We start from the raw sequence: 72,089 nt of genomic DNA, 5'->3' as shown, positions 1-72,089 counted from the left end.
TAAACTGAAACCCAATAAAACCTGCACTTTGTAACTTGTGTTTCCCTAAGGCATTAGAACTGTCATTGTGTCTGATGACTGCCTGATGCTCATTAATGAGGTCAGATAGCTTCCAGGATGTTTTGCCAATGTAAAAAGAGTCACATTTTTTACATATACCTGCGTACACAATATTACTGCTTTTACAGTTGGAATGTCTTTGAAAAAAGACATTGAAGTTGTGGTGCTTAAACATGAACGAAGACCCTGTAAAGATAAAATTACAAATAACACACTGACCACAATTAAACATGCCCTGAGGCTTGTCTGTACTGTTAAGGCTCTGTTGCAGAAAGAAAGATTCACTTCTCTCAAAACTGGTTCTTAAAGTATTTGTTCTCTTGCTAGAGAAATGTAGAGTATCACCAAGAAATGCAGAAAATTCTCTTTTGTCTGTAATAATTCCCCAATTTCTAGAGATGATGTTACGGATACTGTGCGTGTCAGTGCCAATAGCTAAAGGGAAACTAATGTGGTGGTGTACCTTTCTGCATGGCATTTAACCCAAATTGTGTAAAAGGTTTAAATTTAAGATATCTTGCAGAAAGTACCTAAGAAAATTTGTTGTCAATTAAGTTTGCAGGGTAATTTCAATGCAAAAACATATGTTTTAGTAAGCAAGCCTCTTGTAGGAATTGTTCATCATTACTGACTTGAAATTTACAATAGACGGGATGATGTGTTAATAAACTGGTATTAAAGGAGGTTAAACACACTAGGTATTACACAGAAATGCTAGAGAGCCTTAAAAGTTTTGTGGCTCAGCCAGCTGTAGGGGCCTCCATTATCAAAGGTCAATTTTTCAATTTGCACTGGAGGACATTATTATTTTCCTTAGAAAATGACAGTCTGTTAAACTTTATATCTGTTTTTTTTTATCATTATTATGTTTTTATGATGTGACACACACATACACACACACACACAGACACACGCACACACACACACACACACACACACACACAACACACACACACACACACACACACACACACACACACACACACACACACACACACACACACACACACACACACACACACACTGAGCTGTTAAATGCAGTCCATAACCATTCCTTGATACTCCCTCCTGAAGTTCCGTGTTAATTCTGTTACACACACACCATAATAATTTACCTGTCTTTCCCTAAAATCCTCTTGCCAAAGAGCCTGCCCTCCTCCCCATGAGAGCACCAGGCTCGTATCCCTTCCCCTTGAGAGACCACCTGCCTTTCGGTCCAGTCAGTACCGATTCTTGTCCAGTGCAGTTCTAACTAACTGCACAGACTGGGAAAAAATGCTACTTGCATGTTGTGTTTGTAATCAGACTGTGGGTGGGAGGCCCATTCGTGCATGGTTCAGACTGGTGGACCTGCAGTCCGAAGCATCCGGTGTGAGCCGGTGTGTGTATGCGCGATGTTGATCAGGATGTCATGCTTATTATTTTATTTGTTTTTTTATTTTTCTCTTTATATTTTGTTGTTATTTTTTCTTGTTTGTTTTGCTGGGAGGGCGCAGTCCCCAGTCCCCAATATAGCCGCACGCCCCTGTTACTGACAATACATGAGATCCAAATAAATGGTCCCTTAACAATATTAGCTTTAATAATCTATGAATGGTGACTGTGGAAGTCAAGAAAGTTGTTTTTATAAGTGTCCTTCCTATGTACAGTAGAGCTGAATAAGTTAGTGAGAGGGTCCAATATAATTTCAGTATCCAGAAAATGAATTTTATGTCCAAAGCTGGATAGAACAAACCTCCAAAAGCCTATACTATTGGACAAAGAGTTAACAAACAAAAACAGTTCTTGTTTTGTCCCTTTCCAAACAAAAGGCACATCATCAGTGTAATGTCGATACAAAATAAGATGTTCAAAGACATTTAAGTGACACAGAGAGTCATAGGCAGGGGCCATTTTCATCCCCATGGCAACACATTTAACCTGTTGGAAAATCTTACCATTAAAATGAAAGAAATTATTATGCAATAAGCTAAGAAATCATGTCGACTTTAGCAACAGAAAAGGTGGTATGTTTTGAAAGGAACTGCCTAACCAAAGTAAGCCCTTCAACATGGGGAATGTTAGTATACAAAGCTTCTATATCTAACGTAACCAAAATGCAGTTAATATCAGACAAATTAAGTTGAAAAAGTTAATTTAAAAAAGTCCAGGAGTCCTTTAAGTAGTAAGGGGTATTTTGCATCAGTGGGTGAAGTATGAAATCCAAAAATTCTGAAATTCTTTCTGTCTTAGTTCGTTTATTAGAAATAATATGTCTGAAAGGGGGATCCTGCAAATTTTTGTGTATTTTGGGAAACCCAAAGAGCTTACCTAAGCTCAGGTGTGGTACATGCATGAACATTCAGTACTCAAGAGAAATGCAGTTGTTTTTTTCAAGGTGTAGCAAAATTTTGTCAATGTGTTTAAACTGTTTTTGAACAAAGGACATGAGGACAGGTTTGTAAACATCTGGGTCTTGAAAGTCTAATTCGATTTTATTCACATAATCCTGCTGTTTCATAAGTACTACACCAGTGTCCCTATCAGCTTTCATAATACGTAAAGTATTATCATTCTGTAGAGCTTTCAATGCTTGTGTTTCTGCACTAGCAAGATTAAACCATTTATGTTGACTCTTATTGTTAATCAGCTTTCTGATGTCTCGTTCACATACTTTAAAGAACATATGAATGGTATTGTTTAAGACTGGGTTGAATAAACTTTTTTTTTGAGAGGTACAATATTATTGGAAGTATCAGGTGAATCAGATAATACCTCTTATGGTTGATCCAATAAAATTTTGAGGTTTAACTTCCTGGAAAATAATCGCAAATCAAGTAACAAGTCAGGTAATTTAACTCTCTGCGCCAGAATAAATGTTAAGCCTCGACTAAATAAGTTGGTGTATAAGTCAGGGAAGGCTCTATTAGTCAAATTAATGATTGCACTGTTCATTTGGGATAGTTTGTCGGGCTGCAAAGGAGACATTAAGCCAGTCTGTAGTTCCTGGTTGCTATTGTGCATGCTGGCACCTGCCATTTCCCTCTGCCTCACAATCTCCCTCTCCCACGGTCTCTCTCTCTGGGTGTTCTTTCTCTCCTCGTCATGTCCCAGTGGTCCTGTTGTAAAAAAAAGCTTCTGGTTCTTCATCTAGTGGTTCATTAGCAAGAATAGAGGATTCAACTACATCAGTATTAACCATAGGATGATAAGAGGCAGGGTGGTTATTATGAATGTTCATTGTAGGAGAGGAAGGCACATGCTGGTTATTCCTGTAGTGGTGGTTCCTAGGGTTGAAACTGGATTGAAACCCCAAGGAGAATGCAGGAGTAGAATGGGTGCCCTCTCTGACTAGATATGCCCTGTTATTTAAATAGTCTCTGTGGTCTCTCTGTATTTTATGGTATTTCTTTTGTACAATAGTAGCAGCATGTCTAGCAATTTGAGGTGCAATGCCATTGTAGAAATTCCTATGCAACATGTACTCATAATGCCTGTTCATATCTCTGTTCAAAGCATCGATATCTTGTCTAAGGGAAGAGAACTTATCTGGTTAGACTTGATGAGCACGTTAATAATTTTTATTCCAGTGTCTTTGTAAATGGGAGAGTCTGTGGTGATTAGGATAGGGAACTTAAAGCACTGCAGCCCTTTAGGAACTACTTTGAACTGTGAACATGAGGCAATGTAAAAGTTATCATATTCAAAGTTTTTGAAAGAACAGAGTAGTCTCTCCAGTTTAAAGAACATGGATTTGTGCGTTTATATCACATTATTGAAAGATGAAAATAGCGAATGCTATTTCATCGGCCCCAAAACATCTAAACATGAAAATATTGAACATTCAGAGCAGTGAAATTTTTCCCATGGAAAAAATTTGCTGCTCCAAAACACATATACACACAACACAAGCACATCAAACAAACAGCAACCACACACATACACTTAAATTCCTACATCTAACGTTACACTAAACTAAACATACACTACTATCTACCCACTTACCTTAACCCAAACCCTAACCCTAAGGTCCGTCACTATCACATACTCACCTAACTTGCGCCCTAACTCTAACTCACTTAAACTGCCCCTAACCCTAAAGTCTGTCACTATCGCACTCACGCCTAACTCACTCCCTAACCCTAACTCACTTATCCCACCCCTAACCCTAATGTACAAACAATCGCGCACTTACCTAAACCCAACCCGTAACTTTCCAACACAGCACTAAGAATAGCAAAGCCACAGAAACGGCCAACCAAATTCTTTCCCGAGTAAAGAATTCACTGTTCTGCAGCTTTGCTATTCTTAGCATTCACTGAATAGTGTTCGATATCAGAACATTCAAAGCTTTAATACCTCGATGTTCTGATTTAGACCCAGATTTGCAATCGTAGTTAGTCGATGTTTGTTTATTAGAGTAAGGAGAATCACTGGAGTTGTGCTGACTATCCAAATTTGTCAGGAACAGACCCTGACCGTTAACACCATCTAGGATGTCCAAAATGAAGTTACTGCTAACCTGGTCAGTAGTCTGTGGCTTTACATGCCTTCCCATGTCACTCCTGACATTTCTTATTTGTGAACTTAACTAGTGGCTGCATCTGTCTAAAACCTCATGTGCTCTGTTAGTCGTATTTTCCAGGGTTTGCACAAGTGATAGCACTTCCCAAGGCATGTTGTGGGTAGTCAGATTAAATAAATCTTGGCTATTAGAGCAGCTGTCATCTGACATTCCTTCAGCCATTAGTTAAAAACAGATAACTGATAAGTTAAAACAAAAAAACGAACAGAAGGAGAGAAAAATAAGCTAAAGAACAAACTTCTGTAACTAAGGTTGAGGAATGAGATGGACACACATTATATGTTGAGGACGTTCATCCTTTATTCATAATAGGACTTCGTCAGAACATGAAAAATTGTAAGAAACAGTCCAATATATATTCTACCAGAGAGGAACTAACAGCAATAAAAGTGTTATCCATGCCATTCATAAAAATGCAGAGACCAATAAAGCATCACCATGGAGAAACAGGGTGTGGTTAGTTATACCAACTTAGTGCACATCTTATGTTTAAATTATCATTTAGACCACGAGCTGCATCAGCATTCAAACATAATTGCCACCAGTGGTGGCTGGTGACTTAAAATCAAAGGGGGGTTGCAGGAGACAGCTGAATGGTGGGGCCAATGAGAAGGGGTGTGGCCAACTAGAAAGGGGTGGCACTATGTTAAAAACCTGCATAAACTGGGATTTTAATTAAATACACTTCCCTGTGTGTCTAACCTTCATTATAAGAGTCCATTCAAGCAAAATGAAGTGCAGAAGAAAAAACATTTCACTGCATTGGCTACATGACAACTTACTTTATATCTAGATGGCAGCAAAAAGATTGTGAGGCATGAAAACATAAATTACCTTTTAAATACATTACTGGAATGCCAGTCAAAATCAAGTGTAAAAAACAAGCAGCACTCAACACAAACCAATTCTCCTGGCACTGCAGTTCTAATTATAATTTATATTCAGCTTTATAAAAGTACCAAGTAACATGCTGTATGTAGCAATCTCTATGATATCCCGACTTGTAAAAATGTTTCTTATCCAAAAAAGACCTGCTGCCTAACAACAACTATCTACTTGTTTCATGGGGAAAATATGATCAAAGTAAAAAATCAACAGCAAACTAGAAACAAGCTCAAGATAAATTGCTTAAAGGATTACTGCACAGGTTATGGACCACACGCGATAGATTGGCATTTTGTTTAGTTTATGTGTAAAGCCTGCAAAGATGACTGCAAGTCTTCAGCAAATGTAATGAGGTTCTGAAAACATCATAATCCTGTCCTTTCATACAAATACTGTCATATGCATTTCAATACCCAAGACTTATACATTGTCTAGTTATGTAAATGTTCTCTGCATGGCAACAACAAAAAGGCTTTCAATTCTGGTAATTCTTTAACAGTGCACTTATGAAAGCTTACTTGCATCTTACAATCTCAGACAAGCTTACCTGATGGTCACTAAACCATTGCTAGTTAAACACAGACCAACAGGTACTGCAACAACATGCATTTTCTGAATAAGAAGAAGCATAAATGAACAGTATAAAAATATGGCAGAAAACCAAAACTTTCTACAAAATCAAGGACAGATGAAAAGCCACTGTAGTACTTGTGCCTACCTTGAATGAGGGGATACCCTGCACATTTACACTGCATAACTACTCCTTGCCTTGCTTGGACACATCCTGAGTCACTACATGGGGGAGTGAGGTACAATAAGTATGTCACAGTTTGAAATAGCTCTGGCTGATGGTGATGGCCCTGACACATTTGTCATAACTTTCAACCTCAGAGCAAGAAATCTGGAAAAAAACATAAACAGAAGTGGGACAAAGGCCCAAAAATAAAAACAATTTTAAATATTGCTTTTATAAACTTAGAGAGATAATAGAATAGTAAGTCTTGCATTAGTATGAATTTTCTGAAGGGTATGAAATCTGAAACTCAAATGTCTGCCATAGGTTCATAGGTTCATAGGTTCATAGGTAGGTAATAGGTTATCAGAGCAAGGGCCTAAGTAGGCCTAGCCAACAAGGTTCCCTGGCTTATGCCACCCAAGAAAGTTAATTTCCTGTGCCTCTGTCGAGCAGAGCCACGGAAGTGATCCCTGGGGTGCATTTCCTATTTCCCATCCACTCATCAAGATTTTTCTTGAAGAGTGCTAATGAGGAACTTTGCTTGACATAGATAGGTAGCTTGTTCCAGAGTATAGGAAGTCTCTGGGACAGGAATCTATCCCTCCAGCATGTTCTGTTTATTGTGGTGACAAGGTTTAGTTCCCTACAGCCTGTAGCTTGGAGGGATTGGGATTTCTTTAGGTGTGGCATGTCCAACAGCTCTGGGTTTAACATAGCTTTATATGTTAGGCAGAGATCTATTCGGAGTAGGTGATATGCTACAGAGAAAAGCTGGAGTCTTTTGAGGCAGTCAGTGTAGGGCATCTGTTTGAGGCCAGTAATCCTCTTTGTAAGGTACTTCTGTGGCCTTTCCAGCTGCTGCAGATGTCTTGTGAGGTACATTCCAAAAGGGGCATTGTACTCTATAATGGGTCTATTGAGTGCCTAGTAGAGGGGAACAATGACCTCTTTTTCCTGGATGAGAACCGTTTTTTGATGAGGTGTGCCACATAGAAGAATTTTGTGACTACTGTGGAGATATTATTATCAAAGGAGAGACTACTGCCCAACTGGGTCCCAAGGTCTCTTATCACACATTTGGCATTAAGAATACTGAAGTTTATGTGGTAATTTATGGGTACAGAGTTTTTACCAAAGGGGATGAGAATGGACTTTTTGGCACTGAGCTTGAGGCCATGCCTCTGACGCCAGGCATCTGTCTCAGTGAGGCCCTTCTGTAGGTTGTCCACATAATTTGGGGACTTGACTATGGCTCCTAGTTTGCAGTCATCTGTGAACTTTGTTAGCCTGAGGTCTTCTGTGTTAGTCTGTACTTCAGAGAAGTAGATACCAAATAGGAGAGGTCCCATGACTGAACCCTTTGGTACTCCACTTGTCACTGGTTTGAAGTCAGATTTGGGGTCTGCAGCTTTTACAGTGTGGATTCTGTCAGTGAGCCAGTTCACCACCCATCTTGTAATGTAGGGATTTATACCTAATTTAGTGAGTTTAACTATAATTCCAGAATGGGTGATGGTGTTGAAAGCCTTGGCGAAGTCATGATAGGCTGTGTGAACCACCTTACCCTCATTTATGGCTTTGATTACTGTCTCAAATAAGCCAATCAGGTTCAGAAGACATGATCTGTTTTTCACAAACCTGAACTGGGTGGGGTCCAAAGTTTGGAGGTTACCAATGTCTTTGTTTATGAGTTCCATGATGATACATTCCATGGCCTTGCAGATTAGGCTCGTCAGTGTAATAGGGCGATAGTTCCCAGGATCAGTGGTGGCTCCCTTTTTGTGGACTGGGAAAACTGTTGCTGTGCACCATTCAGTGGGCACAAAGCCTGATGTGAGACTATGACTGAACATGGTGCTTAGGTGGGGAGCCACTTCATTCTGAAGGTCAGGCAAAACGCAGCCTGGGATGTTGTCATTATTTTCTAACTTCAATATTTAATGATTTGCTACTAATTTGCCAGAAAACCACACTTTTATGAAAAACAGACCAAAAATGTGATGCAAAAATATAAAATAGCCACACAATACAGCTGGGAACCTGTCAAAGAAGGGACACTTTTTAATATTAGTACTGTTAACTTGAGCAGCTGACAAAATAAGAGAATCTACATGCATTTCTGAAATTAAAAGTAATCTATAACTCTGATCATTACAATTGCTTATTAATTGCAAGCCCGCCATGATTTTTTTTAAATTTGCCATTCTGTGGAGGAATTATTAGGGGGAGAGCAACACTTTGAGCCAAAATCAGGGACAGTTGAGAGGTTTGGATATACCTAATGCTATAAAACAATTTATTTGCACATACCTCTCAACCTGTTAACACAGGAAATCTGGACAAGGCCAAATATATTGGGTTATCATACAAACAGTACTAAATTTGCTCTTGTATAAACTTAGACAGTTGACAAAATAACAGGTCTTGCTTTAGCATGCATTTTTCTGAAGGGTATGAAGTCTGAAACTCAATGCCAGTCATTATTTACTGACTTAAATCCTAAATGATTTGCCGGAAAACCTCAAATTTTATGAAGAACAAACCAAAAATAAGAAGCAAAAATCTATTCATTCTGTAAAAATCTGGACACTTGAGAGGTACAGTTCAGCCAGGGCTGCTTTTGAGTTTGGTTGAATGGAGCCTCCCACTGCAGCCAATCCAATGCCCCATTAATTGGCTATTTCTCCCCATTTACCATAAACACTATAATGTACATACTGCTTTAATTCCATGATGATTTGGATTTCATTTAAAAATTTTATTTTACATTTTACAGCACATACACTAATAGACATCTGCTAAACAAAGCAATGCAGTCTCACAATGAAAACAGACTTAGCATTAAAACTTCTTTGCCCTTGAAACTCACATTAATTGAAAGAGCATTGAAACCCACATTCAAAGAAAATGCATCTGGCCAGTGGCAGATAAAGATTAACTATGAGCTGTTTTCAAATCACAAGCCCCTTGCACAGGAAACATACTTGTGTTCTTTGATATACCTTCCTGATTGTATTAAAATATATTCCTTGTATAATACAGTATAGCTGTTAGAGGGCATTTTAAATTTATTGTTTTGAATATTTTTCCAGTAAACAATGAAACAAAATGCATGCACCAATAATGACAAAACTGCCTAATTCAGAGCATTTGCAGCACAAAAGTCTGCTCAAACTTCTACAGCCTATCAGTATCAGTAAATATGCACAATCACTGTAGAAGTAAAAGTCATTGAAACAATTCCACATTAAAGAGATTTGTAGCTAATGAAGTTGTTGCTGCTAGCAAACAACATTATATTTCATTGTTTCATCTACAAATAAAGTGCCTGTTGCCCTTGAGGAATAAATTGCCTATGTTACACTACAGAATGATAAGCTAGTAATATTGCAATAGGGAATGAATGGCAAACTGATAACAGGTTCATAGTTATTAGGTATCTCTGCCAAAGAGGACAGTCTCAGGACTGCAGCATCCACGCCTTTTAAAAGTACAACACAATACAGTATCAGCAATGATCTACATACTGTGGGAGGAGAACCCACAGCCTTTTGCATAAAAAGCAAGTATACTACCTGTTGTGCTATTAACAATTTAAGCAGATTCAGCATAAGCAGCACTCAACTTCTCTTCCCTGAAGCTCTCATCCCCTTGTAACATCCAGTTGACACAACTGTATCTCTCAACTTTGCAGCACAAGAAATCTGGAAAAAGCCAAAGGCCAAAAACCAGGGACACATTTTGAACATTGCTTGTATAATCTTGGAAAGTTGCTAGAATAAAATTATGTGTTACCACTATCCATTTCACTGCTAAGTCTTAAACCCATGACCCTGTGCACTACAGTCTGAGCAACATACCACTATGTCAAATTGGGTCGATATTATAACAACAAATGATCAGATGATTGAAAGCTGTTATACTGACCCCTTAATCTTGAAAGCGCATAACAAAGAACAACCAGAACAGCAATTTTCTTTTCCAGGGAAAAAAATTGCTGTTTCCAAAAAAAAAAAAAAAAAACACTGAACACTAAATGTGCCCCCCCACAACCCTCCTTACTTTAATATACCAACTCTGAGATCACACTACAGTGGAGGAAATGGCCCATACCTGATGGCTGGCCCAGTGATTTATTTCCCTGGGAAAAAAATTGCTGTTCCAGCCGTTCGCTATTTTGCCGGTTCAACATTTCGTGCTCGAACTAACAGCATTCGATCATCTGATCATTCACTGAACTAAAGTAGACCCATCAAATCAACGGCTTCTTGAAACATGGGAAGACAGAAACATAAATGTCTATCATTTAGTGAAGTCAATTCTCACCATAGCTCTCAACCTTTTAGCATAAAACACCTGGCCATACCCAATAATGGGGGAATACAGCCCCCAAACATATTAAGTGAGCTCAGTTGTCAACATAGCTCTCAACCTCTTAGCACAAAACAGCTGGACAAAGCTAATAATGGGGGGAATACAGCATTAATGCCAAGTCTTGGACCCAGGACCCTGTGCACTACAGTCAGTGCAACATACCACTATGCCAAATCAACTTTTTTTGAAAGATGGGAAGACTGAAACTTAAATGGTGATCATTTTCAGTTCTCACCATAGCTCTCAACCTCATAGCACAAAACACCTGGACAGAGCCAGTAATGGGGGAATACAGCCCCCAAACATATTCAGTGAATTCAGTTCTCACCATAGCTCTCAACCTCTCAGTACAAAAAAAAATAGACAAAGCCAATAATGGGTGAATACAGCCATAACAATAGGGACACATTTCAAATATCGATCTTATAAACTTAGAAAATTGCTAGTATAAAAGGTTTTGAGTTACTATGTACTTTCTGAAGAATATGAAGTCTGAAATTCAAATGTCTGTCATTATTTAATGAATTAAATCCAGAAAAACACAGATTTTATGAGGAACAGAACAGAACAAAATATAAGGCAAACATTTGAGCAGTTTTTACAAGTGATGGTGGGTAGGGAATTCAGACTCTTGCTACCTAGACCCAAGGTACAGGAGTTTGAGTTATTCTTTAACCACTACTTTTACCTGAGTCTCTCTAGCCACCAGGTATATTTATCTGGGGCATTACACACACACACACACCTTACCTGTTGAATAAGTCCCAGCCAGCTCCATTGAGGATTCCTTGCTTGCTTTGTAAGTACTACGAGCCAGACCTTAATGTGGTCAAATAGCTTCCTGGATGTTTTGCCAATGTAAAAAGAATCACATTTTTTACATATACCTGTGTACACAATATTACTGCTTTTACAGTTGTAATGTCTTTGATAAAATGCTTTGACGTTGCGGTGCTTAAACATAACGAAGACCCTGTAAAGATAAAATTACAAGTTACACATCGAGCGCAATTAAACATGCCCTGAGACTTGTCTCTAGTGTTAAGGCTCTGTAGCAGAAAGAAAGGTTAATTTCTCTCAAAATTGTTTCCCTGCAAACCTGAATGACAACAAATTCTCCAAGGTACTTTCTGCAAGATACCTTAAATTTAAACCTATTATAAAATTTAGGTTAACTGCCATGAAGAAAAGTACACGACTGCAGGATAAATGCCTTAGTTTCCCTTTACCTATTAGCACTGACATGCACAGTATCCGTAACATCATCACTAGAAATTGGGGAATTATTACAGACAAAGCAGAATTTTCTGCACTTCTTGGTGATACTCCACATTTCTCTTGCAAGAGAACAAAAAATTTAAGAACCAGTTTTGAGTGGAATGAATCTTTCTTTCTGTTACAGAGCCTTAGTACACATATGCCTCAGGGCATGTTTAATTGCGGTCAGTGTGTAACTTGAAATTTTATCTTTACAGGGTCTTCATTCATGTTTGTAAATATGTTAAGTTAATAAAAAAATTCTTAAAAAAAACATTCTATGAAAATTTTCAATACAGGAAATGGAATGCTTGATCATTCATAGTACAATAAACTGCATTATTATAAAAGCTCATGGATTCAATGAAAATGAATGCTTTCCAAATGAGTGAAACAATTTCACCGGATGTTCACAAAACCGTAAAGGAATATAGAGAAGACATACAAGATACATTCTGGAACTCTGTACTTAAAAATGAAACAGAGGGGGCGTGGCCAAGGATGAACACAGGACAGCAGCAGATTTCTTCAGCTCCACCAATTTCATTACATTGACAGGAATTAATTACTTAAAAAATTAATTTTTGAAGTAATTTTCTTTCTAAATATGTTTGTTTTATATAGTTCTTGAACTATATCTAAAAAAGAAAGGAAATCTTAATAATATTCCTGTCAGAAATTACTTTGGAAATTTTCCTGTCAGTTTATCAGTCTGAAATGAGTTCCAGTAAGACAAATTCTCAAGACTCCAGCATCAAGAAAGAACTTCAGTCTCTGATAATTATAGTCCAGCAACTTACTGCTAAGATGGATAAAATGGATACTAAAATAGACACTTTCATAGAAAAAACTACAAAACAAATAGACTTGTTACATATGGACCTGCAACAACAGAAGATCCAGATGACAGGCATAGAAGAAGCTGTGAATGACATGGAAAATAGAATACAAGAAGAGGAAATCAACATTGAGTTTCTGCTGAAACAAAATACACATTTACAAACAAAGCTGGATGACCTGGAAAATAGATCTAGGTGCAATAACATTAGGATTTTTGGACTCCCAGAAAATATTGAAGGTAACAATATTACTTCTTTTTTAACAACATGGCTTCCTAAAACTTTAGATTTACCAGAAGCATTCTCTTTTGGTATCGAAAGAGCACATAGATCTATAGCTAATACTAACTCTAACAAAAACTATCCTAGATCAGTTATAGTTAGATTTCTATCATCTTTTGATAAAGAGATGGTTCTTAAATCTACTTGGGCTAAAGCTCCTGTTAAGATTAATGAAACAACTGTGCATTTTGACAATGACTATTCTTCCATGGTATTAGCTAAAAGAAAAGTTTTTCTGCCACTAATAAGGGAGCTTAAAAAAGCACAGTTTAAAACATACCTTCTGTTTCCTGCCAAGCTTAAAATCTTCCTTCCTGATGGTCCTAAAATTTTCGATGACTTAGACTCTGCTTTACTGTTTATCAAAAAATAAGATTTTGGAAAAAATAGAAGAAATGGAATGGGCTAGTCCTTCGTTAAAGAGACTGGCAACTGAAACTTCTTGGAAGACTTCAGAGAAGAGGAAGAGACTAAAAAACAAATGATTTGTACTATGTTTTTTTTTCTCTCTCATCATTTTATTTTATTATTAATCTTTTTAAATATAGTTCCTGCATTTCCAAGAAGCAACAAATATTTTGAAAAAGATTTAATCAAAGTTATTCTCGGTGTGCAAAGAAATGTTTTGTTTCATAACTAGTCAAAATATCTGGAGATTTAATGGCAAGCTGTGATTTAACTTGTTTCTCTTTCTGAAGAGGAAAAATGTCAGTAATTTGATACATTTTTTTTTCCTTTAAAAGTTTATATGTTCTTCAAATGCTATTCCTAATTATACTTTCTTGATTACACTGCTTATGCTTGTTTGTAAATAATCTGTCATGCTTTAACCAATAATAATTAGAACTAAATAATAGTAAATAATATGTTTTATTTTTAACTCTATTAATATAAACAGTAAGTAACATTCTATTGTATATACGCCTTTTAGCTTTCTCTTACATTTTTTTTTTTATTTCTGCCTTACACCCTTTTACTTTCTACTCTCTTTTCTTTTCTTTATTAATATATAGAAATGCTTTTGATCATATAGACACAGTAAATAATAAGATTTGCATAGGAGTTGAGTTGGGACAAAATGTTGAGTTTTGTTACTTATTAATAATTTTGGGCTTGATTTCACTTACATAGAGTCTGTAATAACCTGTAGAATGCATTGTGAAGGTTTTGTCATGTTTAGATGCATTTACACTGCTAAATGAATGTCTGTCACTAGTTTTTAATAAGTTTCCCACCAAAATGTTAAGAGAGACAATCTGGGATGTGGGCTGTCTCATGCACAGTGTCCATGAGCTACTTCAAAAGCTTCAACTCTCAGAATTCTCACAGAGAAGCTGAAAGCAGCTAGTCTCATCTTTGACCTAGATATCACACTGACACATCACAGATACAGGAATGACACTACCTAATTATACTTTCTTGATTACACTGCTTATGCTTGTTTGTAAATAATCTGTCATGCTTTAACTAATAATAATTAGAACTAAATAATAGTAAATAATATGTTTTATTTTTAACTCTATTAATATAAACAGTAAGTAATATTCTATTGTATATACTTCTAATAGCTTTCTCTTACATTTTTTTTATTACTGCCTTACACCCTTTTACTTTCTACTCTTTTTTCTTTTCTTTATTAATATATAGAAGTACTTTTGATCATATAGACACAGTAAATAATAAGATTCATAGGAGTTGAGTTGGGACAAAAATGTTGAGTTTTGTTAATTATTAATAATTTTGGGCTTGATTTCACTTACATAGAGTCTGTAATAACCTGTAGAATGCATTGTGAAGGTTTTGTCATGTTTAGATGCATTTACACTGCTAAATGAATGTTTGTCACTAGTTTTAATAAGTTTCCGCCAAAATGTTAAGAGAGACAATCTGGGATGTGGGCTGTCTCATGCACAGTGTCCATGAGCTACTTCAAAAGCTTCAACTCTCAGAATTCTCACAGAGAAGCTGAAAGCAGCTAGTCTCACCTTTGACCTAGATATCACACTGACACATCACAGATACAGGAATAGCAGATTAATAATATGTGTTAAAAACCTATGTCCCAAACATATACATTACTATAACTCATTTAATTCATCTGATTGACAATCATAAATAATTTTATAACTCTATACTGGAAGAAATTGTCATGTGATATATTTTAAAGCAGTAGTATAGCATGTTTGTAAAATCTGGTTACTAAAATGTGTTTGCTGTGCATTATTTTGTATAAAGCAGACAGATTTATTGAAGGGACAGCAATGTAAGATGGTGCTCAGTAAAGATACAACTCAGTGAGATCAGATATATATATATATATATATATATATATATATATATATATGTATGTGTGTGTGTGTGTGTGTGTGTGTATGTGTGTGTGTGTGTGTGTGTGTGTGTGTGTGTGTGTGTGTGTGTGTGTGTGTGTGTGTGTGTGTGTGTGTGTGTGTGTGTGTGTGTGTGTGTGTGTGTGTGTGTGTGTGTGTGTGTGTGTGTGTGTGTGTTGTATGTATGCATGTATATATATATATATATATATATATATATATATATGTATGTCTGTGTGTATGTGTGTATGTATATATATATATATATATATATATATATATGTGTGTATGTATGTGTGTGTGTATGTGTGTATGTGTGTGTATGTAGATATGTATATAAATGTTTCTGAGAATCTGCTTAACTATGAAGTATGATTTATAACAATTTCTATGAATACAATATTTTATTCTATTGGCAATAATGAGTTTGAGTAAATGCTCATATACAAGCAATTCAAGGTTTTTTTGGAAGCTGTTAACTGTTTTACATGACAGAAAATAGATGCATCCTAATATATGTAATGTCTGAATCATATTAGCCAAAGTTTTTGATTTAAATGAATGTTAGAACTTATTTTTCTCTCCTCTTGATTTCTAACATCAAGATTATTTGAATGCTATTTGCATACAAGTGTTTTATATTACATGGATGTATATAGTAGTATGAACAGTTTTAAAAAAAAAAAAAGGTTTATTTTAGTTTATATGATGCTGTTTTACCAAATGTGTAGTCTTGTCTTGCTAGATAATTGAATTGAAAACTGTTAACTTCAGTTAAATATAACTAGTATTAAATTGATAAGGTGGTAGCTGACGTACTGCTGCTTTGGGTAGGGGGTTAACTTGAGTGGTAAATACTACTCTAAGTTGGAGTTTACAACTCCAGGCTGGATGCAAGGTTTAATCCTTACATTATTTTCACTTGTTCATTGTTATTTGTATATAGTTTTGACATCCACAATATATTTTGTACATTCATTGTCACTACAAACAAAATTTAATCCTATACGAAATCCCATAAGAGATTCAATAAATACAGCTATATTTAAAGGTACACATAAAGGAGGAGATGTAACATTACTTATCTTGTTATTTGTTATTTTGATCATAAGATTCTTAAGTTTTAAAAATGCCAAATGACATCTTTAAAAGGAATTTCTTTAAACATTAATGGATTGAATAATCCATGTAAAAGGGCAAGCCTAATAAGATACATTAATTTACATAAGGTCAACTTAGTCTTCCTACAAGAAACCCATCTCTTGAAAAAAGATATTGATAAACTAGCCAAAAACAAGTATACAGTATTGGTTAGTTCAGAGCACACTCAGAAAAAAAGAGGAGTGGCTATTTTATGGAATAAAAGTATGCCCATTCCTAAAACCATTAAGTCTTATCAGAATGACAAAGGAATGTTTTGTATGGTTACAATACAAATTAATGGGAGGACTTACACTTTAATTAATGTATATTGGATACCTGGAATTGGTATTAATACAGTGAAACATCATCTTGATAAGATCATATCATTCTCTATAGGAGATATTATTTTAGCTGGTGACTTTAATTGTATACTACATGAAAGTGATACTACCAGTATAAGAAAGAGAATAATTACATCTAATGCAAAACATTTAAAGGATTTTGCTAATTCTTATCATTTGAATGATATTAATAATCAGATAGATTCAAAATCATTACCATACACCTTTTTTTCTAACAGATACAAAACTTATTCAAAAATAGACAGGGTCTTTATTTCTAACCAGATGGTAACAGATTTAATTAATTCCAAAATTATTTCATGTCCTATATCTGATCATAATTCAATTGTTTTTGAATTCATGATAAAAAATACTCATAATGTTCAGATCAAAAGGATACCAGCATACTTAACTCAACTAAAAGACTATAAAGAATATATACTTTCAGAAGTAAAACATTTTTAGACATAAATAACACTCCTGAAGTCTCCATTGTTTATGTTTGGGATGCCTTAAAATCATATCTATATGGGCAAAGTATCAGATGGTATTATAATAATAAAAGGAAATCTTGGGATAAGGAATTGTTAGATATTCAAAGTAAATTAGACTCTTATAAACATAATAATAAAGAAAATATTATGGACAAGAAAGTTATTGAAGAAATAAACAAACTAAATGAGAAATACAAAGAAAGTTTAACTCATAAAGTTAAAATAACTTTAGAGAAATACAAGTTTTTGTCTTATTCAATACGCCCCAAATACTTACATAGACTTAAAAATAAAACAAAAGGTTGAATAAACAAAACCATATCAAAGAAATCTTTTCTCTAAGGAAAAGAAGAATGTTTCTAGTATACCAGAAATACTAGATGAATTTAGAAATCACTTTCACAAAATTAACCATAATAATATTAACATGGAACCTAAAGATAAAATAAAGGAGTTTATAACCACAAATATGAATAAAAAGCTTAATAAACAACAGATTAAACTATTGGACAAGAGTATTTCATATACAGAAGTTATTACACAAATAAATAAGCTTAAATCAAACAAAGCACCGGGTAATGATGGTATTATACCAGAGATATATAAAATCCTTTCTAAAAATACATATTCATTAATACATAAGGTTTTATTTTGGCCCAAACTGAGTTAATAACCCCCCCATCTTGGCAATATACATTTATTTCGCCAATTTTAAAACCTAATAACGATCCAACTAGATGTTCTTCATATGCGCCCATCTCATTACTTAATGTTGATTATAAAATGTTTATGAATATCTTTGCTGATAGATTGAAGACAATCATTCCCGGCATTATAGATATTGATCAGACAGGCTTCATTGTAAATAGAAATACTTTTGATAATATAAGAAGAACTTTAACATTAATAGATTTTGCAAATAGGAAAAAGAAAGATTTAACACTTATTAGTCTTGATATAAGTTCAGCATTTGATTCAGTAAGTTGGGACTATCTGTTTACCTTAATGAAGTGCACAAACTTCTCGGATGCATTTGTAAATCTAATTGAACATTTATACAAAGGAATGTTGGCTTATATTAAGGTAGGAACATATGTTTCACAAAAATACCCATTCTTAAAGGTACAAAACAAGGATGTCCACTTTCTCCACTATTATTCACTTTAGTAATGGAGCCTTGGGCTAATTTGATCAGAAACAGTACTGACATAGAGGGTTTTGAAATAGATGAAAATACAACATCCAAAATTCAACTTTTGCAGATGATGTTCTAATTACATCAGCAGGATCTAATTCTTCTATACAGTCTCTATTTGATAACATGATGAATTTTAAAAGTATTTCTGGTTTAATATTCAATGAAGAAAAAACTAAAATACTACCTATATATACACGAAAAAATATTCTCATTAGTGATTTTACTAAATATGTACCCAATTCAGGTCAGATAACTTATTTAGGTATAATACTATCTAAAGATATTAAATCTATTATATATAATAATTATAATACCTGTTTTCTTAATATACAAAATCTTTTTAATACCTGGAATAATATGTTTTTACTATGGAGGAGAGACTTACAATTATTAAAATGATAATATTCCCCAAGATTTTATACTTAATACAATCAATAATACTTCCACCTACAAAAATAATTATCAAGAAACTGATCACACTAATGTTAAATTTCTTATGGGCACCTAATAGACCTAGGATTGCATTAAATAAACATACTAATAGCTGGTCTCAAGGGGGTATTTCTTTTCCAGACTTTAATTTATATACTATCTCTTGTATTGTAAAAGTTATTACTTTATTAATAGATCAGTCATATGTCACAAAATGGAAAGATTATTGGGAGCTAATTAGTATACACTTCATGAAAATCTCCTTAACACATAAAAATATGATTGTAAATAACTCCATGTTATGGTTATTAAAGGAATTTTGTACTTCTCCTATTACACCTAAACATATGGTTTGTTACCCATTAAATATTATTATCAGTTATCGTAACTTTATATTCATGCACCCTAAGTATAGGGAATGGAATTTTATTGTATTTCCTATAATGTATACTCAGGGTATGCTTTTGTCATCTACTCCTGAAGAAACTCATTTAGCTATAGATAATGATCTAAAGTACTGGTATCAGTTGATATCTGATAATAAAGTTAAAAATCTAGATTTCTTAAAACAAGAATTTGATCTAAGAGAAACTTGCTGGTTAGAGGTTCAGACCTTTAGACAACATCTCATTAATAAAATAGATTTAATGTCTATAACTGTTAAAGAATCTATTCCAACACTGATTGATTACTTGATATTAAATTTACAACATAAAGTTTCTGATAAAGGTAAACTTTCATACATACATAAAGTTATCAGACAAGAAACTTTTTACAGTGTAGATTCATACTGGAATTATTTCACTTCTATTAATGGGGACCCACCAAATCAACAAGATAAACAATATATATTGGAATCTGCTTATAGAACTACGTCTTCCATTGTCTGGAGACTTTATACAAGAAATTTTTACATAGATCTTTTTATACACCTTTGATAATGAATAAAATAAATAATAAAGATAATCTATGTAAGAGATGTAATGTAGAAATTAATGCTGACTGGGCTCATATGTTTTATGACTGTATAAAATTGAAAGAATACTGGAAGTCAATTAATGAATTTTTGCAGGCTCTTTTTACAGATAATTTCATTATTTCTAAATCTCTTATATTATTCAACACACCTGTACCTCAAAGTGTTAAAAAGGTTAAGCTTCCCTTGTTATGATCTATTCTAGCAGTGGCTAGGAAAATAATAACTAGAAATTGGATTTCAGATACACCTCCTTCATTCAATGAATTTAAAAATGTTATGAATATAGTGTGCCATATGGAAATAAACACAATTAGGACTAGAACAAACAGAAAAACATCTTATTTTATTGTATGGGATAATTTACAAAATTTGTTAAAAACATTTTAATTTCAATAGCATGGTATTTTAGTTTAATTAATTGATCTGATTGTAGTGGATGTCTTTGTAAATACTTTAGTTGTTTTGTTGAATGTTATAATAATACCTATTTTTAATTACTTGTATAAAATTGTTATGATATTTCTCTTATATGTTAAAACAATAAACCTGTTTTGAAAAAAAAAATGAAACAGTGAAATATTTACATAAAGGTAAAAAGCTTATGTTAAAGCCTGTTGATAAAACATTCATATCTGCATTCTGGAAATGCTGTGCTTATTTGCCCCTCAATAACATTATTTACACACCAGACAGATTTAAAAATATAGATTAGTAGTGCTGTTTTGAAGATGTAAATTGGAAGCTACGGCAGATTGCAATCGCATATTTTATATGCATTTAGCATTTATATCCATTCGTTTTGGCCAAGCTCTCAGCATGTATAAATTTGCTCTCTGTAACTGACTGATTTGACATAATGCTGCATTACTGACTTATAAATGGGTAATCGATGAACTCTCCCTAGTGTACTTATTCATACCAGGCTGAACTGAGGAGGGCTACCAGCCACAACTCTGTGCTGAGATAGCAGATGATTAGAGGCCTCTGAACTTCCTAAAAAACATACGTTGCCTGTTTTTTATTATTTTTACTATTTATTGCTCATTCTTACTATTTACTCCCTCACATAGCCCTGAAAATTATATCCTGCAGCTATAAAATTAACTTGCAAGTATATAAAATGCAGCTTAAACATAATCTATAAATTGGTGCAAAACACAAATTAAAAATACAGCCAAACATACAACCATACATACCAAAAGCCTAAGTAAATACTTGGAGTCAGTGTTAGCCCCACTCCGCTCACCCTTGCTGTGCTTGAGTTTGCTCCGCTCCCCTCCCTGCCCCCTGATTCCCACCTGCCCCGACTAGTGCTATGTTTATACTAAATTTAGCCACTCCCCTCATGCTAAGTACCAATCAGTGCCTGCTACATCACTGAACAGCCCTCTTCCTTTAACCCATTTCCTTCTCTGCCATTCTTCCACACCTGTTAGCACACTCAACCATCAAAATTGGCCTGCCCCCTACCAAAATGCAAACAAGTAAAAAAATACTAATTACCCTACTGCCTATACTATTTTTATTTTACCATCTTACTGCCTATGAACAAAACCTTAACAGTGGTAATCACTCTCCAAATGGTCAAACAGCCACCTACGACTTCACACATAACACCAAACACTTTACCATCCCCAGCACACCAAATCTACCACTCTCAACAAACTGTCACCCCTGTAAAGCCACAAAACATAATCCTAAAGAGAAAGACTATATAAAACTTATAAACAAACTCCTAAACCTTAGAGTATCCTGTCACTATAACCTTATAACACATGGGGACATCCATAACAACCTTGACCCACCCACACCCAATAACCTTCACTCCTCTACCACAACCCCTACAGTCAAGCTACCCTTTCTACTCACACTAGTTCCCTCCTAGCATTTTACCTAAATATTAGAAGTATTAACAATAAGATTCCCAACCTACATGCCCTCCTATTAACCCACTCCCCATACATTATGTGTCTTATGGAAACCTGGCTAAAACTTTATACTACTGATAATGAGATATTACCTCCAGGATATAATATTTATTGGTTATTCCGTACTACAAGGAAAGGAGGTGGGATAGCAGTCTTTTACAAAAATACTCTAACTGTTAATAGAGACACCATTCAACCACCCCAATTCAATAATGCAGAACTCCTCATAACCAAACTACAGATTAACCAGAACAAATGCTTGAACATTGTCTGTGCTTACATTCCACCAGGCAACAACTTAAATACCCTACAATATATCCTATACTGGTTATCCACTACATATCTCCATGAAACCATAGTTCTTGGTGACTTCAGTACCGACTGGCACCCCTGCTCATCAGAATCCTCCCTCATCCCTATAAACTTATCTGGGTTTAAACAGACCATGACCTCTCCCACTAGGATAAACAAACCGACTAACAGGGAAAGTATCCTGGACTGGATCTTAGTTAATAACCAACCCCAGCTGTACGCAGCTGGCACTCTCCCTGATGACCTTAGCGACCATTTACTAACCTATATCATAAAACATAAGGCAGGAAACCCTCACCAGACCAAATATAAAACACTTAGAAACAGGTAAAACTTTGGCACTGCTATATTCCTAAATGAACTAAAAGCAATTGACTGGTCAAAACTAAAAAATCTGCCATTAGAAGAGGCTATAGCTCACTTTAACACTAAATTCCTAAGTATCCTTGATTCCCATGCTCCAGCATGTACAATAAAATCTAGATCAAACACAACACTATGGCTCACAAAAGATACCACATCTAAAATCAAAACTAGAAATAGAGCCTGGGCCAGCTGGAGAACAACTAAAGCCCCACTTGACCATCTAAAATATAGTCAACTCAGGAATGATACAAAAAATATATATTTTACTAGATAAAAAGCTTCTATGAAAATCTCCTAAAAAACACCAAAACAACCCTTAAAAGTTCTGGGCAGGCTTAAATCAACTACTTCATCCAGGTCATTCTACCACCCCAACTCCAGCTAACCACTTCCATAGTTCTGCAAAGACAATAGCTGGCGCTTATAATAACATTTTCACTGAAACAATCCAATCCCCAGCAAATCAACTAACCCCCAAAAACTTAAACCACATCCTTCATCTACCCACTAATCACCCCCAATTTAGCTTCCAACCAATATCCAGTAGTTTTATCAAAACACTTATAAAAAAACTAAAACCTGCTACCCTCGCTGCTGACCTCCTCCCTGCAGAGTACCTACAAATAGCTACAGATGCCATTGCATATCCCATATCTATCCTTATCAACAGAACCTTATCCAAAAGCGCTATCACCTCCCTCTGGAAAATACCCCATGTTATCCACTCCATAAAGGTGGTAGTTCTACAGACATATCCAACTATAGACCCATTGCCATTCTTTCCCCACTAGTCAAAATAATGGAAAAACGTGTACACAAGCAACTAATGCAATACCTTACACAGAATAACTTACAATTCAACTCCCAGCATGGTTTCAGGCCATACTGCAGCACCACCTCAGCCCTCCTTTCCTTTACTAATAAAATAAACAAAAACAGGAATGACAATAGGCTATCCTCCACCCTCTTTCTTGACCTATCAAAAGCCTTTGACATGGTCAGCCATGAACTTCTCATTCTTTCACTAAAATCTATTTCCCTCAATAAGCAAGCAATCCAGTGGTTCAAGTCCTACCTGACTGGTAGACAACAGGTTGTACTATGGCAGGGCAAACTCTTCAGCCAGCTACCTCTAACACTTGGTGTCCCTCACGGCTCCATACTAGGTCCACTACTCTTCTCTATTTCTATCAACAACCTTCACACTGCTTTCCCTAAAGCTACCTGTATTCAATATGCAGATGATTCCACTCTGATCTTCTCAGCCACCTCCCTATCCGAACTGCAAATCCTAACCCAAAATACATTTAACACTATTGAGAACTGGCATGCCAATCAATGCCTATGGATGAACCCCAATAAAACTAAACTTCTACTCTTCACGCCCACTAGTAGATCTGCCACACTTTAATTCTTTGTCACGTCTAATAATGGTACCACTATCTCCCTAGATCAACACACCAAACTTCTAGGGGTTATCATAGACAATAATCTCAAATTTGACCTACAGGTCAACAAAACCATATAGACCATCAATAAGAAGCTTGGATCACTGTATAGAAACAAGACATTTTTAACCCCACTACCTAGGACTGCAATCGCCTGGTCACAGCTAATCTCTTCTCTTTTATATGCCTCGCCTGTACTCTCATACCTCAACAAATCTGAACTGCTTTCCCTAAAGCTACCTGTATTCAATATGCAGATGATTATCCGAACTGCAAATCCTAACCCAAAATACATGGATGAACCCCAATAAAACTAAACTTCTACTCTTCACGCCCACTAGTAGATCTGCCACACTTTAATTCTTTGTCACGTCTAATAATGGTACCACTATCTCCCCAGATCAACACACCAAACTTCTAGGCTCAAATTTGACCTACAGGTCAACAAAACCATATAGACCATCAATAAGAAGCTTGGATCACTGTATAGAAACAAGACATTTTTAACCCCACTACCTAGGACTGCAATCGCCTGGTCACAGCTAATCTCTTCTCTTTTATATGCCTCGCCTGTACTCTCATACCTCAACAAATCTGAACTAGGTAAGCTGTCCCATAGCAACAACCATGTTGCCAGATTCACCACAGGCTTCACCTATAGAACCCACCACTGCCAGAACCTGAAACAACTAGATTGGCTAGAACTGCCCAGCTTAATTCAATTCAATCAGCTCTTAATAGCGCACAAAATTCTGTACCACCCTGAGGATACCCCCCTCTCTTACAAATATTATTAAGCCATATAGCAACCTTAGATCTTGACGGTCAGCCAACAAACTGCTGCTCCAAACTCACAAAGCTAATAACACTGCTGGTGAATCCGTTTGCCAACTTTGTTGACAAAACCTGGAATTCGTTGCCAAACTTTATAACCCTACAATCCTCCAAAAGTCTCTTCAAAAAAAAAAAAAAAAAAACCTCAAACAGTTTCTCAAAGTGAACTGGCTTTGCCCATGTACCAACTGTGATTAAGTTATAAACTGAAAGCATAATCTGTAAGTATCATAACATGCAACTACATCACCAAGCTCTATATCCAATCTGACGTCTCTTGCTTTTAATTGTGTCTGTCCATGAGAATTGTGAGTCCCTACTAGGGAACATTACTAAGCCATTGTACATGATCACTTTGTTTTATATTTTATATTTTCTAATGTTATCCAACTTCTTGTGTAATCTATGTAAGTTTGTCTATTTGGAGCTTTTCTCCATGGTCCTCCACTGAAAATGGACATGCATCCAGTTGGACTATCCCGGTAAACAAATGTAAAATAAGTAAATAATAAAATATTGCACTTTTACTGTATTTTATTACTATAAATGAATCTGCACTATTATACAGCAATTGTCTGCCTTACTGGGCCTGTTAATTTGCTTTTTGTTACTGTTTTCACTGTTTGCAGATCTTTTTTTTGCTATTTTCATTGGGTGTAAAGTATTTACTGGAAATTTTCTCAGTTTGTAATGCGCCTGTTTATTTGTTGTGGTTTTCCCTGCAAGGAGTGTGTTATATAACTGATTTGTTTGCAGTTAAAAGCATTCTTTAGGGTCTACTTGTTCTTTTTTCCTGTTTAAAAGATGTATTTAGTGTCTCACTGCTCTTTCTCTGCTGAGGTAAATATTTCATTAGTGTTTTGAGCCTAAAGGAGTGTAGCTAGTAGCTGTAGCATAGTCCTGATACAGGTTTGCTGCATCTGGGCCTTTTTGTAGTGGCTGTTTGTTGTGAGCACATTTTCCAGGCCATCTAGGATTGGAAAGGGCCCTTCTGCACTAGAGTGAGAGGATTCTGCTGATCATTACCTGGCTGGTAAAGGCTGGCTGGTCTAGGGCTTGGAGTAAGTACCTCATTGCTTCTTTTGAGCTTTTTTATTGTTTTTTTTTTTTAGGTTTTAATCTTCTGGTATTTAAGCCCCACCTTTGAAAGGGTTTCTGCTTGTTTGTGCATCACACAGCAGCATGCACTGCCCCCCAATTGTGCACCATAGCCAGAGAGATCATTTTGACACTTTTACCCTTACATAAAGCTGTATTCCATTAATGTAATCCTCATCTTTAGCATATTTTTGAGCAACGAGATTACTAGTGAAGCTGTGTAAGCTCCCAATTGTGATAACAGCCCCAATAGTTTTTTCTGCTGTCCTGGTCTACTGACTAATGTAGCACTAAGCCTAGCCTCTGAGGTACTATCACACCTAGCCCACTAGTTATCCCTATGTGTGACCTCTTTTCCTGCCATATTCCTGTTTCGGACCATATAAGTTTACCTAGCAATATGGATGGACAATTTCCCACAATTCTTCCAGCCAGCTTGGTCAACATGGGCATCCTGAGGCAGTGTAGCAACTGCCTCATGTACACACACAACCCTCTACTTCTAGTCCACACAAACTCAACACGTGAGAGATGGAAGTATATTATAAACCTTGAATTCATGCTCCTCACACACCAGTCAGTACATCTGACACTGAGTGGCTTGTCAGCATGCACACCCACTACCTATTCCACCCAAACCCACATCACACATACCTACATATGTGGAGGTCCTTGCAAGAAACTTACCTAAACACCAGAAACACAAACATGATACACAAAATACTTCACAATGCAAACAATAGCTCATGTGCCAGTGTCTCACCTGTCAAGCCCATAAGGCTAAACACTAAACCTAATATAGTAGTCATAGGTGACTCCATCATGAGACACATAGATGTTCCATTCACTGGGCTGGATAAGGAAAAGGTCACTGTCAGCTGTCTGTCAGGTGCCATGATCCTCCAAATCACACATGCACTCAAGTCTCTCAACAACAAGCACTGTTACGTCTCCATCATAGTCCATGTTGGTGTGAACGATTTGAGAAGTACCTCTCTGGACTATATGAAGACAGACATGATCGAGCTCTCAGACTATGTATCTTCGGCAGGCATGTCCCTAGCATTTTACCTTCACATGGAATGAAGCCTCAATACAAACAGAAAATTATTGACTTCAATAATTGGCATATTTTTTGGTGTCATTCTTAGGGGATTCAGTATCTGTCAGCTTGAGATGACATGATCGACAGCCCTCGATGCTTTCCCAGTGATGGTCTTGATCTCTTACCCCTGAGATTTTGACTACTAGCTAAGGCTCTTGCCACCCCCTAGTGTTTTTTAGGCATTGTCACAAGGACAAAACTGCTGACATAAAAATACCAACTAAAAACAACCTTAAGGTCATGCTGCCAAACACTAGGAGTCTAAACATGAAACTGCACTCACTGGAAGCAGTCTTCTCCCTTGAGGATGCAGACATTTCTGCAGTCATGATGACCTGGCTCAAGGCTGTGGATAGCACCCCAGAGATATTGTGTTACACCTCCATCCACAAGTTCAGACGACAAACTAAAGGCAAGAAAATTAAAGGAGGTGGTGTATCAATATTCAGCAAAGATAAATACACCTCCAGATTGGTTAAACAGTATTATACCCTAGAGATACTTCAGGTGCAATTACCTGTTGATAGGACACCTATTCATATCATTGCCAGCTACAGAACCCCCTCCATAAATCAGTACACCCACTCTACTTATTTGCATCAACTTGAATCTATCAAGATACAGCTGATCACCATGGTTTTGCATGACTTTAACTATCCTAGCATTGACTTGGTGAATTACTTGTGCTCAAACTCACCTGCCCAAAGGTTCCTCAACTTTGTGAGCTGCAATGCCCTGGACCAGCTGGTTGATGTCCTCATTAGGGGTGCCAGCATCCTGGATCTGGTGCTTACAAATATGGGAGACCACTGTAGCACACCAACTGTGAGTTCATCCCTGGTGAGATTTGACCACAAATCAGTCTTTCATTTGAAGTAACTATCACACCTACCCCCCCCCCCCCACAAGCAGCAACTAGACTAAAAAAATGTATCCAAAGCAGATTATAACCTCTTACAGAATTGCATAAATAGCTTCACTGCACAACCCTCTCAGACGGAACCAGTAACTATGCCAAGGTCTACACCAGTACCGTATATAAAAACCTGTATAACTGCATTGACTCAGCAGTACCTGTTAGGACCAAAACAAGCTCTCCAAGGAATAGAAAACCTGCCTGGTGGACAGCCAGCATTAACAGGCTTTACAATAAAAGGAAGAAACTGCTGCCTAAGAGTAAGAAGAAGCAGACTCTAAACTGGAGACACTCTCTCTCCTCAGCTTAAATAAGAAATTAAGACTTTTTGTGAAGTCCTCCAAGGCAAACTTCAAATCCAAGTTAGCTTCGTCAATAAAGGACAACCATAAGGTGTTTTTTGGTTACATCCATAACCTAAAAGGTAAGGTCCAGATTTACTCCAAACTGGTAGTTAATGGTAAGACATATACTGAGTCGGTGGGCATAGCTAAACTGTTAGATGACAGGTTTGGTGAACTCCTCTGTCCCTATCACATGTACCTCATAGTATCCCTACTACCTGTCTCCTACCTTGTGTCTCTTAAGAGCAGGTCATAAACAGCCACTCTAAGGCCAAAAACACATCATCAGTGGGACCTGATAACATCCCAGGCTGCATCCTACATGGGCTCAAACAAAAATTAGCATCATCATTGGGTACTCTTTTCAATCACAGTCTTAGCACTGGCTTTGGCCAGCTGAATGGAAAGCAACCACCTTTATCACCTTGCACAAAGGTGATGTTTCTACTGACCCTGGGAACTACAGACCTATTAGGCTGACTAGCCTTATCTGCAAAACAACGAAGAGAATCATCATGGACCTTATCAGCAAATCTATAGCTAATCTCAAAACACTAGATCCTACCCAGTTTGGGTTTGTCAAGGGGAGAGCATGCCTGTTAAACCTGGTAGACTTTTTCAAGACAGTCACCAGGGCCCTGGATGAGGGGAAATCTGTACATACAGCCTTCCTAGACCTAGCCAAGGCATTTGACACTATCGCTCACACAAGCATCATTCACAATCTCTCCCAGCTAGATATCAACTCTTATATCATAAGGTGAGTTGTGAACTGGCTCGCTGATAGCACACATACAGTCAAAATAGGGGAATCCCCGAAAATAGCAGACCTGTAACGTGTGGGGTTCCACAGGGATCAGTCCTGGGACTTCTATGGTTCATAATCTATTTCTCCAAAGTACAAGCTAAAACCAAGGGACTGCAGCTGACAAAGTTTGCTGATGACTGCAAACTGGGTGCAGTCATAGAATCTCAAAACAATATCAACATCCTTCAAGAAGGTCTTACGCAAAGAAATGATTGGTGCCAAAGTCATGGTTTCAAACTCAATGCATAAAAATGTATTATCATCCCTTTGAGTAAGAGCAATGTTACTGCAAATTACCATATCGATGGCAATACCTTAAGTACACACTCAGTGGAGATAGGTCTGGGAACTCAGGTTGACAGCATCCTTGCCTTTGCCCCCCATGTTTCCACAGTGGTAGGAAGGGCATTCTATATGGCTCATCTCATAAGTAAGGGCATTGCCTTGAGAAAAGGAGAAGTTATCACTTCCCTGTACTCTTCACTCATTAGGCCAATAATTGAGTGCAATGTGTGTGTACCATTTAAAGCACCTGCAGCAATTGGATAGACCACACAAATTCCTCACTAGAAAAATTCAAGGTCTTCAGCAGCTATCCTATGTGGATCGGCTGAAATCACTGTCACTTTATTCAGTTTTATACAGAGTACTCAGTGGTGATCTATGCTTTGTGTATAAGGGGATCTCTGACCCTGCTTTATTGGAAATCCTGCACATCCAGAAGTGAAATGGCACATGGGTTACTCGCTCTAAGGACCTAAACCTGGTATGTTACATCAACAGAACCTGCAGGAGGGACAGATTTGTCTCCCAGAGATTACCACACTGTTGAAACAGACTGCCACTTCATGTCAAACACAGAACCTCAAACACAGAACCTCAATGGCCCTTTTCAAATACAATCTGGACAATTGAATGGATTGGACAGGGGCAATGGGTACTGATTGGGGTAACAAGGGTAAATTTGTCTAGGGTTGTAAGGACCCTCGGACCGTTAGCCTAGTAACACCATATGATCCTATGATCCTGTGATCCTATATTCTAATGAAGAAAATTACTTTGATAAAGTGGATCAAACATACTTCCCCTGCGATGATAGAGTTTCTTAACTTCATGGTCTTCATTCAGGAAAAATAAACAGATACATTAAGATTTAATTGTCAATTAATCAGCACTAAATTATGACCAAAAGTTTCTGACCTACTACATAATGAGCAAAACATCATTGTGTGATAATAAAAAAATAAAAAAAAAAAGTTTATTAATGTTAAAAACCACTGACACCTCAACTCCAAAACATCAAGGAGCAAGATAAACATTAAACATCACCCTCCTATATTATTTTGTTACCTTCTCCTTAACCCCACCTTTCATTTCTTTAAAGCAACTGCACAATTTCAACAAATTTTGATTAAAAAAAACAAATAAATACATATCAATTAATTTCTCAATTCAAACCTTGTGAGTGATAAGCTTTGTATTTCAATTTGTTCACATGGCATTTGTATATGAGAGTGCTGAAAAAAGTAGATCATCACTTTAAGTAGTGAAAAGCAGACACATAGTGAATGGAAGGTAATTAGAGGGTGATAATATAATTTATAATGGTGCTATCAGATGTAATTCAGTTTTCCTCCTTGAAGGCTTTGTAGCTGATGCAGAGTTTTAACATTTAAGAAAACTTAAGTGTTACTGCATAATAAGAGTTGTCTGTAAATCATGCAATAGTAATAAATAGAGAAATGTGAAAATAATGCTTCTTAAAGTATAGATGTGTGGAACATATATACATTTTGTGTTAAATATTTTAATATTGGCAGAGAAGGGGGACAATATATGATGATCCAATTTAAATAATAAATATAGTTAAGAAACTTAACACAGTTTAGATTGATATAAATATTATTATAGGACAAATGCCTATGTAATATAAATGTCTGATCTAGTAATGTTAAATTTTGTATCTCAACTAACGAATGCAATTAAATAATCCCTTCCCATAAATATTTTATTTGCATTTCAAATACTTTCAGGGGGAGATCATAAGGATGAATTCATGAGTTTTTTATCATCTGCTTTTTATTATTGAATTAAAAGTGTGGTGCATATGCCTGTCAGAGTGTTCCTTGTAAATTGTGTTAAGAAAATATATGATATATTTGAGAGAGAGACAATTATTGCTATCTTATATTCTGGTGGAGGTGAGTGTCAACTGACAATGAAACATAAATCAAAGTGGGTACATTTACAACCAATAAGATATGAGAGGAAAAGGGATCAGGAATGTATAGCTCTGACATTATAGATATATTATTGTAAGGATTACCACATACACTGCTATATGAAGTGTAAATACATTTGGAAAGTATAAGGAAGTATTCTAAGTGAAGTGCATATTGCTAAGGAATTTATGTAGTGGTTCATAGGTGAAAGTAGAATATGGTGCATGTAGCTGCACTGGCAACTAAGTCAGCTCAGTGATTCTCAATAAAAAAAGATAGAGAAATGTTACCACTAGGTGATAGAAAATGGAATATACATTTTAGTTAAGATATCTAAACCAGCATGCATCAATGGAGACTGCGGCGATCCAAGAAGCATTCGATATTTCCATAATTCTGCCTTTTTATATCTTTCTGACATGGTGGATACCAAAATGTAGGATACATAAGATATCACTAGAAGCCTTTCACTCCTTCACTAAACATGTTATCTAGAATATGAATGTGCTCACAAGATACGACTCCATCTATGACCCACTTGGGTTATACATCATGAAATAGCTACATCAAATAGTGAAAGAAGCTTGCATATTCCAAAGTATTTAATCATAAATGCCTATGTATTCCCAGGTATTGCATGTATGCATCAATCCATCTGATGTTTTTCTCCAACTTCAGATAAAAGTCAGGATGAATATAGATGAAAAGGTTCTCAATTTTTTATGCAATTTAAAAGTCAAGATGAAAAATTACGAAGAATGCATTATTTTCATACAACAGTAGATGTAGACAAGCAGATCGCACAGGCTTTGATTGATTTGATAACCAAATAACTATAGGATCTACTGGGCAGATTTCAAACAAGGTCATGATAGTTGGTTATTGCATAGTCAACATAATAAAAGTAGCTGTCAAATAAATAAATGTTGGCTATCTGACTTAAACCCAAGTACTAAACTATTCAACATACAACCTTCAGTTTGGCATTAGAGTTGATCAGAGCTACCAGCACTTGACCTTACCTCCATTCCTTCATTTTCTGGTAATATGACTGAAAGCCATTTGAAGAAATGCACCACACCTACACACATGAGCATGCAGGCACTAACACTGTAGGTACAGTGGCATGAAAACAGAATATGATGCTGAAAGGCAGCAAAATATACAACCAAGATGCTTAATATATAGAAAGGTGGCTGAAGCAAAATAATTAAGAAGTGAACAATGAAAAGTTTGATGAAGGTGTTGCAAAATACCAATAAAACACATCAAGCCTTTTGGATGAAAAGTAATAATTTGGATGAAGAAAATAACAGAGAGACAATGATGGCAACTAGTGCATATCATATAGTACTGCATGATAGTGAAAAAATGCCATACATTTGTTGAAGTGGCACTTATATGGCAGACATAGTTGAAGAAACACTTGCTAGAAGTTTTATTACATTAAGGCAACAAATGACATTTGAACTGCAAAAGAAAAAAAACATTTTTTTAGGTTCATAGGTTAGTACTAAGCTAACTGCCGTTGCGAGCCATTTTAAGCCTAGCCAATTATCCCTTCTGAGACTCAAACCCTGCACCTTGTGTTTGTAAGGCAAACACCTTAACCATTAGGCCACCCTCCCATCCCAACATAGATTTTGCATGTGATAAACAGGATGCAACATTTCAGGAGCTGCAGGTTTAAAAAGTCATTGCTCATCATAAAGAAGAACTATGAGATACATTATAAAGGATAAATGTGACATACTGAGACTAACAAAACAATAAGAAATTGGGAAAGTAGTATATAGACGAGGATGAAGATTTTCCTGTTCATAGGTTCATAGATTCATTTTCCTGTGTAATGTCATTAAGTAGAGAGTCAAATGTCATAACACCAGGACAAAACAAAATGATTACAAACAAGAAATACGGTATCAGATAAGACATAGATTAAAGCTAATAGCTATGTGTGTGTGTGTGTGTGTGTGTGTGTGTGTGTGTGTGTGTGTGTGTGTGTGTGTGTGTGTGTGTGTGTGCGGGTGTGTGTGTGTGTCTGTGTGTGTGTGTTTAAACAAATTGAGATGATGGTGATACTGTATAAAGATAATAATTTTAACTTTAGCAAATTCAGCAATGTCTATGTATGAAGTACTTACCTTTACTCGTTTTTGCAAATTATTCCTAAAAACCAGGAGCACCTTATTTATAATGTCAGGATAACACTGTCTTCATTATAACTACTTAGTTAGTGATGTAACTCTCATATTGCTTAAAAGAAAACATTTCACTAGAGAATTAGATGAATGAATTTAAATAACAGGCAGGCTATTGTCCTTCAATTTTCATTTCTAGAACTGCCTGGTTATTGCAAATGAGGTGGCATAATTTTGAACATTCATTGTAATTCAATTAAGGGCAATCTTAGTGAAATTAACTTCAAAGCATTCACAATGATGATTTGATTTGTTTTTCTAATACACGGGATTCATCTCCTGTTCTCTTAGGCGTAATTAAACAGTTTCTTCTGGATAAAAAATGAGCAACGAGAGCTGATGTGAATTTCTTTCAAAAATACCTTCCTTTGACAATTGTCTCTGTTTTTGTCAAGAAACAGCAGCAAGGGAAATGTGCAGATTAATTATATTTAATATAGCTAGATAAACATTAAATTTAAACTCTGTCATTCTATCTCTTGTATCTTTCTTCATACTAAGTTTGTTTAAGCTGCATGGATATCACAGATACACACAAAATCAATAAGCAATATACCACTGTGATATGTTTCTCCATTCAAAAAAGAAAAAAAAAAAAACTTTATTTAATTGTTTTCCTTATTTCAGTTAAGTTAGTGTGTCCAAATGCCTGTATTTTGTCTCTGGAAGACTCAACTTCTCCCTCCTCTCTTTGAAATTCTCATTCCTGTACCTAGAGTATATCTAGATGATTATTATTTTAATATTCTGTAACAAACATTTGTAGTTTAATTATGCTTCCATATGTAAAACATAAACGTCAAATCATAAGGTATACTATAGTGTTAGTGTGCCACCTTTAATGACTCTTACTGATGGTTGTTTAAATTTACTAAGAAAACCACAAGACTCAAAGTTAAGTACCCAGTGGTATAATCAGATTGCCATAAAATACTGGTATTTAAAAATGAGTGATTGATACTTGGAATGCCACTCTGATTTATAATGGAACAGTTTCAGTAATTGCCAGGCCTAAATTGTTACAAAGTTTCTGAATAAACAGTCAAATAGAAATGCAGCTGAAATACAGCAATTCAGCATACATACATATTTGAAATAAGCACTACAGAATAGACTGACTAATACAGCTAATTTATCAGCATAACAGCATTATATATAGTGACATAGCAAATTCTGCACAACCCCATAAAACAAAACAACAGAGAGAAAAAAAAACTTGACTAAAAGAGAACTAGTGAAGTTAAAGCACAACTTTATAAGTACAAACAGAAGACCAGACTATTAAACAATAAAATATCTCTATTGTAGATACTTAAATTGCAGTCTTTGACTTTCACACCTAGTGAACATGAGTAACAAAACTATAATGATATCTAGGTGAACACAAAATTAAGGGGTGCAATAATGTGGATATTTGTGAGAGGTTTAGGCAAACTGAGGCATTGTAACTCAGTTACTTTAAATATAGGTTTCATTTCACTGGATAGAGCTGATACAATATTTTTTAGGATGCTAACATTCCTGAAGTGGTTTGGGTATTGATTTCACAAGTCAGCCACAAGATTTTAGAAAACATAATCAGTAAAAAATTGTTTGCTTCATGGCAATCTAATGTGACTGAACCACAGTTAGTATGAGGTGATTACTCTGATACCAGCTTATGCACTGGACAATGTAGCCTAGCATAGACAGATTAAAAAAAGCATGCATAAAGTTTATTCTGTTTTAGTCATGCAGTTGATAGCCAGCTTTATGAAGAGAGATAAAACGGAATCTTCAGTTGGGTGCAAGTACCATGAGCCAGTTCCTTATTGGAAGTTCCAGAATTTACAAAATAAGTCCCAAATCGTAGAAAAATTGCATAAAATTCTATATGTGTAACCACAAATGCTTTTTATGCTAAAATACATATCACAGTTAATTTTACTATAGTTTTGGACTCAAACTTCTAGGTCTTAAATAGCCAAAGGGGTTCCTCAAGCTTGAGCCTATATATACTTTTGGAAAAAGTCTTAAGATCATGCAGATTTTTGATAGTTGCTAAACATGGGAAACAGACAACTGATGGGGAACCCACATCCCCACCAGAAAAGCAGCAATAGAGGGCATAATTGACCATCTTTAAGTCACTGTTTGCAGAATGACATTCAGCACTCTGCAGAGAGACTTCCTTTACTGTAGAGGACCCAGTAGATGATGCCAGGGCATGGTGAGAACTGCCACACCTTATCCAGCTCTGTGTTTGACACTGCAGAAGACATGAACATTGGTGGAAAGAAAAAACAAGATAAGACAAAAAAAAATAAAAATTAAAAGATTGCAGTGATAAACAGAAAAACAAAGCAAAGAAAGAATGACCAGTAGGTTGTACTATAACGTTTTTGCACCACAAGTATATGCAGGCTTAGAACACCAATACAGAGCTATGTGAATTACATGGACATGTTATGAGATGCCCTGTCTCTGGAGTGTAGGAAATCAGCATCATGTATAGCTGTGAACTAGACTGAGTACAATAGGCAGCAAACTTAGGTAGGAATAGGCAATTTATGTTAATGAAACACACAGTCCGGAATAGGCTGTGTACAGGAGCATAAAGTGAGTGTTCAGTATGGGGATGTGTTGCAGAGGGTGTCAGTGATCAAATATGACACAAAAAGTAAAAAATAAAAAATAATTAGTTTTTTTTTAATTTTTGGCATGTTTATGTCTTTGGTTACTTTATATATGACACACCTTTGCATAACAACAAAAATACACAGATGATACCAAATGACTGTGGCAAATCTAGTACCAAATGATTTGCTATATGACAGGCAAACATCCACATGGTCATGGTATCTCAGGCAAAACTGTCAGAGCTATGGGCTGTGGATTGGGCAGTCAGACAGTGTGACATGGGAGGCTGGTAAGGACAGTGTGGAATACTTTCATGGTGTTACGCAGGTTTGGTACATGGGATTATATCAGCTGTTATTGCATCACAGGCCTACATCTATAAGTGTGGGGCTACACACAAATAGTCAATAGGAAGGCACTGTCATGAATACCTAGCAGTAGGAAAAGAAGTACCATTGGTTTTATTGATTTCTGTCCCAATGCTGTCCTGACTGGGGACTGGGGATGTGGCATGTGAAGGTGTTGTGCAGCAGACATCACACTTACTGCAGGCACATATATCACAGGTATGGTAGAGTGGTCCAACTGATGACAGGCACATTTGTGTCCCAACATTAATCACAGATATACATCCCCATGTTAAGAAACATTGGTGTCACTGAAATAGCATCAGTGGGTGGGAAAGGTCTCACAAACAAAGACAGAGATGGTACTACAGACCCTATGTGCAGAAGGATAGCACAGATCATGATATCATGATGACAGGACCTTCATGGACAGGATGTGTCTGGACATCCTTACAAATGTGAACACCAGAAGCCACAACAGATTGACACAAGTATGCTACAGGGTCACTAATAGGATTTTGTTTGTCTGCACACAGAATAGAGTCTTTAGACTGGACTGGACAGCCATAAGTGAGGATCCACTCACAGACCCCATTCATTGACACAGGTGACTTCTGGAGTCTGTTTCAGGGGACAGTAAGATGACTCTTATACCAAGTAGAAATCTGTATGTGGGCACCAAGCTAAACCCACATCAACAGTCTCTGAAGTGGACCAACCTGGCTTATATCACCTTAAGGCAGTAGCACCATCCTGAGCCTCACCATTGACTTGAGTATTCTAGTTATAAACACCAGCATATCTCTCCTACAACATTTCTGGGATGCAAGCATAGTGGCAGACTCCTTAATATAAGTTAATCTTCGTTGTTTGAATTATCAGTTTCCTGAAATACTGGTAATGTACTATAGTGAGTGATTGTCACATAGCATCAGTTGTGCGCGTGTGCGCACACACACACACACACACACACACACACACACACACACACACACACACACACACACACACACAAACACACCCATGCATATGGGTGTTTGTCTGCCTGCCTTCACAGCTGCAACAGTTATAGGTTCAGCTGCAACAGACATTTACATACCTAGTGCCAGTGGGGCATTAGTGCCTGAAGATGACAGCAGCCTTGCCTTAGAAAAATATGACAGCACAGTGCCACTATCAACAATAGCTACTATGGAGGGTGCCCTCACACCCACCACCACTGTTAACTGTGGGAACTATCCTGTCTTTCAACTTGTATGGAGGTGCATAACATGCCTGTCAGACCAATACAAGGTGCAACTTCAGAAGCAGCTGAAGCATATTTGGTGGGCAGTGCAATCGCAGAATGTAACAACAGCACTAGGGACTTAACTGCCAGTGGACATGAACTATGCCTCCTGATTACTGCTTGAAATAACTCATGATGGGTATTATTTATTGGATATGCACTTCACTAATCTGGGAGCATGTGGATGCCACCAGTACTGTGACAGAGATGATCATCATATTGTGCAGCATGTGCAATAACATATGTGTGGACCATCAAGATCATTATCTCAGGCTTTCCCACTGGTTAGCATCTTTACATATATTGTTGCCTCAGTGGAATCTCCTTTCTTTCTGCATTAGGGCTGTTGCTATACACATGGCTCCACTCTTCTATGTCCACTGAATGTGCTTCATGCAGCAGATAGTTCAAAGTCACATAGTGCCAATTCTGTGACTCCATCTACTGGTGGTGAGACTAATGTGGTATTACATGTTCACCCTCACAAATGTAAACACTCCAACATTTCTTCAAAGAGCCATCAGTCAGTCACAAATATGCAGGTTCACATTGTCCTTGCCAATGGTTGTTGCTGACACTGCCATAACATGGAGATGCTGACCTAAGCACAACACTGTTCATAGACCACATCACTTCCATTGGTGGACCCATGTCCACTGCCACATTTCTGCCATCATAGCATTATACCATCTTCTGCAGCTAGGTCAGCATCCTCTGGAACCAGTCTTATGGAGGCACTCCAAATATCCAGTGACTTACCTCCATCGGGATGCACAACTCACTGGTGACCTGCCTCCAACAGAAAGCAGCCCACAGATGACCTAACTCCATCAGGAAGCACATCTCTCTGGTAACCTGCTTCCATCAGGAAGCACCACTCCCCAGTGACCTGCCTCCATCAGGATGCACCACTCCCCAGTGACCTGCCTCCATCAGAATGTACAACTCCCCTGACAGAGGACACCCATCTGACCACACATATTTAGCCTTCCAATACAACAATCCTGCCACTTTCCTGGCTTGTTGTCAGCTCCACCTATGCAGCTACTGCTAATCCCTGTCAGTACCCCACCCCCACCTATGCAAAAGATAATAATTGTGAACTCCCCAGCACTCTGTTTTGAATAGATCTGATAATATATGTCATGGCTAGTCAATGCACTGTACTGCATAGACTAGATGCAGTATTGTGGTCATCACTTTTAATATTTGTTGGCTCTATTCTGGCACATAGTTGAGGAACAGATGCCAGCTCCTTGACTATGCCAGGGGTACTGTGACAGTCTCCACCTCTGATGGGGTTAGCCTACAGTCCATTCCTTCAAAGTCTCCTTAACTACCGGCTATGGTCTAGCTGGTCCTTCAGTTATAATCCCCTGCTCCAAATTTCTATGTACAATCATGTTATGTGGGACTCATGAGTAACAAATATTTTGCTCCTTGTCTTAGCAGCATGCTGTTGTGCACCATCAGAGCAAATTGGCTGCAGATGTTGGCCTCCAACAACTCAAACACAAGATGTTTGCAAGACTGCAACTCTGCTGAGTTGTATGTCATGAAACCCAATGTTCAGTGTTATGAGTCATGACTTCAGGGCATATCTGGCATCACAGATTTAAGATATTATCATACATGAATAAATGGCATGAATTGGACATGTGCAAGATATGTAAATTGTTTGAATGGCCTGGGTGGTGTGTGTGCACACAAACATGCACACAAACAAATGCACACATATATAAATATCTCAGATCATACCCATTACCTAGCAGATGATGAAGTTGATACTTTTTGGTTAATGTATTGCAGTTAATGTGAACCAGATGGCCCTGGATGGTGATATGGGTAGACTTAATGTCTGCCAGGACATTATGGAAACTGACTATGTCATTGAGCAACTACATCATGTGGTTCCTCTCCTCTGTCTTCCATGGGAACCACATATGTGGCTCCACATATTGCAGCATGGCATCAAGGAACTGCTGCAGGGTGCTTGAGACAGACTGTTTAATACCCATATTATCCCCGATAGCTACTGGAAGGTCCACATAAGGATGATGGTCAGCACTACTCATATCTTAGTGTACACATGGAGTGTTAGTCAATGCATGTCTTTAAGCTGGAATATGTCATCTCTGATCACATGACAGCATTCAGCAGTATTCCTGTTTTGAGGTGATTGTAATCACAGTGAAGTTGGATCATCCAAGACACTGAGGGTGACAGTGTACAGCATCACAGACATTGACTATGAGGATGCCTTCTAAAATATGTACTTCCTGTACATAGTTTAAGCTGATATTTTAACATCTGTATTTACATGATTTATGTATTGATATTTGTACTAATGTGTAAGTTTACTGTATTCATATGTGTATATATGTATATATGATTTATGGTGTTAATATTTTTGCATCTTGGTAACAAATGCAAATAAATATGCTGACCAGCTAATGCAGTTCTACTTCTAGCATCTGTATGTTGTTTCTGTATCTCTTCACACAGAAGTGAAGATGTACAAATTCTGTACTAGTCACATTTTGTTGTGCAAATGTTATACTTTTTAAATCGTTTCCATGGTGTGTACATTCATTTACATTCATTTACATTCACAATTGCTCTCATTTGCATAATGTCACTCATTTCCATGTCATGTTATTGCTATTTGTTTATGGTGCCTGATGCATTACTTTCCTACAGAGTATCTCAGCTTATTGTATAGTTCTGCAAAACACAATGCATACATTGCTTCTGAAGTGGGAGTAAATCTTGCTGATCTGTGGGGGGAGCTGAGTAGCAGCCTTTTTATTATTATTACTATTATTTTATTTAAGGCAAGTAGAATGGGAAAATGTTTAATTTCTGGGAGTTGCCATTGCTCTGTGATTATGTTGGATTTGTTTATTTATTGATTGCTCACTTGCATTGTTTCAGTTCTTTTAACTTGCTTCATTTCAGTTTGTTTTACTTTATATTTATGTAACTTTAAAGTTACTTTTTTTAGTCTTGTAAAAGATCTTGGTTAAGCAGTTAAAGAACTGTGCTACATTATTTGACTGCAAAGGGATTAAATCTATTTGACCAAAAAACAAGTCCAACTTTGAAAATGCCAAGCAGTTTATTACAAAAAGCAAAGAAGTCCCTTCTTTACTGCTAATACATCTCAAAAAAGAGCAGCAATTTATATAAAACACAATCATATCATATGACCACAGCCAACCAATAAAAAACAGTAACAACTAAAGATATAATATGAAAAAAGCTGTTAAAATGCATAAGCACAATTAATAATATATCAATTATGTGCATTTAGAAAGATATTTACATTAATGGTATTGCATTTGTTTGTTTCATTAAAACAGGTTTAATAGTGACTGTGAAGATTGGGTGAAGATAGGTGAAGGCTGCCACCCTAGCCAGATAGAATTTTGGAGATAATTCTGTCATCTGTAAACATTACTGATAACCACAGGCTTGTTGTCTTAAATGGGAAAAATAGTGTTACATGTAGATCTGAAAAAAAATGTAACAACAGTGCACTCTACTGACCAAGTAAAGCATGTTGTGACCCTTTGATGTTAAAACTCAGAGTCAGTGAGTCTAGAATGAGGCATCCTGCCTATTGTTCTAAGGCCAGAGTCAATGGCCAGAATTTGCATGCATAAATGTCCTTTATTGCTCTGGTTTCTGCCCAGATGTGAAAAATGTAAATGTAGTTTCTGTTAGCCTGCGAACCCAGAGAAGTGTGAAGAATAATGTAATGTGAACAAGGAATGTGGTTTTAAAAACAGAGAGAATCAGAGAGCATTAAGCATTTTTGTCTTGACCATCCAACTCACCAACACTGTCTTGCTCTACATGTAAGTTTATCTTAGACTTATGTTTTCTCTTAGAAATAGCTAGAAACTAGAAAGATTAGACTAAGTGTTTTCTGTGATGTCAGAACTGTAATACTGAATTATTCTAAGTATTTCTCTGTGATCTCTGAACCCCTGACTAGCACTGTGTAGTAAAAAGTATTGTCTTGTGTTTTGATTATTTGTTATTAAATATTTTAAACCCTTTCAACTGTGGCTGTTTTTGCAGAGATAATTTAAGCTCTTTAGAGTACTTGAATGCCTTTGGCAAAATTGTACAAAGCCACTTCAATAGTTTTAGCTCTGGGTTATAGTACCAATTGGATAGCAGTATTGCACAGTAATAATTGGACACCCTTCTAAGGGCCTTTGAATAGCTGATAAATATTAGTGGGTGGTGGCAGCTGGTACTACCATATAGTCTGGGTAAAAGGGGCACAGCTGGAAAACCTGTGTCAGCCTTTCCCATGAGTGTCTGTGCGGTTGTATAAATTCTTCTCAATGTGTGTGTGTGTGTGTGTGTGTGTGTGTGTGTGTGTGTGTGTGTGTGTGTGTGTGTGTGTGTGTATCAGCTACTTGGGCAGGGACATGAAGCACTGGTTGGACAGATGCTGGAGGTTTTAGCTTGCCCGCTTGGCTGAGATTTAGACCCTATAGCTGTGCCAGTGGGGAGTCTTATTGGGGACCTGAAGAGCAAGGGAGCGACCAGCCCCAGACTGACTGTGATATATGTGTGCTTTTAAGGGAAATTGCACTTTACTGTGTTTATTTGTTATCTTCCCTCCTATATGAGACACCCCTCATTGGTGTTAGTGGTGAGGATTGAGGCTCCTTGTTTGCTGTGCCAGGGCACAGGCGTCTCATATTAATTGTTTGGCAGTGGTGGGATACCTACATCACATATTAATTGGTGGCAAATACTAACTGGTTTCTAGTGATATGGGTAGAGTTCATTCCTGTAGCTTGTGTACAGTGATCTTTGAAGGTGTTTTACTCCAAATCAGCCACGCAGGGAATACTCAGAGTTCAGATCACAATTGTCTTATTTCTTTTGTTAGCTTAGCCAAGGTGAGCAAGCAGCATGTCAGCAGAGGAGTATGGAAAGCTGACAAGGAGCCAGCTGGTAGAGATGTGCCAGGCAAGGGGATTGGTGCATGGAAACCTTACTAAGGCAGACCTGATTGCAGCCTTGGTTACAGCTGAATCAGAAAACAGCAACCAGGAGGTCAATCAGACTAGCAGTGGAGATATAATACCTTTGGAGAATGGACAGCTCACCTTTCGTCAGATGACTTAAAAATCCATCTGGAGCTAAAGAGACTTGAGTTGGAGGCCAAGCATTTGGAGATAGAAGCAGATGAGAGACTGAGGAGTCTACAGACTGAGGAGAATGAGAAACTGCTATGCTTGAAAGCCATGGAAAAGGAGTGGCAGAGGAAGCATGATAGGGAAATGCTGACTCTTCAGCAGAGTCATGGAGGTAATGGGGAAGGGAGTAACTGGACTACAGAAGCACAAAAGGTCAGTAAATTTCTTCCGCAGTTTAAAGAGAGGGATAATTTTGATAGTTCCATTCATATGTTTGAGAGGGTATGCAAACAGTATAGTGCTGACCAAAGGCTCTGGGTACAGTTACTGACCCCCTTACTCTATGGTAAAGCTGTAACTGTTTTGTCAAAAATGTCTGACATTGCATGTTTTGATTATACTGCTGTTAAAAATCACTTGTTGGAATATGTAAGCTAACACCTGAAATGTATAAGAAAACGTTTTGTGAGCATAGACGCAAGGCAGATGAAAGTGTGTGTGAATATGTTGCTGAACTGAGCACTTATTTCCATAGGTGGGTGAGTGGATGACAAGTCACCACTTTTGAAGGGCTGGCAGCCCTTTTGGTGAAGGAACAAGCCCTTAGCACTTTGCCTGAGAACATGAGGATCTGGTTAGCTGATAGACAATGTGCTACTTCAGATGAGTTGGGGAAGAAGGGAGACCTATACCTGGCAAGCAGGCCAGACCTGCACAGGAAAGGGACCCAAGTACTGCTCATCGGTCTAAAGGAACCCATGGTGGGCAGCCCAGACTGCCCCAACAGAATCTGCCAGTAGCAGGGGAAGCCACTAGTCCAGGTACACATCCAGGAGCTAGTGTTAAATGTTTTAAATGCAACCAGTTGGGCCATGTGACATACAGATGTCCATGGAGGCAGGGTGGGGAACAAAAGGTGAGGGAGCTAAATGGGAAAGACAAAATGCCAATAGTAGGTTGTCTTGGGACAACAAGGCTACCAAACTACCCCCAGAGGTTATATCCTATTGTAGTGAAGGGCAAATAGGCCATTGCCAAGATAAACACAGCATCTGATATGACCATTGTAAAGCCTGCAATGATTACAGAGGAGCACTACTTACCTGGGCAGTCTACTCCAGTCAGGGCTTTAGAAGGGATCCCATTCCAAATACCTTTGGCTAAGGTTCACCTTGACTGGGAGGGTGGAAAAAGAAGCCAGCAGGTAGGTGTGTTTGAGGATATACCTGCTGATGTCCTGATAGGGAATGATTTTGATAGTGTAGTACCCTGTGCTTGTGCAGTTACAAGCAGTCAGGCTTGGAGACAAGCAGGTAAGTCTGGTAGCCTGGGGGAGACCCAGCAGTCTGCATACTTGCAGCCAGGAATGGTGAGGTGGTCACTTCAGGAAGGGAGCTGCCCTGAAGCAGTGAGACTGAAGGTCAGCCACAGCTGCTTGGGGGTACTGATTGTCCCTTGGATAAAGTGACTGCAAAGGTAGAGGTGAGTAGTAGTACCGAGGCTGACAGTGAGGCGCCACTGTCAGAGGATGCCAGATGTCCTGGGGAAGGGGAGCTGGGAAGGATTACAAGGAAAGAGTTGAGATAAGCTCAGCTCTCAGACCCTACATTGCAAGGCCTAAGGCAGGTAGCTAGGGAGGCGCCTGATTCTCAAGGAAAGGGGGGGTATGTATACTGGGACAAAGGGTTACTGTACAGAGAGTGGACCCCAGAAGGAGGGCTAGAAGGAGAGAGTACAGCAGTTGGCAGTGCCTAGAGCCTACCATCTGGCACTTCTAGCCATAGCCCATGGCATTCCCTTTGCAGGTCATATGGGCATAAAATGTACAAAGAGGCATATTATGCAGAACTTCTATTGGCCTGGAATTTCCAGAGATGTAACAGGGTCCTGCAGGACCTGTGAGCAGTGCCAAAAGGTAGGTTAAGTAAGGAGACAAGGTGAGCGCTCCTTTGATGCCTTTGCCTGTGATTGAAGAGCCATTCCAGAGGGTAGCTATGGATTTTGTGGGTCCTCTGAGTACCTCAAGTTCCACAGGGAAAAAGTATATCCTAGTGGTAGTGGGTTATGCTACACGATATCCTGAGGCAGTGGCTTTGTCCTCCATTGAGGCAGAGAAGGTGGCAAATACTCTGTTAGAGATTTTCAGCAGGGTAGGTTCCCAAAAGAAATACTGACTGACAGAGGTGCCAATTTCATGTCAGACCTGCTGGCTTGTCTGTGGAAGTCCTGTGGGGTAAAGCACATGAATAACACCCCCTACCATCTCCAGACTAATGGTCTTGTTGAGAGGTTAAACACTACAATCAAGTCCATGCTATGGGCATTTGCAGATCAGTTTAAGAGGGAGTGGGACAAATATTTGCCTCATCTGTTGTTTGCTTACAGAAAAGCTCCCCAGTAATCCACAGGTTTTTCAACCTTTGAGTTGCTGTATGGATATAAGGTGAGGGGACCTCTAGATTTAATTAGAGTTGAGTGAGAAGGTGAGTGCGAGTCTCACAAGGAGTCTGTTGTGGCATACATCCTAAACCTCAGAAAAAGGCTCAAGGAATTCATGGGCTTGGCCCAGGAGAACCTGGCAGAAGCCCAACAACAAAAAAAGTTGTGGTATGACAGGAATGCTCGAGCTAGAGAGTATGCTGTGGGGCAACAGGTAATGGTTCTCATTCCTGTCAGACACAACAAGCTGCAAGCAGCTTGTGAGGGACCCTACAAGGTGGTAAGAAAGGTAAGTGATGTTAATTACATGGTGGATCTGTTAGGCAGAAGGCAGGGGCACAAATTGTACCATGTTAACACAATGAAACCTTACCATGGTAGGGAGGTCCTTGTGCTGAGCATTTGAAGTGGACTTCAGGAGTAGTCTGAGGGAGATCTGGGGACTGATCTCCTCAGTGAGGCTCGGGCTGACACCTCAGTGGAAGGGGTAGCAATGTCCCAGCAGCTATCTCCTACCCAGGTTTGAGAAATCCGAGCAGTGTTGCAAGAATATGGGGACATGTTCACTGGGAAACCAGGGTGCACCCACCTGGGGCAGCAACAGATGGATACAGGACCCCAAAGGCCTATTAGTCAGGCCCCTTACAGAGTGCCTGAGAGAGTCAAACAGATTCTGAGGGAGGAGGTACAGGAGATGTTGGAACTAGGGATGATTCAAGAGTCCAACAGTCCCTGGGCCTCCCCAGTGGTGCTGGTGCCCAACAAGGATGGCAGCACCAGCTTCTGTTTGGACTACAGGAAATTAAATAGTCACACAGAGTTAGATGTTTACCCCATGCCTAGGACAGATATGGTTCTAGATCAGCTGGCTGGGGCTAAGTATCTTACAACCATTGACCTTAGCAAGGGTTACTGGCAGGTGCCCTTGACTCCCAGTGCAAGAGAGAAGTCAGACTTTGTGACTCCTTTTGGCTTGTATGAGTTCACAAAGATGCACTTTGGGATGAAGAATGCCCCAGCAATGTTCCAGAGGCTGATAGATCATATCCTAGCAGGAGCAGGAGGGTTTGCCCTTGCTTACCTAGATGATATTGCCATCTACAGCTATTCTTGGCCAGAGCACCTTCAGCATGTCAGGGAGGTGCTGGGCAGACTACAGAGGGCAGGGATGACCATTAAGCCAAGCAAATGTCAGGTGGGTATGGCAAAGGTCTCCTACCTAGGACATAGAGTGGGGAGTGGTAAGATAAGGCCAGAACCTGCCAAAGTGGAAGCAATTCAGGCATGGCCTGCACCTGTTACTAAAAAGCTGGTAAGGACATTTATATGGACAACAGGGTACTACAGAAAGTTTGTTCCCAGTTATAGTACCATAGCTGTTCCCCTCACAGACCTGACAAGGAGGAAAAGGCCAGATAAGATAGTGTGGACCCCAGCATGTGAGCAGGTATTCCAGAAGCTTAAAGAAGCTTTGGGAGGACCTCCTGTGTTAGTTAGTCCAGATTACAGCAAATAAATTGTTGTGCAGGTGGATGCTTCGAACCATGGGGTGGGGGCTGTACTTAGCCAGATTTCTTCAGAGGGGGAAGAACACCCAGTCTTTTATCTCAGCTGTAGGCTCCAACCCAGGGAGGAATGCTATGCAGCTGTAGAAAAGGAATGTCTAGCAATAGTGTGGGCACTGCAGAAACTTCAGCCTTATCTGTATGGAAGGAAATTCACTGTTATGACAGATCACAACCCCCTAACATGGTTAAACAGAGCCAGCCAACAAAATGCCAAGTTACTAAGATGGAACCTGGGGTTGCAAGCATATGATATGTCCATGCAGCACCACAGTGGGATTAGCAATGCCAATGCAGATGGGCTCTTAAGACAGGAAACGGTTTAAGGTATACTCATACAGACCTAACCCTGTCAAGCAGTGTTTCTCATGGGTTACTAGAAAATCTAGCTTGAGTTATCCGGGGGGGGGGGGGTATGTGAAGATTGGGTGAAGATGGGTGAAGGCTGCCAGCCTAGCCAGATAGAATTTTGGAGATAATTCTGTCATCTGTAAATATTACTGTAAACCACAGGCTTGTTGTCTTAAATGGGAAAATAGTATTATATGTGGAACTGAAAAAAATGTAACAACAGTGCAATCTACTGACCAAGTAAAGCATGTTGTTACCCTTTGATGTTAAAACTCGAAGTCAGTGACTCTAGAGTGAGGCATCCTGCCTATTGCTCTAAGGCCAGAGTTAATGGCCAAAATTCGCATGCATAAATGTCCTTTATTGCTCTGGTTTCTGCCTAGAGGTGAAGAATGTAAATGTAGTTTCTGTTAGCCTGGGAACACAGGGAAGTGTGAAGAATGATGTAATGTAAACCAGGAATGTGATTTTAAAAATAGAGAGAATCAGAGAGCATTAGGCATTTTTGTCTTGACCATCCAACTCACTAGCATTGCCTTGCTCTATATGTAAGTTAATCTTGGACTTGTGTTTTTTCTTAAAAATAGCTAGAAACTAGAAAGATTATACTGTGCTTTTCTGTGATGTCAGAATTGTACTTCTGAATTATTTTAAGTATTTCTCTGTGATCTCTGAACTCTTGACTAGCACTGTGTAGTAAAAAATATTGTCTTGTGTTTTGACTATTTGTTATTAAATATTTTTAAACCCTTTCATCTCTGGCTGTTTTTGTAGAGATAATTTAAGCTCTTTAGAGTACTTGCATGCCTTTGGTAAAATTGTACAAAGCCACTTCAATAGCTTTAGCCCTGGGCTATACTACCAATTGGATAATAATATCACACAGTAATAATTGGACACCCTTTTATGGGCCTTTGAGTAGCTGATAAATATTAGTGGGTGGTGGCAGCTGGTAGTATCGTATAGTCTGGGAAAAAGGGGCACAGCTGGAGAACATCTGCCAGCCATTTGCAGGAACATCTATGTGGTTGTATAAAATCATCTCAAAGTGTGTGTGTGTGTGTGTGTGTGTGTGTGTGTGTGTGTGTGCGTGCGTGCGTGCGTGCGTGTGTGTGTGTGTGTGTGTGTGTGTGTGTGTGAGCTATTTGGGCAGGGACACGAAGCACTGGTTGGACAGAGAGTGTGCTAGAGGTTTTAGCTTTCCCACTAGGGTGAGATTTGGACTCTACAGCTGTGCCAGTAGGGAGTCTTATTGGGGACCCGGAGACCAAAGAAGTGACCAGCCCCATACTGACTGTGATCTCTGTGTGCTTTTAAAGAAAATTGCACTTTACTGTGTGTATTTGTTGCCCTTTCCTCCTATATGAGACGAGCCTCACTGGTGTTAGTGGTGAGGATTGAGGCTCCTTGATTGCTGGGCCAGGGAGCAGGCATCACAGTGACAGCACTATTCAAGCTTGGTTTCAAACCAGCTTTCAGTCTTTCAAGAAAGAGGCTATGATATGGCAGCTATAGAGGGTATATCAAATGAAGTGCTTTATAGTAGGCATGGAATAGCTGCACCACTGTTTAAGGAAAATAAGGATCGATCTAGGAATGTTAATATGTACACACAAGAAAATATTATTTATTATACTACCACCTATAATAGAAGGACTATTGATCTTGTTGTATCTTTCGGCTTTTCCCAGTTAGGGGTCGCCACAGTGGAACTCTGGTCTGCTAATGATTGGCAGTAGATTTTTATGTACCGACTTGCCAGGCCTGATGCACAACCTTCAATGAAGGTACGCCCATTCACACATGTCTCCACACAGAAGTCGCTTTAGCTGAGAATCGAAGAGGACAACGTCTTACTGTGAGGCGACAACGCTACCGCAGCACCACCACTGCAGCTAGCTATAGAAGGACTACTGATGTAAAGAATATAATGTGTGAAAACTGAAATATTCTAAGGGCTATGCCTGAATTACAACCTATATTGGAAGAGCAGCCAAGATTTGCATATAGAAATTGTAAAAGTTTGAAGAGAAGATTATGTTATAAAGACTTTGATTTAGTTAGTAGTAATAATAACAACGTTCAATATAAATCTGGAAACTTTCCCTGCCATAACTGTTGTTGCTGTAAGGACATAACCTCTGGTAATACATTTATTCATCCTAGTACTAACAAGATATATACCTTCCATTGCTATGTCACATGTAATACCACGCACGTAGCTTACCTGTGTAAAATGTCCCTCTTTTCATGTAGAGAAGTGTAGCCGGAGAATCAGGGAGCATATTATTGAAGATAGGTTGGAAATACGTACGGATATAGAGACAAATTGTTTGAGTAAACACATCTTAGAGACTTATGCTAGTCATGAATTTAAGTTTAGGGTAATTACTATAGTACGAAGACTCATCAGGGGTGGTGATATAAATAATATACTGGATAATAATGAATATACTTGGATCCGTAGATTGAAAGCTGAATCAAAACCTGTCTTGAATAGTGCTGTCAGTATTAAACATGTTTTAATAAGAAAACAAATGCAATACCATTAATGTAAATATGTTTCTAAATATCTATATATATATATATATATATATATATATATATATATATATATATATATATATATATATATATAATTAATATATTATTATTATTATTATTATTATTATTAATTGTGCTTATGCATTTTAACAGCTTTTTTAATATTATATCTTTAATTGTTGCTGATTTTTTATTGGTTGGCCATGGTCATATGATATGATTGTGTTTTATATATAGTGTTACTCTTTTTTTGAGATGTATTAGCACTGAAGAAGAGACTTATCTTGAAAGCTCTGCTTTTTGTAATAAATTGCTCAGTGTTTCCAAAGGTTTTTTTTTTTTTTTTTTTTTTTGTGCCGCACTTCTGACATATGTTTACCACTGCAAGTTGTTTTTTGTGTATTAAATCTATTTGACCTTTTTGAGCAGCTGCAAAATAGCATTTTTATTTATGAAAAGCAGAACAAGAAACTGTGTGAGCCATCACTGTTTAGTGACAGCTGCAATGTAGTTATTTTGAATTTCCCTCCCCAATCTCTGCATCACTTTTATGCTCTTAAACTTGACATTAGAAGCCCTCGCTGTTATGCTGTCTGGTCACTCTGGTAAGTAATAGAAGATCATATTCAGAAGGCCCTCCAGTTAGATTTATAAAACTTTGAGTTAATCTGCCTTTTGTATCTCCTCATCCAGTATGTACAAACTGCAGTACTTTGTGTATTATTACCCTTTTTCAGCTTTCTTTTAAAATCTGAAACATATAGGACAAGACTACTAATTGCTGCAACATTTGCAAACTACTTGTCAGTAGCTACCTTGGGATTAGTGCTACTGACTAAGTGTTTATGAGAGAGAAAAAAAGAAAGAGAGATTCCTGTCTTTCATTTTTTTCTCCATTAGCCTACACATATACAGTATATATACTTTATATGTGCATATGTATGTGTGTGTCTGTGTGTGTGCATAGATATTCCCCTGATTGGTCTAGCTGCTTTTTTCCCCCCCCAAACACCTTTATTAAGTTATCACTTGTGACACAGGAAAATTTACATTCGTATAAGAGTAATCAAGCTATAATAACATAACAAACATTATAATTCACATATATTGCTATATATCATATAACCTAGGCAATATTACATACATTTTTCAATCCCTTCCTTTTTAAAACAAGAAACATATTTATTAAACCATCACTTACTACATAGGCAATAATGCATTTATAGAAATGAAATCAAGCCACACCAACTCAATCCTAGTTGCAAGCATTTCACATCACAAACCATACTAACACAGTCCCAGTTGCAAACATTATACATCACTTATAATCTACCCTTTTTTTCTCAAACATTACATAGCTCATTTAAGTGCTGCCACCTTTTAAACCTCATTCCTCCTTTGTATGTATTATTCCCACAATTCCCATTTTTCCTAAGTAGTTTGCTCCTACCTTTTCTAAAGACCTCAATTTCTGCTGTTTTGGCAAGAACATCTTCAGTTTAAATGTTAGGCCATTATGCAGCATGGTGCTGTGTTGTCCTGCCCTGCTGCATATGCTACACATGACATTTATCAAGAGAAGGCTACAGACACCTGTAACATCTGCGATGGCACTGGTGATCACCAAACACCACGTGACCTGCTTCTCAGAAACTGGTGTAGGATTAGTACTACTGCTTTGCTAACTGTGATTGATGAGTAAAGGGACATTGATTTTTAGATGCATGCAGCTGTAATGAGACAACTAACTGTAGACACAGTAGGCAATTTACCACTGTTTTTCTACCAAATAAGACCTTGTTTAACTCCTATCACACGTTTTGCATTATAAACTGCGGTATAGTATTCCTACTGTCACTGTGTGCAACTGAATACTAGTTTTAATCTGAAATTTTGTTGTAATCATCCTAGAATAAAGTGCGTTATCTTAGCTAACTGTATAATTTAGGGACTTATGTCTAGAAATTTATCTTTTGGGTTCATTAGTGACCTAATAAGTGTTACTGTTTAGTGACTGGTCTGCCTTTTCAGGCTATAGTGTTTTTGTCCAGTGTAATGTCTTTTAAGTTACTGTATTATTTTTGGACCACTAACTAAAATTACTCTGGTGAATGTGCTACTGTTGTCCTCAATGTTAGAGTTTAGTGACTTTTCTGCTTTTACAAGCTACAGATATTGTAACCTGTCTGTGATGTGCATAAGTGTCCCGAGTTGTGCAAACACAAGTAACCCTATAATTTAAATCTATGAAGCTAGCAGTTCTAGCTTTTAAACTGGAGATTGCTCCATGGTAGACAGACCTTGTTATTCAACCCATATCATCAGTGACCCTAAAATTTAGCAATGTGATATTAACAGTTCACTGTTGTTCTTAGTGTTCATTCTATGATATAAACTAAACTAAACTACAATACTCAGTGCCTCTCAGCTGTTCTGCAGGTTTGCAAGTGATCTGTACAGGAGCTGTAGCTCTACAAATTAATTGTGTGAAATTGCCAGTACTTTGTACAGCACCATCATCATCAGCCTCCTTTTTTCCCATTTTCTTCATGGGGGGTTGGGGTATCTTTTTAACTGTCACCATCTTTCTCAATTCAGTGCCAGACTCCTGTCTTTTTCAGCACTCGTGCCTGACTGTCACAGATCTTCTTTCACACAGTCCATCCACCTCATTGCTGGATGTCCTCATTTCCTCTTACCTTTATCCTGTCTGTCCCAAATCTTCTTCATGAGATTGTCTTCTGCTTTTCTGCACATGTGTCTGAACCACTGTAATCTGTTGTCTTTGATCTTTTCTGCATTTAGAGCTACTTTGTCCTCATTTCTTTGTCTATCCCACAGTGTGCATCCTATCACCCTTCTCAGGCACTTCTTTTCCATCCCCTCTAGCTTCTTCCTCTGCTCTGTCTTTACTGCCCAGGTTTCTGTACCATACAGTAGTACTGGTTGCACCACTGTCTTGTTCACCTTTTCAGCTTTTTTGGCATTCTTCTGTCACAGACTATACCTAAAACTCTATGCCACTTGGCTGCAGCCCCCCTGATTCTAGCCCAGTTGGCATAATGGTTAAGGTCTTTGCCTCCCATGTGCAAGGTACAAGGTTCAATCCTGACCTCCAAACAATGCCTGTTTGGAGTTTGCATGTTCTCCCTGTGTCTCTGTGGGGTTCCTCTCACCCCCAAAAATCATGCTGAGTTTTTCTATCTCAAAACTCACCAATGAATGGAGCTGTGGGCAGCAGCATAGACTCTACATAGTGTTTTATAGGGGGAAGAGTTGTGCAGACCAACCACTTTGGGAATCTACTGTGGTGCACAGTATCCTCAATAAAAGAGAACACGGATCACAGACTGCATACTGTGGCAGGGCTAGCCACTCTGGGTGTAAAATATGGCTCTAGGTGATTCAGTCATGTTGACAATTGCCAGTACTTTGTACAATATAGTACAATTCTATCTTTTCACTATGTATTGATAAACTAGCTACTGCCTAAGCTAATTTCAGATTATCATCCTAAATACTTCACCCTTAAACTTTCATAGTATCCTACAGAAGTTTCCTTCCAAACAGAATGTTGTGACCAGCCCTGTCTTATAACCACTGGCAAGATGTCTCATCAGTCTGCTGTCACAATATCAGTGGTAAATCTATCACATTAGGTGACTGCTTCCACACAGGGAAATATATTAGTTACAGGTGACTCTAAATCTAGACAAACAGGTATTACCCTGACCAGACTGGACTAGTTCAGGGCGATATAAGCTGCTTATCTGGTGCCACAGTCTGTAACATGACAAGGGATATACATTTCTTTAAACAGACAAGCATGTCCATGTCCTACTGCTGGTTCATATAGGAGTGAATAGTCTGAGGGGTTCCAGCCAGAGGGGCAGGAAAAAGGATATAATGGATCTTAGAATGAGCGTGTTAGAGGCAGAAAGGACTGCATCCTTTTGTAATATTATATCTTCACGCAGAATGATGCCTAGATACCAAGACAAATATTTGGTTTAAGCAGTTAGTTTAGCATATGCTGTCATTCTAAGGGGATCCAGTATATGCTGTCCTTGAATGAGGTGGTAGATAAGACTTCCTGTTTCACTAAAGATGGCTTACACCTCTTATATGAGAACTTCTACATACAGCCTAAAGCTTTTGTTGCACCATACTATTTATTTTCTTTAGGCATAGCCCCCCATGGACATTCCAACATATCAAAATCAACTCCAATTAGAAAAACATCAAGGTGGCATTACTCAGTACTAGAAGTTTAAAAGATTACAGAACACGAGACCCTCCTGCTCCTTGATCATACTAACGTTTGTTTAGTTAATTAAGGATGATTTCAATACAATGAGAGAACTCCCACTTTGCTAGAGATTATAGTTTTCATACCTTCAGTCAATCTGGTAAGTTCAGGGGAGTATCTATATTTTTTCAGAAACACCATCACTTCACATGAAATTGCTAATGACTCAAACCTGGAAATCCGAGAGATCTAAGTCAACCTAAATCCAACTGTTACTTCACTGACAGATATAGATCCTTAGCAAAGACTTAAACAGACCTTGGAAATTACCTTATCATCACTGGGAGTTAAATATCAAACCCAAAACATTCTTGCTTGGAAACTTCAATTACTGATGCACTGACTGGCACACCTACACCACAGAAAGTGGATATTCTTAGCAATTCCTAGCTGTTGTGAACACTAATGAATAAGAGCAAATTGTAAAACTACTAAATGCTTTTCTATTTTTGACCACGTCATTACCAACCTAGCTGCCATGTGTACTCCACTGCACATCTCCTCATATTTCTCTTAAAATATGGCAAGAAATGTATAATCCTCTCCATCAATTCTTGTAGAATCACACCAGCACCACTAAATGAGTCCATGTTTATGTACGTTTCCATGGCAAATCTATTTTGGCTTGTAGAAGACCTAAGCAAATTTCCCAACAATGACTTGTTTTAAGGGAGCTGACACATTCATCTCCAGCTTTTACCAGCACCTTAACAGCTGAACAGAAAAGCCATTATCTATCTCGCTAAATGCAGTGGTAAAGGCAGGAATATTCCTCCCATATTCATAAGCTGTATAACAAATAAAAGAAAAGAAAGAGAAGAAACCCTATTCCCTTACTTCAAGACTGCACTGAAGCATGTTAACAAGAAACTTAAAAGCATTATTAGAAAATGAAAAAAAACCCACTATAGATCAGGGTGATTATAAGCCCATTAGTTCCACCAATGTAATAAGGAATGTGTCATAGTACAACTCATTCATGTGGCCATGGTAACTTAAGTGATCTAGACCACATTCACTTCAGTGATTGAAGGACAGGTCCTTTTTCCGGAACCTAGAACGTTTCTTTGAAAAGGTTACAGAGGACATGGACAGTGGTCACTCAGCGCACTGACCTGGACAAGGTTTTTGTCCCTTTCCTCCATGCTGATATTTTTGAAAAATGTCGGTTTGCAAACTGGCAGTCCAACAGCTTTTGAGTTGTGAAAGTTACAAATACCTATTTTTAATGTAAACTTGTAACTAGTGGGTTACTACAGGGTTGACTGCTGTGCACTCTCTTTTTCAGCATTTATTTTATGACATCTAAGCCAGTATCTTGCTGATGACTGCAGGCTAGTTACCATTATCCACAAATGCATTGATAGTAAACAGCTCCAGCGATGGATGAAATATGCTACACATACCAAAAATGGTATAAGGCTAAATGCAAAAAAAACAAACAAACAAAAAAAAAACAGTACAGTAAAGTTCAGAAAAAAAAAGTTGTTCTCACCTCATGTTCTCCACATCCATTCAGTCAGCATCTTAATTCACAGGTTAGCTCCAGTGGACATTACATACAGTACATCCCTGGTCCTTAAGTAGCAGGAGCTCTGCCACAGTACACACCTGCAAACTTTTTCATCAAGATTTTTGTCATTGCACAATAGCCTGTGGACATTGCATTAGTCCCTGTCCCTTAAATAGAAGGAACTCTGTCACAAGGCAGACCTCTGTGATCTTTCTCAGAGATTATTGTCATTGTGCAATATAAGCAAGTTTATCATAAAGACCATTGCTGTATATAACTTTAAGTAGTCAAGCACATGCCTGCCCTGTGTTGCAAAGTGTCTGTGATATTCTCCCTAAAAGAGCAGTCCTTATACTCTAAGAAGCAGTCACCAAACTGATTACTGTCCCTTCTGTCCCCCCTTAGATTATACTGTGTAAGCCAATTACTTCATATTCCTAGTTTCTTCTTGTCTGCATTCAGTAGCCTCATTGCAGATTGCTGACACCATCTATAAACTGATTGGTGTCCATAATAAATGGCCTGAGTGCTACTGTGCCCCTCTGTTCAGCTTTCCTTCATTTCCCTCCCCTACCTTAGTCTGCCATTATACTTCAAACTTATCACAATTACTCATGTTGTCCATTCTCCATACTCCCCCAAACAACTGCAATACTAACATTGAAACACTCCTGTTTCTATTCACCTGTTTCCTACTTCCAACCAACATTTAGCATCATTCCAAGCAGCCTTTCTCCATCCCATACTACTTTGAACTATCAGCTCCTACTCAGACCCCTCTCCAACATTACATCTAAATTATTCATAAACAAAGCTCTGATTTCCATTCATTCTTGCTATCTCTCAAATACTACAAACAGATTAATATTCATCTATATCATCTCTCAGCCCGTCCCTTACCTCTCTAAACTGTTTATAGTCCTCTAACATCAGTCTCCTTACATCCACACACAATTAAAGCAGTACTTTTTGCTTCGCTATCTTTCCTTACCCCTATCTATTCTACACTAACATGCCCTTACCACAAATCCCTCACCACATAAACATTCATGTCAATATTCCCCACTATTACACTCTTCTTAAACACCTACACATCTCAAAATCACCTCTAGGCCTACAGACTAAGCGCAGTCAGCTATTCAACATTTCAACTTCTATTTTTCCCAAATGATCACTCCCTACTTCCTATCTTAACTGCATCCCCATCCTATATCCTTCAAAACTCTATATTTCTCACATTTCAGAAACATTTTTCTCCTATAAGTCTTCATCCCTAAGGATCAGCAAGTGTACCAACATGAATAAAAGCAACCCCCTATTTCCTAACAGTAAAGCATTCTAAGGATCTACTCATATGTATTTTACTCCTGTTAAGCCTAACACTATCTGATGCTCATTATTCTCTGCTCCTGCTTTCACACTTAACATCCCATAATAATTTAATACACCCACAATTCCAAAAAAACTCTCATATTGTGTCCTCCAAACAAAATACCTCCAAACTTCATCTGCCAATCGCACCCTATCTATATCAACACTCATATCCTACTGTTTAAGTACAGTTATCCAAAGCAATAGCCATTTACTCTCAAAATGGTTATTATACATATAATTAAGCAAAAATGCCTCTTCCCATATAATCGTACCTCAATAACCATAAATGTTAGCAGTGACACCCAGCCAAACCCAGGTCCAGCTAAGCATCCTCGGGCAGCAGCTGCAAATCCCCATCAGCTCCTTTATTGCGACAGTCTCATCTACAGTCCCACCCTGGTCTTCACATATACCATACCAACTTACTAAGTATCAATAACAAACTCCTTGAAGTGCATGCATGGAAAGCAATATACACTTCAGGCACCTTAACTGCCAAAAGAACCTGACTGTACCAGAAAAAAAGAAGAACTTGCCTCACCAGGCTGTAACATTAACAGATTAGATAGTGCCAACAAAAATGCTGGCAGTGTCACTATTTTCTACAAAAACACTTTAGATATTTCTGTTTCCCCCCACATCCTGCCAACTTTAACTCATAAATCTCACTAACCATGCTAAAATTAAATACTCCCAAGAAAACTGCAACCACAGGTATATATGTAACCCCTTTTTTGATTTCTCCAAGTCTTTTGGGTTTCTAATTCCATTACGGGAATGGACCACATTCCTAAGTCAAAGAATGATTAAAGTTCATGAAATTAGTATTGTTGCAGTCTTTGATGTTAGTCAGAAGTGCTCTTCGCAGCACCCGCAATGTGCCTAGTAATGACTCCCTTTGCAATTCATACAGAGTTACATGTATCAGTAACATACCTAAATATGATTGTAGACTCTTTTTTATAAAGACCTGTTACTCCTACTACTGCTGGAACTGGTTATCTCTCTTCCACATTGCTCTCATTTCTGGCTGCAAATCCTGCTATTTCATGACTTGTGTGTCTCTCTGTATGCAAGACACTGTAGTCAATGGGTGCAGTGGTTTCAATGATGAATGCTACTTTTTTCTTCTTTTCATGGACCACTATATCTGGTTTTCTTACATCTGTCTTTTGAACTGTTGGTATAGGGTGATCACATGTGATATAGACTTCATCATTTTCTCTGATGCTTTGTGGCTCATGTTTCCAATGTTTTTCAGCTACTTCGATATTATAATGTTTGCACAATCCCCAGTGCAACAGTCTTGCCACATTATTATGCCTTTCAGTATACAGTCCTTCTGCCATTAGTACATCACAACCAGCAACATGGTGTGCAACTGTTTCCAATTTTGTTTTACAAAACCTGTATTTGTCTGTTTCTCCCACATGTTCAATGGACATTGTAAACCAATGTGTACATAGTCCACTATCTTGGGCCACAAATATTAACCTTTCATCTCTTGGTTTGAATTCACTTTTCCTTAACCACTCCTGCACTCAATCCTGATCAACATGAAGTTGTTCCAGGAGTTTTCTATAGTTGCAACTATATGCATTTTCCACACTACTTGCCTACTCGTCTGATCATTCACCTTATATTATTTCGTTTGTTTTTTAGCACATTTAGTTGCTGCCTGATTTCTTTCTACTTTTGGTTTGATTTTCATTCCCATTTGAAGCTGATATATGTCTGCTAGACTAAGCAGGGAGGTCATCTTAGATTTATTCTCCTTATGTTTCAAAGCTTTCACTTTGTTTGGGTCTTGTGAGGTCAACAGATATGTATGTAGTCCCACAATTGCAGATCTATACATGTTATCAGTTTCAAGGATGTCCATACGTCCTTCAGAATGGGGAATACATAATGTTGACGTGCACTGATTTTTATAAATCATTTGATGAGCATGAAGCATCCTTCTTGTTTTCCTGTCTAATCTATCCAGCACATTTTGGGGACAGTCAATCACTCCAAAACTGTAAGTTAGGGCAGGAAGACCAAATTGGTTATAGCTTGAACTTTGTTCCCAGATGTCAATGCTGTTTTCAGGATGAATTTAAGTCTTCTAAAATATTCCTTACTGAGTTTTATTCTCATGTGTTCATGTTTGATTGTTGATCATTCATCAATTCCCAACTATTTATACACTCCTTCTTGCTTAAGTTTTTATATGTCACATTATTGTCCCAAACTGATGTTTTCTTGGTGCTACAGCTTTCCTGATGTAAAGGTTGCTTTTTCACATTTATCAAGATCAAATGACATCTGAAAAGGTTTTGACTACTTGCAGTTGTGCTTTCAGTTAATCATCTGATGTTAGCCCCATGTAACAGTGTTAAAAAACTGGAAGATATTCTTTGCTGGGTCTCCTCAAAAATCTCTGATGCAACCAAAATATTTGGTGATGTTAATATATAATGACAAACTATACAGTCTGGAAATCCAGCTGATAATATACATCTGTGAGAGTTTACCCAACTTGTAACCACACTAAATAGATATAGTAAAGGTGCAGCCAGGGAAACAGTCCTTGACTGGTTCCTAACACCTTTCCAAATCAAATGTCACCTCATGGAACTCTTTCAGACAGCCCAAGTAATCACTTACTACTCTACACTACTAAGGTGCTAAAGCAACAGCCACAGAGCACAACATTATATCCTCTTAAGAAAACATAATATTTTTCATGAAGACACTTTTATTAATACATTACACCTCCTTAACTGGGAGTCATTAAAGACTCTCCCCATAGATGATGCCGTCTCAGAGTGAAAACTTCCTAGGTGTTATTAAAGTCCTAGCCACCCCCCCCCAAACAAATAAATAAATAAATAAAATAAGATGAAGAGAGACAAAACCAATCCTTCCCGATGGGTATCTTTAGCAACTAAACAACTCACAAGGTAAACAGACAAGGCATAGAGGGTCTGGGCAAAAAATAAAACAGCTCCCAGTTTACTAGCATGTAGAAAACTCATAAACTTCACAACACAACTTATCATCAAAGCTAATAAAGTCTATTAGTCAACAAGTCAAGACATACACACTAATAAGCTGAAACTATTCTATGTGTCAGTAAATAAACTGTTAAATCTAGGACAAGCTGCACACCCTACAACAAACACATACATGCAAAATGATGACAAAACCAAGAATTCATTACCCACTTTATACATACAGTAGAATCATTAAACAAGTATTTGACTAGTCAATCTGTTGATGTCCTTAACTCAATCAAAATACCTCATTCAGCATTACTGACCAGTTAAAATTTAACCACCATGTATCGCATGTGCTTAAAAAAAAATCAGCAAAAACTAGACGCATTACACAAAGTAAAAATCCACTTCACTGATATAGCCAGAAGACATATAACCTTTGCTTTCATACTGATACCACTCCTCTATACTGTCCCAACCTTCATTAACTTTCAAGTCTTACAACTGTTCAGGCTTGAGCAATGTTATAAAAAATAACCAAATATATAGTAAACTATAAGAGAGCATATAGCCCTCAGAGAATTAAGCTGGTTAGAAGCATCACATTACCTGGCTCTTTCTCAGCTAACTACAATACACAGACTTCTCTGTAAGGCAGAAAGTTACGAGTCTTTAGCAACTTAACACTATTCCTCCATAGAATTTCATGTTCTAATGAAAATTCACTCGTCACTATAACCAATTCATCTAATTATGCAGGTATCTCTCTACATTCAATAGCTAAACTGAGGAACTATATCCTATTACCACTGAAATCCACTCAGGATGCAAACTCACTTAAAACACAACTAGAACTTCACTTATCAAATCAGTTCATCTGCTCCTGTATATCTTAAGATTGCCACATCGTCAAATCATTTCTCTTCATTCAAAACCTTATGCCCCATAATCAGTCTTCACCACTAGCTCAACAGTTTTCCTTGCATCTCTCAGACATATGCATGATCTTGTGACACTGCTCAACACCACTTCTCTCTTCTAATATAAACCTTATGATAGCCATAAATATAATTATTTATAATTCTGATTTATACTGTACCTCTTAAATACAATATTACAATTATTCTGTCCTAAGTAGTTACTTCCTCACCTCCATTTCTTTGACTTTCTAAGCACTAATCACACTATTATCTGTCTGACAAAACCATTAATACAAGTCTTCAAATTCTCAGTGTTCAACATCTACTAATGCTTAAGAATATTTTAAACTGTAATAATTGCCTTTATTTTGTATGAACACAATCTAATTTGCAAATGCATGTGTACTTTTTAGTGTATATTATTTAATGTCTGTTAATGTATATTACTAAATGTCTGTTTAAAAATGTTTGTAATAATTTGGAGCTTTTATCCTTGAGCCTCTCCTGAAAAATGTCTTTTTGACTCAGCCTAGTTGTACAAACCCTGTAAACAAAAGCATAATAAAAAATAAAAGAAAATAAATAGAATGTTATAAATTATGCTCCTCTTCAGCCAGACACAGTCATAACAAACCTGGGAACATATGTGGACAAATATCTCTCTCATTCAGTCCTCATGCTTCCAGTATAGTCAGAAAATCCTTCTACCTTGCCCAGTTAATTTCTGAGGGAATATCCTAGTGATCCAAGGAAATCATTATATCACTGTACTGTTCTGTTATCAGATACCTTATCAAGTATAACACAGTTTTACCATGTACAGATCCAAGTACATTGCTTAATTTTATAAACCCCAAAGATTTTAACCAAGAAAATTAAAGGTTTCATATTCAACTCTCTCAACAGATTAACACAACTCCTTATATTCAATTGCCTACCAGGTGCTACAAAGTAATCTAAACCATGCTTTCTGAGATGTGAAAGTCTCCATCCTATTTGACCTCCATTTATTTGCAAAACCAGTAGCTTTTGCACATAAGGGACCTAAAGCAACCTCAACAATTAAACAAGAATCACTGGCGGGATAGATTCCTAAATCAATGTATTTAAAGAACATGGAATAAGTTACAACTCTACGATAAACAAAGTTCTACATTGGCTACCTTTAAGGGTAGTCCTGAAGATTCAGTTTACCCCACAGTTATCCTGTATGTCTCTACACAATTTTTGAAGAGTTGCATTAAATGCTCAACAAGCGTGGTAAAAACTTTTGAATGTCTACTTAAATGTTTATAGGGCCAGGCATGTTATAGTCTGTGTAATGAATTGCATGGCATTGTCTCTGTGTTAGCTACTAGTGATTGAAGTTGTGCATTCCTGTTTCAGTTTGGAATGTGTTCTATTCTCATATTCATTTATGACACCAGATACTTTTTCTCAAGATGAGATACATTACAGCTTTCATACTTAGAGGAATGCATGGACATGAGAGCTGGATGTGAGCTTATCAGATGTTATGACCTACTTGATGCGGGTTATCCTGTAGACACTGATCAAACAGTATCATGTGATATGCTCCTACATGTCCAGACAGTACCCTATCCTCCTCCGCATCCAAGACTGTCCCCTACTTGTGTCTGGTAAGTCGTAGTATATAAATGAAGGCGGCCATGAATGTTTGGTGTGGCATTATACTATGCATCAGTGTGATCATGGCATTATCCCTACTCTGTGCCATTTCCAAGAAGTGCTGGAAATCCTCATGCATACCCTGGAGAACTCTGACTAATTCCAGCTTACTCTCTGCAGCAGTGCCCTGAGTCCTTACAACATCACTGCATATTTGCTGCTGGGCAGACATTGTTTTATTTGTAACAAATTTCTACACCTGACTTCTCATGTATAGGTGTAACTATGGATGCTCTTACCTCTGAATATCTGCCATAATCCTGAAAGTGTTCATTTCAGTTTGGAGGCACTAGTGATGAAGTTCATGGGTTCTCTTCCTGTAAATGTTTGACTGAAATGCTAGCATATGCTTGGCTTTGTGATGTGTGTCACTTCCTCCAGAGTTACTAACTTTGTGGGGGTGTGAGATCCAGCCATGAAACTTGGGGACTGTGTGCCACTTTCCCCAGACTGTCTTATAAATATAATTAAGTTATCATAATCATCATCATCATAATCATTATCATCATCATCATCATCATAATCAGTGGCAGTCATTCTGCTGCTGATATCCTTCATATTTATTGGCATTGTGGAACTGTTTGCTTCTGCTGTTATCCCTGTAAAAATTATTTGCAAACATTTGTAATAAAGAAATAATATAGGAGATGTGGGTGTATTATCAATTGACAGTAATTGTCATGTACTAATGTAATCATTCTACGTCAGCATTCAGTTGTTTATATAAATATATGTTATTTTTTTTAGAAAAACTTTCCTGAGCAGACAAGTGTTGCTTCTGCAGATGGTGGTAACAGTCATAGTTCACATTACCTCTTATTATTACTGTGCCATCATCTTCTGTGTCATAGCCATCCCCAAGGACAGAGAAGAGGTAGTCCTTATCTGGTGATAACAGGATACTTGTTGGAACCCCTCCCCCCATAAAGGGCAACTGTATTCTGCCTCACCTTGCTCCTTAGATGTCCTACCATATTATTTTCCCTCTTCTTGCACTGTGCTAATGTGCAGTTTCTGCCACCTACTGCATTAATGTCCAGGACAACTTGATTCAAGGATTTTGTCCTCTCAGCTTTTTTGGTTTGGGCTCCACTTTTCCAACAGATGTTTCCCATAAGTGCTAAGGGCTGCCATGAGGATGTAATTTTTCCCATGGCTGAAGTTGTCCATTCTCAGCCTTGATCACTTGTTTTGCATCATTACTCCACGTGAAAAGAAATGTCAGTCATACAGAAAAAAAAATGATATCGACATTAGTCAAACACAGCAATGAAAGTATGCCTGTTATTCTCATATTATAAAATGAAATTATGTAATACAAACCCCATAATTTTGTATATATGTATGCATGCAAAATCTCACTCCTTCCAAATAAAGTTGTGCTACAGTAATGTCTGCATTGTCATAACTTTCAGGAGAGTAATGCAATCATTTTATTAACAAAGTCCTCCTTCCCTAGCCCAACCATTATTGTGTATTCATAATGTGTCATTTCTCATTCTTCAATGACATTCAGAAATCTCCAACTGAAGACACATGAATGTTGAGCCAACACATCCTTACCACTTCATCACTTCACAATTAAAACACTGAATTTCTATTTATGCACAATCAGTACACAACACTAAAGTGTATGATATTCTCAGTGATCACTAATTGTCTCCACTGCTGCTTAATGATTTTCCCCTTCCAAATGACAGCTTTACATTATTCAGTAAAGCCATTGTAACATGCCCAACATATCAGTAAAATGATCATTTCTTGAAGTGAACTAAATGATCTTACATCATTTAAAACTGTTTCATATTGACTGCAATATATTTATCAGATTTTCTTACTTTAAAAAATCAGTGGTTTCCAAAGTCATTTGCCACCTAACACATGTTATTACAACTTAATATGGTGGTGTTAAACTATTTCACATAAATTCAGGTCCAGCTAAGAATTCTGTTTGAAAATTAGACCCTTTTACATTTATCTCAATAAATCACAATAATACATAACTGTGTATGTCCACTAATGCATGTAAGTGACTCGGTTGCTCATGAATGCAGCATTCATGCTCACATGGGTGCACTGCCGATAACAGTGAAGTTTTCAACAGTCTCTAGAATGCCATGGGAATGTGTGCATAGTCATAGATATGCTCAAATATGAATATATTTAGAAAAAAACAAAATGGATTCATATGCATGACAGTTTGCACAACCTTAAAGTGTAATCTCTGTACATCTATTATTGTCTGACATATATCCTTGCTTAAAACCGCTCAACCTTTAATAAAAGCAGTTATACACAGAGACATATTTAATTCTGCAAAAAGAGCCCCCTCCAAAAAAGGCATGAGACATGTATAAGTGACATTCAGGTGTAATAGTCGAGACAAAAAGTAACCAAGGCAAGGCTCAACAGCAGTCATATAAAAATCAGTATCCATTAATCTTTTTTATCTACCGTATTAATGAAATGTGATTGTATTCTTTTAAGAAAAAAAAAATGTATGCAACAAAGCATTTTTAGCTGAACCAAACTTGCCAATAATAACAGTACCTGATCTAAAAAAAATGCATTTTCACACAATAATTTAGAGTAGCATTGCAATGCCGTCCATAGTAGTTAAATTACATAGGTGCATAGGTAGGTACTAGGCTATCTACCCAAGGGCATTTATAAGCCTAGGTAAAGTGTGTTGCTTTCGCCACCCCATTGATTAATTAAATGATCCTCTGTCAAGCAGAGTCAATGAAGTGATCCCAGGGGTGTATTTTCTGTTACCCATCCATTCGTCAAGGTTTCTCTTGAAGAGTGTTAGTGAGGGGCTCTGCCTAATGTAGTTAGGAATTTTGTTCAAAAGCATAGCGAGCCTCTGTGACAGGAATCTATCCCTCCAGCATGTTCTATTTATTGTTGTGGCAAGGTTTAGCTCACTAGAGCGTGTGGCTCGCAGTGACTTTGATTTCCTTAGGTGCAGCATGTCCATCAATTATGAGTTGGACATGGCTTTGTAAGTCAGGCAGAGATCACCTCTGAGTAAGCGATATCTCACTGAGTACAGCCAGAGTTTTTTCAGTCAGGTTGCATAGGACATATGTTTGAGGCCAGTAATCCTCTTGGTGAGGTACTTTTTTGGTCTTTCCAGCTGTTGGAAGTGTCTTGTGAGGTACATCCCAAATGGGGCATTGTACTCTATGATGACTCTGAGGAGTGACGAGTAGAGGGGCACTATAACCTCTTTATTTCTAGATGTGAACCCTTTAGTAATTAGACAGGCTGCATAGAAGGATTTCCTAACTACTTTGGCAATATGATTGTCAAAGGAGAGATTACTATCTACCTGGGTCCCCAGATCTCTTATTACCTTGTCTGTATTAACGGAGCTGCTACCTATGTGGTAATTTGTGGGTGTTTTGTTTTTCCCAAACGGGATGACTATGCATTTTTTGGCATTTAGCTTGAGGCCATTAATTTGACACCAGGTGTCTGTCTCAGTAAGGCCCTTTGGAAGATGTCCATGTCAGCCGGGGAGTCAATTATGGCTTCCAGTTTGCAGTCATCAGGGAACTTGGTTAGCCATAGTCCTCCTGTGTTTGCCTGTACTTCTGAGAAGTATATGGTGAACAGTAGGGGTCTCAGTACTGAGCCTTGCGGGACACCACTTGTGACTGGTTTAGAGTCGGACCTGGATCCGGCTATTCTTACCGTGTGAGTTCTGCCTGTAAGCCAGTTGGCAACCCATCTAGTGATGTAGGGGTTTATGTTCAGGCTGGTGAGTTTTTCTGTAATACCTGTGTGGGGAATGGTGTCAAAAGCCTTGGCAAGGTCAAGGTAGGCTGTGTGAACCACCTTTCCCTCATCTATGGCCTTGGTGACTGTCTCGAAGAAGTCAACCAGGTTTAGTAGGCATGATCTACCCTTAACAAAGTCGGACTGGGTCGGTTCAAGTGTTTGGAGGTTCCCAATGTCTTTGTTAATGAGTTCCATGATGATGCGCTCCATAGCCTTGCAGACCAGGCTAGTCAGGCTTATGGGACAATAGTTACCAGGGTTAGTTGTGGCCCCTCCTTTGTGGAGAGGAATAACCATTCCTGTGTGCCATTCTATGGGCACGTAGCCTGTGGAGAGACTGAGGTTGAACAGCGTGTTTAGGTGGGGGGTTAGTTCGTACTGTAGTTCATGCAAGATGCAGCCTGGGACACCATCTGGCCTCACTGATGCTGTGTTTTTGGCTTTTGAAAGGGCTGTTTTCACCTGTGTGTCTGTGATTTCTGGGACACTACACTTTTCCGGTATTGTTGTGGGCCCTTTTGGTGGTGAGAGGGGGGTGAAGTTTGCACTGAATCTATCTGCCAGGATGATGGCGATATCAGTAGGTTCAGTATATTTTGTGCTATTTTGCACTATTTCAGTGCATATCTGTGAGTTGCCACTTAGATTCTTATCATAGCTAAAGAAGGCTTTGTGGTTATCTTTTGAATCCTTGGCTATTTTCCTTTTGAAGTTAGCCTTGGATGATTTTATGAGTGACCTTAGTTTCTTACTGATACTGATCAGGGATGTCTTTCCTTCTTGGGATTTGCTTTTTTTCTGAACTAGTTTCCTCCTTCTATTGTATAGCCTGTTTATGGTAGGGGTCCATCAAACTGGTTTCCTTCTCTTAGAGGAGTGAGTCTTGGTTTTGCTAGGGATGGCATGATCCATGCATCCTTGTAGGTGCTCATAGAGTGCATTTGTAAAGGTTTCTGCATCTTGGGCAGCATTATTCATTAGCGTGGGGGCTGTGAAACTTACCACCTCTGTCTTAAGTAAGGTGAATTTTGCTTTAGAAATGTTTTTTACTGTGGTTTCCTTAGTTGGGGGTGGTGGTGAGGTGTGGACATCCAGAGAGATTATTTTTTGGTCTGATCTAACCAGTGATGGGTTGACCTTCGGTGTGGAACACCTGTTGCCCATGTTGGTGATGACCAGGTCCAATATGTTTTCACCTCTGGTAGGGGAGTTTACCAACTGATCCAGGGCATTTGAGTCGATGAATTCCGGGAAACGCTGGACCTGGGAGTTTGTACTCAAGTAGTCTTCCCAGTGAATGGTAGGGTAATTGAAATCGCCCAATATCAGGGTGTTTGCTAGGACCTTCATGTTTTCCAGTGTCTCCAGAAAGGTGGAGTGGTGGTCCTTGGTCATGGAGGGTAATCTGTAGCAGGCCACAATTTGCATTGCAGGTTTGCCCGATGTTAGCTGCACATGGATGATCTCAGAGGTATCATGCTGCACCACTAACCTGGGGGTGTAGGTATCCTTGATGAATATGGATACACCTCCTCCTTTTTTGTTTCGGTCTGTGTTCTGTGGTTGAAACGTATGGTATGAGTTGTAGCCCAGTAGTGCTGGGGTGCTCTCAGGAGCCTTGAACCAGGTTTCAGTTACTGCACAGATGTCGACGTTCTCCATACTGAGGAGTGCTTCCAGCACGTGCATTTTGAGATTTAAACTCCTGGCATTGAGTAGCATAACCCTCCGGTTTTTGTTAATTGTGCTCTTTACGGAGGTGGGTTTGACTTTTGAACCATGCCTAAAAAAGGCACTATGGGGGCAGCGAGAGCCTTTGCCAGTATTTGAAAGCTTAGGGGTGACAGGTGCAAGCCATCTCTGGCGAAGCAACATGGCTTGTCGAGCATGTCGTCCCAGGCTGATAGACACTGGATCCCCTTTGAATGACACCAGAAGCTTAGCCAATTGTTGAAATTGATCATTTTTTTCTTTATACTGAGGTATCATTCTTGATGAGGGCAAGGATGCTACTCAGGGTCAGAGTCATACCAGCCTGGACTACATGATCAGAGAGCTCTTCCATGTCTCTTTTCATGTAGTCCAGGGAGATACGTCTCAGGTCATTCACACGAACATGTACAATGACAGAGTCATATTTGTACTTGTTCTGGAGTGACCTGAGTGCTTGTGTTATATGGCGGATTCTGGCTCCTGACAGGCAGCTAACAGTAACCTTCTGCTTGTCCAGCCTAGTGAGTGGGACATCAGTGTGCCTGACTATAGAGTCACCTATTAATAGTGTGTTAGGTATGTTATTTCACCTTAAGGGCTGTGATTGTGTGGCACACTGATTTTGTGTTTTATGTGTTGTCTGGTTTGTGACGGGAGGTGCAGGTTGTTTGAGTGTCTGCTTTGGAGGTCTCTGATGCTTTTGCAGGTTTTTATTTAGAGTCTCCGAGTATGATTTTGTGTATTTATGTGTATTTTTTGCCGGTGCTGTTTTAGTTGGTCTATGTCTGGCTGACATTGTCATTTTTTTTTGTAAAGGAAAGATTTTGTTTGTGTAGGCCAGAGAAATATTTCTCAGAATAATCATTATAAGATATGGCTGAAATCTGAGGCATTACCTCCTAGTCAGAGTATATGCTTGAGGAGGGGAGTGGAGATTGCTTTATTGTTTATGTCCAGCACGTACTTATTGAGAAATGACCATTTATATTACTTCTGTATTACTTCAGTATATATTTTTAAATCATCCCCTTCTTTGCTTACAAATTCTTAAAGAAGAAATCTAGCAAAGCATACACTTCTTTATAGCTAAAGAAATTAAAACTACTATGAATTGCTACATTTTTTTCTATGGGTGAATACCTTCTGCATGCATGCATGCAAAGTATAAATATTTTAAAACATCGTTTGTGTTTATAACATGTAATAAAGGGAAGATTTGCACAGCATGATAATTAAAATAGTAATTATATTTAAACAAATACATAGTAAGCAAGTACTGCAGTGGATGGAATGCACTGGAAATAAGTATTAGTCATATAAGAAATATTAAGAAATCAAACGTGAAATACACGTAAACATTAGTCTTATGCCTTCTCTTTATGGTGGAGGACGAAATATCCTATAACCAATTTCAACAGGAACAAACAACTAGACTAAGTGAATCCACTGGTAAACATGAATACAGTAGAAAATAATATTGTGTGTGTTTAACTGATTACATCAAAATATATACAGGGAGATAACTTAAAAAGCATGATAACTGAAGTACTGGAGTACATTCAGTACATTACTGTGACCAAGAGTAAGAAATATGTCAAAATAAATGTATGGTGTTCTGCCTTTAATTCATTGTTCTGATTTTATTAATGCATATAATGAAATAAATTTATACAGCATGGTAAACTGAAGCATTGAAGTGCATTCAGTACATTACTGCAACAAAAACTGAGAGATATGCCATTATTTAAGTGCAGTGTTCGGTGTTTTTTCTTAAGATGTAAGTATCTGTAAAGGTTGTTTTCAGTACAGCATTGCATAAAAATGTATATCAGGTCCAAAGGTAATTATTGTGTTTGTGTGGTAAACCGCAGTATTTAGTCCCCCACCAGAACTTGATAGCAATACATTCTCCTGACATGTATGCATAAGCATTTCCCATTAAATTTCATCCATAGTCTGCACATCCCAAATCGTTAGTGCATTGTCTGCATAAGCTTGTCCATGCCTTCTGCTTTACTTTAATAAAGATTTTTAAAAGTAAAAATTGTTTTAAAGTAAGAAACTAAATGCTGTAGAACATGTTGTGCAAAATTATTATGTGTATTTTCTCATTCATTTTCGGACTTTTTTGTTTTATGTTATTTAAATTATCCACTCCTTTCTCCTTTATTTTTTTCTCTCCCATTTCCAAAATTCTCTGGAAAGACTCATGCATATGCATCCCAGGTTAAGGAAGCATTCACCCTCAGCCTGTCTGCGGATGTTTTTGCAGGATCAGGGCAATGGCACCAGTCCTGCAGGCATCCCAGCATGAGGCAACCTGGCAAGTGTCACTAAACTGGGGCTTCAGGTCTTGGTGCAGGACATGCTGGAGCAGGTCATAGACAAATGGAGTCAGCCAGTTGAGGATACTCTTCAGCATTTTCAAGACATGATCTCTCATTTGCTGCTGACCACTGCACCCCCACATGCTTTTAACCTCTCAACACTGGGGTTCTCCACTGTACAACCATCTGGCAGTGGAAACATTTGAGGCTCTGTGGACTGGGAACTCCTTCTGCCACATTTGCCTTCTTCTTCCCTTATCCTTTCTCCTACACCACTTACCAATTTTCCACCCACATTACCCTTTTATATAAAAAGTATTTGAAAAAAAATATGGGGCTCTATCCCCCTCCAAAACACAGTGCTCCTCCCATTTCTTCCACCTCCTCCAGCAGAATCATCTTCATGTTTTTCTTCTGTGTTACCCTATTTAGTGTCTCACCTTCAACAATCTTTCCTGTCTCAAACTTTACACTCTTAAATGAAATCATCAGGGTGTCCATTTAAGGCTACCTCTATATAAAATATTTAAACCCCTTTATTTCTTTTTTTAAATAATAATAATAATAATAATAATAATAATAATAATAATAATAAAAGCTGCACAGTCTACCACTTTACTTAGGTCTTTCAAGCGTGACTGCTCATAGCGCAATCATCTGCAATATCTGAATACATCCAAACCAATATGAAGCCTGTGGTTTTCATTTAGGACTTTGTATGTACTTAATTTTAGATACTTTAACTTTTGTCATAAGTAAATGTATTTTCCAAAATATCTTTGCTTTTCCTTATTCAGTGTGAATACCCTGCATTTATTAAAAAAAAATTTAAAAAAATGAAAACCATAATTCTGGTACAGTTATACACGTGTTAAGACATCCTGAGAGAAGAAAAGGGCTGGGTGAGATTGAGGTTCCCTGCTGTATAATAAACCCTCTACGAAAAGTCTACACTGACATTTGACCAATGCATTGCTAACATTAATTTAATATCGATCAAACGTCTACCACTGGGTTTACAGGAAAGAAAATAATACTTATTATGAAACTGTGCGCACCAGTCACACGAGTAATCTTGAAAGAAGTGAATGACAAAATAGGAGACTTAACTAGACAGCTCCAGATGCTGTATAAAAAATCTCTTAGCAATCCAACTAAGTACAAGACAGATGGAAGCAGAAAGCAGCCACATAATACATGCTTAAGTGTAAAGTTTTCTGAATTAAGGTAGCTATATAATGAAAGTAAGTAAGTAAGAGAGAAAGAGGAAGAAAAAGAAGTGCAGGCCCTTAGCCTGATAAAGTGCAAGTCCCATAAAGAATAAAAAAAGAAACAGGGAGGCAAACCAGGTCCACATATTTAAGTACTGATGTATGAATTTTAGAATGTCTTTCTTAATTAAAATCTAAAATGTATTACCTATTGTCTAGTCTCATCATGCAGCAGTGGCTGTGTCATACTGTGAAAATAAATGTGTAATTACCATTCTCAACTAAGATTTAGTGCATTAAAAAGTAGAATATTAGTGTTATGAGAGTCCATACATACAACAGTGTCCAAAATATAAGTTTATAGAGCACACTGAAAACTACAACCCTCTCACATAAACATATATGCACATACATACATACCTGCACACACATACACACACACACACACACACACA

The sequence above is a fragment of the Protopterus annectens genome, chromosome 7.part0, assembly GCF_019279795.1.
Source record: "Protopterus annectens isolate FY-2018-M chromosome 7.part0, PAN1.0, whole genome shotgun sequence".
Classification (NCBI taxonomy): Eukaryota; Metazoa; Chordata; order Ceratodontiformes; family Protopteridae; genus Protopterus; species Protopterus annectens.
This window is presented reverse-complemented; position numbering follows the sequence as displayed.